A 72,089-nucleotide genomic window follows, 5' to 3' on the forward strand; every position below is an offset into this window, starting at 1 on the left:
AAAGATTTCTAAATAATAGGTTCCATTCTTCCTATGTTGCACAAATGGCAAAGGAGAAAGATTAAAGCACAGATGTTTTTTGCTTATGGAGGGTAGAGCTGCAGTATAATAAAGGTGACTGGTTCTGCTTTGTTAAAGAAAGTGCAGGAACTGGCAATTAAAATTGTTAGTACATGTTTTTGTATAATATTTTTAATAAAAGGGAGACATTTAACATAAAAAAATGTTTATTCATGACATAGAGATTTAAGTCCTTAAATATATAGAAACTATAGTGCTCCAAAATAGATTAGTTAATTTTGAAACACTAAACTTAAGTATCAACTGGGCTAAATACAGCAATTGGCAAACATTCACAGCACCTCAGGAGGCTAAAATTAAGATAAGTCAAATTGATAGTCACAAATGGAATAAATTCCATTCAGGCATTCAGATACAACATGCTTCATATATACACTATATGTACAAAAGTATTAGGATGCTTGACCATTACACCAACAGGTTCTGTAATGAAATTTTATTCAAATGCATATACCTTAATATGGAGTTGGTCTCCATTTTGCAGTGATAACAGCTTCCACTCTTCTTGAAAGGCTTTCCACAAGACGTTGGAGTGTTTCTGTGGGAGTTTGTGCCCCTTCATTCTGTACAGCATTTATGAGGTTAGGCACTGATGTTGGACAAGAAGGCCTGGCTCGCAATCTCTGTATTAGTTCATCCCAAAGGTGTTCAATGGGGTTGAGGTCAGGGTTCTGTGCAGGCTGGTCAAGTTCTTCCACACCGAACTCATCAAACCATGTTTTTGTAGCCCTTGCTTTGTGTACTGGGGCACAGTGACGTTGGAATAGAAAAGTGCCTTCCCTAAACTTTTGCCACAAAGTTGGAAGCCTAGCATTGTCCAAAATGACTTGGTATGCTGAAGGATTAAAATTGCCCTTCACTGGAGATAAGGGGCCCAGCCCAAACCCTAAAAACAGCCCCATACTATTATTCCTCCTTCACCAAACTTCATAGTTGTCATAATGCAGTCAGGCAGGTAACGTTCTCCCGGCATTTGCCAAACCCAGACTCGCCCATCTGTCTGCCAAGCAGAGAAGCGTGATTCATCACTCTACAGGACAGATTTCCACTGCTCCTTAGTCCAGTGTTGGTGTGCTTTACACCACTCCATCCGACGCTTGACATTGGTCTTTGTGATGTGAGGCTTGCATGCAGCTACTCGGCCAGGAAAACCCATTCCACTAAGCTTGCGTTGAAAAGCTTTTACCCATTCCACTAAGCTCGCGCTGCACAGCTTTTGTGCTTACATTAATGGCAGTAGACGTTCGGAACTCTTCAACTATGGAACCAGCAGAGCATTGGTGACTTTTACTTTTATGCACCATGCGCCTTAGCAATAGAGTACTGGAATCCCCCTTGTCAAAACCTTATGCTGGACTTTGTAAGTATATCATTTTAATCTGAGCACAGCCTAATGGTTGCAATTTAGGGTTATTGACATAGTACATGTTTTCTTCCTTAGATAGATAAGTATCCTTTTATGACACTGTTAAAAGCTGCTGTATTTATCTGTGTATATTGTCAAAAAAGAACCTGAATGCATCAGACCTTCTGTGAAGCATAGTGGAGGCTATGCTTTGGGGCTGTATTACAGCAAATGGAGTTGGCAACCTAGGGGCTGATGTAGATTAAATACAATATCAGTTTGTATAGTGTATCTTGCATGAAATAGCTTTCTGCATGCGCATTTGTTGGTGGTTACTGCATTTGCATATGATATGCTTTTGTGTGCGTGGTTAAGCAAATGTTTTTTTTTCATATACACTATTTAATAAGATTAATCTGTGTGTGTAGTGTGTATCTCTCGATCCAAACTCATTGTTTGTCTAGCCCCCTCTCATCCAATCAAGGACTTAATTTACATGATGGCATCGTAGTATGTAGAGAAATGTGGCAGTTGTAAAGAATAGAGTGTTGTGTTTGAAGTGGGGTTGCCTACCTCTCCAAGCAAAGTGTTGTATGGCTCTACGTAGTTCATTGAACCATGAGATGGGAATGTGATTTGGAAGTGTATGTAATAGAGGACTCTGGGGAGTAAATTCATTTTCACTATGTTTACTCTACCAGGAGCAAGTCTTTTGGGAGCCAGTCTCTCAGGTTGTTACGGATTGTTGCGGTGATAGGCAAGAAATTATCTGTGTAAATCTTTGAGTTGTCTTTGTTTATGATCAATCCCAAGTATTTAAGTTGTGCGGGTGCCAGACAAAAGGTAAAGCCGGCTTCAGACTTTCAACTACATCTAAAAGTGTTGACATATTAAGGGCCACGGATTTTGAATAATTAATTTAAAAATTGGAGAGATCTCCAAGAATGCAGAATTCTGACATTAAATTCAGAATCGAAATTACAGGGTACATAAGGATAGCAAACATGTCGTCTGCAAAGAGAGCAAGTTTAAATTCTTTGTCTCCCATCCGCAATCCAGAAATATCTGGATTTGCTCTAATGGACCGCGCTAATGCCTCCATACATAGGATAAAAATTATTGGGGTCAAGGGACAGCCCTATATCGTTCTATTTGTAATTCCAATCGGTCCTGACATGTCTTCATTAACCTTGACTCTAGCCAACGGATGTGAGTATAAAGTTCGAATTCGTTCCAGGCCCAATGGTCCTAAACCTAGGTGACTAAGTAAGTATGCACAAAGTATCCAGCATGAAATCCCAGTCTATTCTATTGAACAGGTTTTTGAAGTTTTATTGATGCCTAACAGTGAATAAGTATTTTACAAAGAAAACAAATGGCTATAAACATGGGTGTAATGCATGTGACATACGTCTGGTATAAGCAGGCTCATTTGTTATTGGTGCAGACCTGTACCTGTCTAGAGAGAATTGCAGCTTTACTAATTCCTGCAGCTGCGGCTTTTTAGTGGTTGCAATTTGCATCTATGATTTGAGATGCATTCGCAGTCAACTCTGCATCAGTCCACTAGTGTTTATTGAGGTAACAATGACAAAAAAATTAAGAACTGTAATTATTGAAAAAGATGTGAATTGCAAGAAATAATGCGCTTCAGGAAGACAATGATCTGAAATACTGGACTTATTTGTGACATACTAATTTAAAGATCACACACCTTCTATAATCACTAGAGAATCTGTATGGTGAAATGGAAAGAAAGTTAAAAATTGCCAAAACGCTTGAGTTTTATGCGCAATTTCTGATTCATTAAGGAAAGTAAAGCAAAAAAATGAGTACATTTTCTCCTGTACAAAACCATGTTACAATGCAAGAGGTGCAAATTCCTTTATTATTTTGCACGTAAGTTAAATACTGGCTGTTTTTTCATGAAGCACACAAATACTGGATAGCTTTATTTTTACACTGAAATTGAAAGTTGATCTAGGACATGCCCTACCCCAACTATATATCTGCCATCAAATTTTAAATTTGCCTCCCCCCAATGCACAATGGAACATGGCTTTGTCAAGGTGCAGTTACTATTTCTTTTTTGCCTTACTTTTCTTAATGAATCAGGCCCAATATGTTTTTAAGTGAAAGGCAACTGATTGATTGTAATTGCATCTTCCCCAATATATTTTTGTGCACTCCATAAACATAAATAAGGGCACTGTCATGTCAGAGATGCTTTGATAATTCCAATAATTGTCAACTTTTAATTAGATTTTTGCCACTTATAGCATACACATGTAGCAATCTGGCACTTGTTAAACTCCACAAATGTCAGCTTCATACTGTATATTTTACAGAAAAAACAAAAAATGTTAAAGTGAAAATACTTAGGATAATTAGTATGTGCTCTATTAATTTATTCAATTAAAGCTTTTGACATAGGTTGATATGAGCTGAACGGTCCACCCCATTCCACCACACTTTATGGGGATTCGCTAATTGGCAGCAATTGGTGATGATTGACATAGCCAGTGGCTCACTGACTGTGGGTGTCAACTGCATTGGAAAACGTTATCACTGCAACAGACTCCTTCGCCAGCATGCTTGGCTCACCCGAGGATAAGTAAGGGAAGGATTAATTTAGCATTTTAATCTGTTGGTCACCAGAACATGGCAAGGACAGGCGTCTTTAAGGAGCAAGGGTCATAAAAGTAATGGTGTTTATTGGCTCAAATGTCTGTAGGAAGAGCAGTTCATTTAGGTGAATGCTCACACAGCAAAAATTTTAGTGCTTACAACATTTTACATGGGTTGCTAACGTTTCATTTATACAGGTTTGCACACAGGGTTGGGGTGGGTTAACCAGAGGTCTGGAGGTCAGCATGCACATCATTACATTATTTGTAGAGGTATTGGGGTTGTCTACCTCCCTGCCCACATGCATCCCCTTCTTAGGTGTGGTGTCAGTTAGTCTGGCCTTGGAAATTGAATTTTTAGATGTCCCACCTAAACTTACTTCCAGGGCTTTGTCAGTGGGGTCTATCATGGGCTCAGAGTCATGTACGGCTCTAGGATTTTGGAAGTCAATTTCAAGAGTCAAGTCAAGAGTCTAATTACTCTTTAGAGCCGTTCTAGAACTACATGGGAGGTGTCACCTAAGTATTGCTGCTTGCTAGTATCAGAAGCATGTCTGATACTGTCTAGGCCATCTGAACAAAAAAGAGACAGTAATGTAAACATTCCGTTCATAATTCATACTTTTGTGTATAAATGTATATATTTTTACATTTATAAACCGTTTACCATGGCATATGTGGGTAGAGGAAGGTGGGACCCAGCCACACTTGGCATGAGCAAAGTATTAATATCTGCCAATCCAAAACCTATTACAGGGGTTGTCAACTTTAAATACACCCTTCTCAATTAAACATGTTTCCTGTCCTTCCCATCAGATCCCCCCTATTAACTAGACTGAATTCTGCTTATTTACCCTGCAGCTAATATTAATGTAATCAGTGTTGGACTGGGGCATGAAGGGCAATTTTAGAGGCCCAGCAGAGGGGGTGTGGACTAGAGAGGCATAACCAAACCATGCTCCCCAAAGCCCACATTCAATTGATAGCCCCCAAACTACCCCATCTTAAATTATTAGTCCCCACTATAAAATTAAATTGCCGCACCATCACCCCACAAACAAAATATCACCGATTAATTAGCCACCACCTACATCACAAACACAGACACACACACACACACACACACACACTACATTGCCACAAGCCCCCTGTGCCATCACACACATTACTGTGCCTCTTCATCACAATGCTGTGTAACCTTATGATCACACTATGCCCTCCATGCTGCTTTTGCTTCCCCATTCACCTGCCCCCCCCCCGTCATCACATTGTACCATGCTGCTTTTGCTCCCCCTTTCTTCTGGCCCCCCTTCATCACACTGTGCCATGCTGCTTTTGCTCCCCCCTCCATCACACTGTGCCTTCCTGCACCCCTCCTTCATCACTCTATGTCATCCTTCTCCCCCCTTCATCACTCTGTGCCAACCTGCTTCCCCCCTTCATCACTCTGTGCCATCCTGCTTCCCCCCCTTCATCACTCTGTGTCATCCTGCTTCCCCCCTTCATCACTCTGTGCTATCCTGCCTTCCCCTTCATCACTCTGTGCCATCCTGCTTTCCTCTCCCCCTTCCCTTCATCACTCTTTGCCATCCTGCCTTCCACCTCCCTCCTTTCATCACTCTGTGCCATTCTGCTTTAATCTCACCCTTCCTTCATTACTCTGTGCTATCCTGCTCCCCCCTTTCATCACTCTGTGCCATTCTGCTTTCTTCCTCCCCTTAATCACTCTGTGCCATCCTGCCTTCCTCCCCCTCTCCCTCCTCTTCATCACTTTGTACCATCCTGCCCCCCCTTCATCACTCTGTGCCATCCTGCTATCCTCCCCATGCCTCCGTTCCTTTACTTACCTTCCTATTGGCTTCTTTTTTATCTTATCTTCTCTTCTTGTCTTTTGTCTTCTTGATTGCCTGTTCCTCACTGAATGTCACTCGTGACATCATCACATCACGCCCGACTTTCAGTGCGAACAGAGCAGGGAGGAGGATGGAGGGACGACAGCGCTGCAATCATGTGAGTATTTTTTTTTAAAGTACCCTGCTCCCCCCCACCAACGAAGGGGACGGATCCATCAGGTGTCGGGGCCCACCAGGGAATACGGGGCGGGCCAGTTCGACCATGAATGCAATGCAGGCCAGCCAGGGAACTTCAATCCAGCTCTATGGAACAGTTGCCATAAAGACAGTATGTTGTTTGATGTGAAGGCTAACCAGTTATTTCATACTGCATATTAAACAGGTCTCTGACTTACATACATGCTTTGTGTTTGGGCTAAAATATTTTTCCCAACCTATCCTTCTGACCTAGCCAATTTATTTTCTGTCTCTTTCTGGATAGATATAATCTTATGTGTTTCAGTAATACCAGGCTGCCACATTCATTTCATGAACATGACTGGGAGTAAATGCATTGGTTGCTTCTCTTGCCATAGTTAGCCTAATAAAGGCTCAGTTACTGAATAGCATGAGACCAGTAAATGTTTGCTGTTGTACAAAAACTGAATGGTATTATAAAGAGACCTGGGGGTAGATGTATCAAATGCTCCATAAAGGAAAAGTGGAGGCATTGCCCATAGCAACCAATCAAATTGTAGCTATCATTTATCTAGTACATTCTAGAAAATGATAGCTAGAATTTGATTGGTTGCTATGACCAACACCTCCACTTTTCCTTTTTAAAACATTTGATACATATATCCCATGGCCTTCATCCCTAAGAAGGTTATATTTGCTTGTAATTAACTCACATGCCTCTTCTGCTTCACCCTTGTCCATATTGGGATAACTGATTGGCAGAACCTATGGGCCGAAGTCTGTAATAGGTGTTAGCAGTATGTGAGAAAAGGAGGTTAATCCATACATTAGTAAGTTAACCTTGAACATTGGTTTATTTAGCAGGATACAATAAAAAAAACTTGTATGCAGGATACAGGATGTACCTTGAAGGTAAACAGCAGTCTTGTGTACAGCAGTATACAACAAGTACTATTGTTGTGGAATGCAGACACAGGTATTACTGCAGTCTCTTTCAGTTATACAGCCGAGTAGTACTATTTAATTATTTATATACAGCACATAGGAGTCTCTTGTAAGTTGTCACACTTTCCCTACACAGTAGCGTTATGCGGGGATGGAAGTACACTACGAGAAAGGCGGGAACTGCCGGCAGACCCGGGGACTAGGAGACGGAGCGTAGCACTCCTCTCTCAACAGTCCAAGCCCTGCACATTATGCTCTGCTTCTAGACAATGGACACTCTGATTTCTTTGACTGAGTTTTTCTTTACAGCTTTTTATCCAAATATGTAAGTAGTATGTCTGCCTTTCATCTGAAACCAATGGTCATGTATCTTTCGCAAACCTTCTTGTGAAAATGAAGAGCATTTAAAAACATTAAGGGGTCTATACATCAAGCATATTTGACACTTAAAAGATTCAGAAACGGCTGTTTCGTCTTTTAAGTATAGGTGCTATGTGTTACATGCCTAACAGAGGAGATTTCACAGAAATCCAATACAGAATTGCAGAATCCAATACAGTGTTAGCGCTGTGCGCATGCGCACAGCACTTCCTCCTTTCAGTTTGAATAGCTTAAGGACTATATTTTACCCCACATTGAATGTGCTGTTAACATCTGCTAAGATCTGTTCATGCACAGCCCATATTCATGAAAAAGATATCTATGTAAAGATGCTTCATGTGAATGGTGAAATAGCAATTTCGTGCCTGTTACCAGGTGAATAATAGAAGCCGGGGTAGTGATGAATAAGCTGCAATATTCAAAAGATCTCTTCATGCACAGTCCATATTCATGAAAAAGATATCTATGTAAAGATGCTTCATGTGAATGGTGAAGGTACATAAGAATGTCAAAGTAATTTAAATTATTAAAAACAAAGTAATCTCTTGTAGCATAATAATGATCTCTGGATATGCATTTTAACCTTTAGCCCATAAAACAGTATTTTTTTAAATCCTGGGAAGTAACAGGGTTGTTACATAGAGTTTAATAAAAAAAAATCCTCCACAAGGAAAGGCGAGACACTTTACACTTCCAAGTAATGTAGCCTAGACTGGAGACCCTTAAAATATCCTTGGCTCCAGGACTGTGTCCTTGGCTGTTAGAAATAGAGTTATCATAAATTGCTAGGGGTTGGAATACAGGGCAGTTGTCTGACAAGATGTATATAAACTTTTATTAATTCAATCTTTAAAACAAAAATTTGCCAGTTGAGCAGACTTGATCATCAATATCCCATAACCAACAGTGTATATAAATTATCTCATCTCGTATAGGACAGTGCACATTGGTAGAAAGATTATGTGCTAGATTATAAACTGCTACTTTTACAACACCTGGGTTATACACTCTCATATTTTTAATCTGTTTTATTTAACAAAACTGTGCTTGAACCAATCTTGCATATTAATTAAAAAGATAAACAAAGAAGTGCAATGGCATCTCTGTCACAATGAACTGATAAAGCACTGTGAATATTCAAACAGATTTATTTAAACATATATAAAACATAGACTGTGATATCACTACTAAATATCAAGCAGAATTACACAGTATTGAGTTCACTACAAGAACTATATTGTAAAAAATCAACAAAATATAGGTGCACCTATGTTGATATTTCTCATATTCTGATTGTCCTTTAAGCCAATAAAGCCAATGTCGGCAGGGTGTTGTAGTGTGTAAAAACATACTACTTATTATACTTGTTGCAATGGAAAATATGAAGCAATCAATCTCATATGGCAATAAAGTTCATGTAACCAAATGAATAAGTAGTCAAATAAAGGTAGTAATTCCACGGAGTGTAACAGAAATAGCAATCTCGGGCCTGTAACCAGGTGAATAATAGAAGCCGGGATAGCGATGAATAAGCTGCAACAGTCAAAAGATAGTCTCTTACCAGATCCCTGGATAATAGATGTAACATCCGACTTACTGTTTCTGCAGCAACCTTTTCGAATTCTTAATAAATGAGTAGTTGTAACGAGTCCCACTTCTGTTTTAATTAGGAGTTCTGAGTTTTCTAAAACCTCTGTGTAGGTGAGGGCATCTCACCCGCCCTGAGTCTGAAGGTGAATTTCCAGATTGCCACTCGTGTACTTATCCAATATAGACGTGTAGATGTTTGGAGTAAAGTCCCGAATCAATGTATGGTATTCATAAACACCCAAATATCCGTGGCGACAGAAAATACAAAAAATGGCTTAATTAGAAGTTAGTAGCGATCACAGAAAACATTAGGAACTACCTGACGCGTTTCATTACCATCAGGTCACTTCATCAGAGATAGTGACCTATATTTTGTTGATTTTTTACAATATAGTTCATGTAGTGAACTCAATACTGTGTAATTCTGCTTGATATTTAGTAGTGATATCACAGTCTATCTACTATATAAATGCCTAGTCTACTATATAAATGCCTAGTGGCGTGTGTGGAAAAAAAAACAACAAGCTGCAGCACCTCCTGCTGGGCAGAGTTATACACTGATCTATATATTTCTTGAAGGAGAAGTGACAGTTGGGAGTGGTTGGTGGTTGCCAGGGGTGACAATGGGGAGTTTTTAATACCTTAAGTAGCTTGATGAAGGATGTGGCGATGAAGATGAAGGATGAGGTGATGGAGAAAAATGATGAGGTGGTGACATGTGGACAAAACCACGTTAAAAAAGGGCGCTTGCGTCCAGGGCCGGTGCTAGGGTCCTTGGCACCCTAGGCACACTTTCACATCCGCGCCCCCCCCAGGCACACTTTCACTTCCGTGCCCCCCCCCCCAGGCACACTTTCACATCCGTGCCCCCCCCCAGGCACACTTTCACAATCCGTGCCCCCCAATGGCACTCTTTCACAATCCGATGTCACGCCCGACAGTCAGTGAGTGGAGGGGAGGAGACGGAGCAGAGAGGCGGCGGTGGTGACACATAGCCCCTTCCCCCTCCCCGTGGATTTATCGGAAGCTGTGCGGCGGCCGTGGAAGGTATGGTCAGCGGTCGCCGCACAGTTTTAAAGTAATTTTAATTCTGTGGCGCCCTCCAGAGCCCGGTGCCCTAGGCAACTGCCTAACCTTCTCAAAATAACTGCCTAACCTTGCCTAAAGGGAGCGCCGGGCCTGCTTGCGTCGGGAAGTAACGCTCTTCCCCTGAGGAGGCCTGGGTTAGGCCCAAATGCATGACAAGAACCTTTTTAACACCTTAAGTAGCTCGATTTGACTAGAATGCATGAGTATCATGCACGGGTTAACTTGTGTTTTATATATGTTTAAATAAATCTGTTTGAATATTCACAGTGCTTTATCAGTTCATTGTGACGGAGATGCCATTGGACTTCTTTGTTTTTCTATTTATGTTTTTTTGAGGTTGCAGACCTCGTACATTGGCATCTCTAGTTCACTACCATATCTTAGCACCAAGGTATTTTGTACATATTAATTAAAAGTTTGTGACCAGAGGACCTGAACATTTCAAATAAATAGTTACTTTTTGTTTGAGTTTTCGAAATATTTTCGCATATTTTCTTTACAGTTTTGCAAACCACAGCTTACTTCATTGCACCGCTTGTATGGACTTCTGGTTGTAAAATTGGCATTGTTGTTGGCAATCAGCCAGTTTGAAAAAATGCATCTTGATGTGTACTTTTACTACAATAAATTGTACATTTTGAAAACCACACAAAAACACACATTTCAAATTGTGGTTTGGAAAACCTTGCTTTGATGCATCCTGGTCCTAATCTGGATTATTGCAAAAATACTTAGACTTCTCTGCACCCTCATGTACACTTATGTACACATAATCTCAATTGATACATTAGAAAATGTAATGATCTATTGAAAAACCTATTTGAATCATTTTAAGTGACTACTTTCTTAAAAATATATATTTGTATATACTATAGCAATGCTTCCTTGCAAACAACGTTCTGGGATTCTCCGCTAAGGGTTAGTAAGTGGAGTTTATTCTTGTTGCCAAAATAGATGTATGTATGTCTAAAATGTTTAGCCCACTCCTGGAAGACCTGGAAAGTTTAAATTTGACATTGGTTGCTTGTGCATCACAATTGATAATCTGAAACAACTTTATTGGAACCTAGTTTTGATGGTATAGAGCACTCATTGTTTCCCTGTAAAGATCATGAATTTTGAAAATTTTCGATGCTGAAACAATGATTTTATAATAGTAGTAAAAAAGTAGACTTTATGTGACAATACAAATGTTGACATATAAATATTTAAATATAAATATTTTAGTATCCACAAATGTATTTGTTTGGTTTACAGTGGAATAAAACTCCAAAAGCAGAAGTCATAGTTTATTCAACCCATAAATCTTTAAATCTGCCAGACAAAATTATTGGCACCAATTAGAAGTAGTTAGAAATAATTACATTTCAAGCAGGTGATTCTTCTTCACTTTGGAACTGAACTCACCTGTGGTGAGTAGTAGGAGCCTGCAATATAAAAGTCATATATTAAACAGAGAAAATGACTCATTACCACGTTTTGTGTCACAGTGTGTACTGCAATGAGCACAGAGAAAAGAGAAAGAGCTAGAGAATTGGCTGAGAAGGTCAGACAGTAGATTGTAGTCAAGCATGGAAAATTGTAAATTATTCTTCAGAGACATTGATTTCCCACTTTCCGCTATACATAATGTTATTAGGAAGTTTTAGGCCTATGACACTGTAGCTAATCTCGCTGGAAAGGGAAAACTTGATTGAAGATTGGATTGTTCAAAAGGTGGAGAAAGCACCTCAGTCAACAGCCAAACAGATTTAAGCTGACCTTGAGACACAAGGCATGACTGTTTCAACTTGAAACTTCTTTCGCCAACTCAATTTGGGGGTTATATGGTAGGAAGCCAAGGAGAGCCCCACTGCTGAAAGATAAGGATAATAAATTCCGGCTCGAGTTTGCCAAAACACGCCCGAACAAGCCAAAATCCTTTTGGGAGAATGTCCTGTAGACATAATGACATAATGAAAACAAATTAGAGAGAGGTGCAGGAAGCTCATCCATGGCTATAGGAAGTGGTTTGATTGCAGTTATTTTGACCAAAAACTCTGCTACCAAATATCAAGTCTAGGGTGTCAATAAATTTGTAAATGTCATTTCCTTTCATTTTTCTGATTTAAAAGGATATACAGTATAAAAATCAGAATCAACAACAAAGGTTAAATATATTAACAGAGAATGAAATGCAGAGACCAAAGGCTGTTTTAATTTCACATTATGTTTAGATGAACTCTGGAGTCATTTTAAAATAAAAGTGCAGTGGTTCCAATAATTTTGGACATTGCTGTACATTTTTGATCAATTACATTAGTGGAGCTTATAATCTATATTCCCTACCACATGTACATACACAAATGTTAGGGTAAATTTTGTTACAATTCAATTAACCTACAAGTATGTCTTTAGACCGTGAGAGAAAACCCACACAAACATGAGGAGGACATACAAACTCCACGCAGATCCAGTGGTCACAATCAAACCCATGACCCAGTGAGGCATCAATTCTAACCACTGTACTGCCCACTATAAGTGAAGCATTTCCTCAATGCTTATTAAAATACATTATAAAGCTATAGGCAAACATAGGGGGTTGAAGGTTTTTTTAGAGGAAATTATAGTATTACACGTTAACCCGTGCATGATACTCTTGCATTCTAGTCAAATCAAGATACTTAAGGTCTTAAAAAGGTTCTGGTCATGCATTTGGGCCTAGCCCAGGCCTCCTCAGGGGAAGATCGTTACTTCCCGACGCAAGCGCCCTTTTTAATGTGTGTTCATGAGGTAAAATTACCTCACGAAAATGAGTTTGACCCCTCAAATCATAAATTTAGCCTTTACTACTCCTCCCACGGGGGAAAGGGGGGATGATGGAAGTTAACTGACTTGACTATTCTATTTTTTTTGTCAAATAATGTCAGTATACCAAATTTCAGGTCAATTGGATGAGCCCTTTCTGAGAAAATAGTTTTTTCCACACACACACTAACGCACGCCTCTACACATGTGTGTTCATGAGGTAAAATTACCTCACGAAAATGAGTTTGAGCCCTACCAAATTTCAGCCCTTTTTGAGGTTTTTTTCCCACACACACTAAGAATTTAGTAGGTCAGTGTATAACTCTGCCCAGCAGGTGGCGCTGCAACTTGGTGTTTTTTTTCCACACACAGACGCCACTAAGCATTTATATATTAGATAGGACAAAGACAATACAATGGAACTCTTGCCCAGTAAGCTCCGCGAGAGGACTTTTACAGAAGCTAGGTTAAGGTAATATTATGACAGAAAGATGATTATACATTAATCTCTTAATATTTACATTAGATAAATGCAAAGAGAAAATAATCAATATTGTTACCAAGCCCTTAACTAATTTACATTTTCTCATTTCGATTTCAATATATCTTATAGAATACATATCATATATATTCAGGAAGACTTTTTCCTCCATGAGCAAGTGCTCTTTAGAAAGCGTCTGTTCCTCCTACAGGCTTGCTGACTCAGTGACCCGTTTCTCTGCCTTTCAATGAGTGCTTCCAGCCTCTCGTAATGATGTTAAACCACAGAGTTTAGCATATAAGAATAAAAGGAAACATTTCTTTTTATACATGACTTTGGACAGAGGTGTGATGGAAAAAATGTGTTCTGGCTGAACTGTACTTCCTAATCAAATGGGTGTAACAGATGGCTGCTGGAGCAACCCATCACAATGGAAATATCTGCAGTTCTCATGGTAACGGAATCTGTCAAGTCTGAAGGATTTGCAGGGTGTTTTTTTCCCCAGGACATCTAAGTTGCAATCTCTGAGCTGTCTAGCAAGAATTCTCCTTCTACACCTTCTATGCAGCTTCATAAAGATAATGATGATATGCTTTCTTGATTAAAAATGTCATACAGAATACAGTCATATTAGTAACATTTAATTTAGCACAAGTGTAATTATATGGGAAGACCTAATTATAATACCACAAAACAGCTACTGTTCATATTGAGCTTCATTCTCTGACTATACAGTTTATTCTCTCTGAACATACTGTTGCAAAGTCCATAGTCAGGGGCAGGCTGGGCTGGGGCCATGGGGGCTAGTCCCATAGTGGACTACCTTGGGCTGGGTCACTGGGCCACCTGCTTTTTTTTATTATTTAAAATGTTCCTAATAGGCTGCTGTGTGGAGTTTTGTGTCGGGCTATAATTTGACAGTCCTCTCCTGTCAACAGTGAAGCAGTGTAGTTACTTGTGATGAGCAAAACATATATAACCTATATATAGAGCCTTTAATATGTGTAGGCAATGCAATTAGATATATGATGGCGAGCAAAAATAAAAATAAAACAGATTGTTGAATGAGAGCCATACATTATTTTCTAGCTAGAGCTTCCACTGATATGTAGCACATGCTATTAAGTAAATAACACCCAGCACTGGCTTGCAATGGCATCTGGCCTTTCAGAAAATGTATAGCTTTCATTTCTTTAATTGGAAACTTTCTTGACACTTGCATGGTTGTAGGTGATGGAGAACTAGCAGCTATGGCATGGTCTGGAATTGCATTATCACTTTCACTTAGGATATGATAAATTTAACTTTCTTTTGCAGTATAAAGATTTTGTTTTGAAAGGAAGGGATGTTGTGCTTATCTGTTCTGTTTGGGGCGGCAGGAATCTTTTCTTAACACTTCTCATTTGCCTGATGAATGGCAACTGCTCAAGCCAAATTAACTATTCCTCTTTATCATGACTTATTATAATAGTTTTTATATTTATGTTTTTTAGTTTGTAAAAATCAGCTATGTAAACTTATATGGGTAATGACGCTAATGACAAGTGGTACAGAAACAATGGCTTTTGCTGAGGTCAGTTTGCTGTAATGTTCTCTGTTGAGATGATAGTAGAAAACAATTTGATTGCCTGGGGTATTTAAATACACATATAGACAGAGCCTTAACTATACATTTTAGTAGCTGAAGCAAGAGGGAAAAATTTGTGCCCCCTAGTACTCATTAACCCAATTAATCTAAAATATCTATGTCACTGCACCCCCTTTCAAATTTGTGCACTGGGTGGTTGCCCCTCTTGCACAGCCCTAGTTGCGGCCCTGTATATATAGATAATAACAAATAGAGAAACAATGGCTCTTAGGATCTATTATAGAACAAGATAAAAGGGGGATGGAATGTCAAGATATTGCCAATGTGTATAATGGGGAAAACCTACACAAAAGTATTGGACCAATAGATTACAAGTCAGTATAGAAATAATGAGGAAGCATCTAAATGAAAAAAATAGGCAAAGCAGACAATGCTGTTGAACTCCTTAGGCAACTATGTACTAAATACACTGGGTACAGAAGTGAGAAATAGCTAGAGGCCAGCCCAACTTTGTAGAAATATATATATATATATATATATATATGTATATATATATATATATATATATACATTTTATTTTTGAAGAGTCAAAAAGTACAAAACATTAGAAAGCTGATATAACAATGTTGCAAGTCATATCAACAATGCAAAATATACAGTATGTCCAGCTGGAAACTGTGGGCAACAACGTTAACATATAAGTATTGGGTGACTCAGGTTTATATATATGGAGGGAGGGGAGGGTGGAGGAAAGAGGGAAGGAGAAAAAGCCTGGCTAGAGCCGTAAAGAGAGAGAAGAAGTAGAAGAAGAGAAAAGGTTTTGACCGGGGGTCTGTATCTCTAGATACAATAGGGGGGAGGTAAGCTTTCCTTGGTCAGTTAAAGGGAGAGTGAAAGTTGAAGAAGGATACAAATAAATATATTTTTATTGAAGTTATGAGGACACATATTCAATATTTCTGTAAAGGTTATTGGATACAGTTATCGGGACATATCAATGATAGAGGGTTTTTACTTTTAAGTTTAAACTTTTTAAAACTAAGGGAGACAATGAGAGCCACAGAAGATTATAATTTCCCATTTTCAGAACTTACCAGGTACCATGGGAGGGTACTCCTCTTGCATATGCTGCAGGTTAATAAGTCTGCCTACGTTACACTGGGTTTTCTGTAACAGATCATTGGATGCTCTACTCAGTAATTGTAACTCTATGTATACCAGCTTCCACACAGTCCTTGGCTTACTGTTTTTACAGTGAGCAGGGCAGTTTCTGAACTTAGAATAGCTAACAAATTCAGCAGTGGATATGTTGACTGTACAGTCTGTGAGACTAGAAAGGGTCAAGTGGGTCTGGGCAATCAAAAAACCTTACCTTTTATTTTGTTACATTGCTGTGGGCCATTTGTACACCAGTGGTACTTTGTGTTACACATCAAATGATGCACCCTCCATTTTTCTTAGTTGAGCCCTAGACCACCTAATCCTCTGTATAAATTCCTGTGATGAGCCCTCCATGTCAACGTATGTGTTGAGACACATTAATACTTTACAAATCTTGTGATCAACTTTGCATATGGAAGTACCATTGTGAGAGAAGAGATAATGCAAGATATGAGGAGCAATATAGCTTGTAGACAGTAATCCAAGTCTTACTAGAGTTAATCAGTGCAAATTATTTACAAAAGGTTTTTGTCATTTAGAGTTTGGAAATTACTCAGACATGGCATTGCAGGTTATGATGGGTTAAATGAAATTATCTGAAATCCAGTATTAACAACTGACTTTTATCACACAGAACCAGAGAAACAAGATGTATGATTAACACTAGGAATTGTCACGCCTGAGGATCTGTCTGTACCTAGATTGGGTAGTGTCTCTGGTGACTGGACACACAAAGGCTGGTGGCTAGATACACAAAGCTGGGTGGCCTAATTATGTTCCTTTGCAAGTAAATTAAAGGACAGGTATAGGTGGTGATGAACTAGCAGAGGAGACCAGAGAGGAACTGATTTGCTGAATCTGAAATGGAACTAACATGCTGGAACTGGAATGGAGCCAGAATACTGGTACTGGAATGCTGGATGACGGAATGCTGTATGACGGAAACCGGAATGCTGTAACTGGAACAGAACCTGAATGGATCCGGAATGCAGGAACAAAACCGGAATGGAACTGGAATGCTGAAACCGGACTAGAGCCAGAATGCAGACTGCTCTGTCTGAGCCGGAATGCAGACTGCTGGGAACCATGTTGGAAATACAATGTTGAACTGGCAACAGGTAAGGGCTCCAGGAAGTCCTTTTATAGTAGTTGTTGATTCCTGATTGGAGACTGTGGTCAGCTGGGCAGAAGCAGCACTCTGAGTTGCTCAGATGGATCAGGTGACTATATCCAAGAAGGCAGCTCCCAGGAACTGGTTTTGGAGGGAAAACCTGGAGAGAAAGCTGCTATCCTGTGATTGGCTGAGGGGAATTACATGACTGAATGCAAAATGGCAGTCCATACCCTGATTCTGGAGGGATCTTTGAAGTGGAGACAGACTGGACAGCATCTAGCAGAGAGATCTGAAACCAGCAGAGCTTGAGGGCAGCAGGGACAGCTTGGAAAGACAGCGGAGAGATAAGTGACAGGACCTGAGAGCCTGGTGTGTGACAGGAATTATCCTCGTTGTTGCTTCTATTCCCCCTTTTAGAGTGTTTCTCCTGTGGGGAGCACTACTAGTCATCATGTCTGTGTGTGACATTTTTTCCCATCTGATGTTGGATTTTATGAATAAATTGCTGAAAACAGGTGGGTGTTTCCTATATTTAACAATGTTACCAAATCATACACAAGCTCTAGACAGGAGCTACTGGGCCGGGGGCGAAACTCGGCTCCACAGCCTATTAGGAACAGTTTTGAGGTAAAAAATGCAGGTAACTAAGCCTCATTAAGCCCAAGTTATCCCACTATGGGACGGCCCAGGGGGCAGATGTCACCTCTGACCCCAGTCTAGTCAGCCCCTGGCCCTAGGTAATTGCAAGTCACTTGAAGTAGATGAACAACGCCCAGTGTAATACACTATAAACAAATTAATATAAAGCCATAAATCCTCCTCTGCTGACAGTCTATGGCTGGAATGCTGTGACTTGTAATTCTACAACATCTGTAGCAGACCTGGTTGCCTAACTCTGACCATCATTTGCCTATCCATCTTTTACTAATTGTGCATCTCTGCCTAAAAACTTGATTTAAATAGAAACCATCAAAAACCATATTCACCAGCACTGACAACTTTCAGGAAGATAGATGCTTCAGTATTTTAATACAAAGCCATTAAAGTGGAAAATACACAGGTTGATTACATATGCTGAAATAATTTTCATTTAGATGTGTTCATACAATTATACAGATACACATTATAATTGTGAAGTCTTATTTATGTGTAATATACACCGGTCAGCTACAATACTAAAACCAGTGTCAAGTGAAGTGAATAACATTGATTATCTCATTACAATGGCACCTGTCTAGGGGTGGGATATATTAGGCAGCAAGTGAACAGTCAGTTCTTGAAGTTAATGTGTTAGAAGCAGAAGGATCTAAGCGACCTTGTCAAGGGCCAAATTGGGATGGCTAGTCATGGATCAGAGCATCTCCAAAACAGCAGGTCTTGTGGGGTGTTCCAGGAATAAAGTGGCTAGTACCTACCAAAAGTGGTCCAAGGAAGGACTGGTGAACTGGTGACAGGGTCATGGGCGCCCAAGGCTTATTGATGCATGTGGGAAGCAAAGGCTAGCCCGTCTGGTTCAATCCCACAGAAGAGCTACTGTACCTGAAAAAGTGAATGCTGGTTATGATAGAAAGGTGTCAGAATACATAGTGCATCACAGCTTGCTGCGTATGGGGCTGTGTAGCTGCACTCCGGTCAGAGTGCCTATGCTGACTTGTTTCCACGCAAAAAGTGCCTACAATAGGCATGTGAGCACCAGATCTGGAACATGGAGTAGTGGTAGAAGATGACCTAGTCTCATATTTTCTTTTACATCATGTGAACAGCCGGGTGATTGTGTGTGTCGTTTATCAGAGGAAGAGATGGCACTAGGATGAAGAAGGCAAGTCGGTGGAGGCAGTGTGATGCTCTGGGCAATGTTCTGCTGGGGAACCTTGGGTCCTGGCATTCATGTGGATGTTACTTTTGGCATGTACCACCTACGTGTCAAAGTAACATCCAAGTACACCCTTTCATGATGGCAGTGGCTTCTTTCAGCAGGATAATGCGCCCTGCCACACTGCAAAAAATGTTCAGGAATGGTTTGAGGAACGTGACAAAAAGCTGAAGCTGTTGACTTGGCCTCCAAATTCCCTAGATCTCAATCCAATCAAGCATCTGTGGACTGTGCTGGAAAAACAAGTCCAAGTCATATTGGCCCCACTTTGCTATATGCTGATTTGTGCCAGATACCACAGGATACCTTCAGAGGTCTTATGAAGTCCATGCCTCAACAGGTCAAAGCTCTTTTGGCGGCGCGAGGGGGACCTACACAACAATGGCTGATCGGTGTAAATCCTGTTTATCTGGAAATCTTTGCTGGTTTCCTGCTGGACAAAAGTTTGTTGAGGATGGATCAGGTGTCTCAAGTGATTTCACTTCTCCACTGCTTGATTAGGTCAGAGAAAGAACTACACAATATTGCTGCCTCATAGCACTGAGTTCATGAGTTTGATTCCCAACAAGATCTCTGTATCAGTCTATGGAACTGATACAGAAACAAGTCACATGCAAAATGCATTTGCAGAAAACGTGCATAAAACGGACGTATTTTTGTGGGCAATGTAAAATCACACGCAACAAATAAAACATTTATTCTAGCAGCAGCTGCAGGATACAGCTTGTACATCATGTACTAATGTGCGTGTTTTGCAGCTGGATACAGAGTTGAAACAATATGTACGGTTTTGCATTGATCTGTTTTATGATACAGATACCATGTACATCCTCTTACCTTACCAGGTATTCCTTATGCTGCTATGGTGCACCATCTATTCCCTTTATCCTGTTATTAAAAAGCTGTTTTTTTATTTTATTTACTGTCATTTTATTTGTCCACTTATTGATTAGGTGAATTGTGTAGCTCCTTAATAAAGAACATATTTAGTTTTAATTGTTATGTAATTTTTCATAGTTTTCCACTTTCTTAATGTTATGTGACATTCTCATGTCCTAAATATAATTGTACATATTTAAACCTTATTAAATACTTGTATAACCGACTGTCACTGCAACTTAAAAACCTTATTCTTGCCTTTTTTTTTATTTCTTTGTTTGTTTGTTTGTTGCCGAATATTTTCCACAGCTCTCAAGGTAAAGCTGACAAATCTTACATAGTTATTTAGTATTGAAAAAGTAAGCTATTTGAACACATAGCAACAATGTTACAATATGACAGAGCGACAAATATTGAAAACATAATTTTTTTCGTTGTAAACAATTGACTTCTGGAAGGAAGCCTCGTGACAATTCGATATAACGACAACGCGACAAAGCAACAAATCTTATTTTCTAAATAGCATTTTTGGTCTATTTACCAAAAAATTTGCTAACATATAAAAACTGCTACATTTTACAAACCAGACCCGCTCAACGCTGGGTGACCCTGCTTGACTACTTTGACACGGGGAGCCTGTTCTGAGCCTACATCTGGACATCCCTGCACAGTTTGGGGTGAAAACAATGCAAGGTGGTCCAGTTGGATCCTTGCCAGGTTTTAGGGGGGTTGGGGACCCAGCTGGACCTCCCGTTCATGTACGCTGGGCAGAACTTTGACCCAGGCAGCTTGTTCTGAGCCTGCATTCGGACACCCCTGTATTGATTGGGATAAAACCAGAGCTAAGTGGTCCAGTCGGATCCTAGTCAAGTTTTAGGGGTATAGAGTCTCGGTCAGACCTCCTGTTGGTGTACACTGGGCAGAACTTTGAACCGGGGAGTTGTTCTGAGCCTTTCACTGGATGGATTTGGATGAAAAATTCACAGACTGGTATTACTGGATCACAGAAGACAGATTCGGGGGTTAAGGTCCCGGTCAAGACCACGATGTATGCTGGGCAGAATTTTGACCTTGGTAGCCTGTTCTGGGCATTCTACTGGATGGATTTGGAAGTACATTTAATATAAAAACAAAAACAACACTGGGCAGCCACCACATGGGTGTGTTAAAAGATCTGCTAACCTGCTAATTATTTTTAAACAGTTGACAGTTACATCCAACTCATTGATAAATAAATAACTTGAAGATTTAAACCCGAGCAACGCTGGGCACTTGAAATAGTATCATATAAATTACACAGTTAATACAAAACAACATCAGCAAGGACTGATGTGAATGACCAATACTCTTTGCACAGCTCTGCATAATAATGGTGGCACTACATAAATAAACATTAATAATAATAATTGTGAAAGAATTGTTTCCCTTAGTGGGTCTATGAAACTATGAAGCGATGTAATTATATTTTGCAAATACATGGGGTATAGTCATTTCCTGCACATCTTTTTGACTGTAATGTAGGTTTTCTTGACCTGACAACAAAACCTATATCACAAAAAGCAGATATTTTTTATGAGGTAACAGGTAAGAGGTGATCAATCTCACATCTGACATTTGTTTAAAACATCTGATTGTCCCTAAGAAAGACAGTGAATCAGGGGTGTAGCTGTTGACATGTGGGTCCCATAGCAAAATTTTGTAAGGGCCACCATGTACAACCCATTGGAGAGGAACTTGTACATACTAATGGGGCTTTGACAGCTAGAGTGGGCTTTCTCAGCTGTGGGCCCCACACGGTGCACCTATGCTAGTTACACCTTTGCAACGAATGTTGGATCAATGTGTTTAATAAAGACCTGATTCTCACTATATTTTATTAGAGTTTATATTAAGAGTAGATTATATTTTAGAGTAAAGAGATGGAGGCATACAGCAGGCATGACACATTTATTTACATGCAGGATTATTTTCAATGTTTCATGTTCCCTACATATGCATACCTTGGAGAATGATATAAAATCTTTTCTCCAGATAATTCAGAATTTCTGGTTGAGAGGGCACCTTGTAATCTTCACAGCACTTGACACAGATAATTGTAAAGGTTTCAGAAATGTTCTATCACATCTTATATTTCAGAAATTATATAAATTAATTCTACTTTACAATTCGATGCACAGTTTGCAATTAATTATATCAGTTTTTGTATTTTATGACATAATAATTAATCGAATTTGTAAAGCCATGGCAAAAAATTTTGAGAATTACACAAATATTATTTTTCACAAAGTCTGCTGTCTCAGTTTTTATGATGGCAATTTGCACATACTCCAGAATGTCATGAAGAGTGATCAGATGAAATGCAATTCATTTCAAAGTCCCTCTTTGCCATGACAATGAACTTCATCCCAAAAACAACATTTCCACTGCAAATTCCAAGACCGTCTACTAAAGTTGATTTAGCTGCGGTATCGGGGACCACCAGTGCAGAGCTTGCTCAGGAATGGCAGCAGGTAGGTATGAGCAGCTTCGGACTGGCCCAGCGGGCTACCGGTAAAATCACCGGTAGGCTACCTTATGGCCACACCCCCTTTAACCCATGGGCGGAGCTTACCTGGAGGCCCGTCCTCACGAGTTGTCCTCTCCGGCGTCCCCGCTGCTCAATTGCGATCGCAGCTGCAATCATGTGACCCGCTCCCTCCCCCTGTCAGCTGATGTTCCCGCCTCCTGCCGCTGCTGAAGAAGGGAGAAGGAGCAGAGAGCCTGCAGCAATCAACATCTCGGTAAGTATATTAACCATTTGTGTGTGTGTGTGTATTGGGGCACTGCTGGGTGGCATAACTTTGGGGGCACTATGTGGCATAACATTTTGGGCACTACTGGGTGGCATAACTTTGGGGGCACTATGTGGCATAACATTTGGGGCACTACTGGGTGGCATAACTTTGGGGGTACTATGTGGCATAACATTTGGGGCACTACTGGGTGGCATAACTTTGGGGACACTATGTGGCATAACATTTGGGGCACTACTGGGTGGCATAACATTGTTTTGGGGGCACTACTATGTGGCATAGGGGGGCTGCCTATCTATACTAAACTATAGGGGGAGCTAACTATACTAAACTATAGTGAGGGGGGCTGCCTATGCTAAACTATAGTGAGGGGGGGCTGCACAGAGAACACTATAGGGAGGGGGTGATGGGACCTTTAATGCTGAGGTGGTTTGGGTCTATAATTGAATGTGGGGCTGAGTGTTGGGAGGAGGGCTATCTATTAAATGTGAAAATTAATTATTTAATGCTGGGAATGGTCGTGGGAAATGGATGTATTAAACGTAAATGCTATTAATTTATTGCTGGGGCTGTTTGGATGGAGGGTAATAGGTTTATTTATTAAATGGGAATACTATTAATTTGATGTTGGGGTCGGTTGGAGGGAAATAGATCTATTTATCAAATGTGAGCACTATTACTTTAATGTTGAGGCTGAAAGGAGGCATAATTATTAAATGTGGGTGCTGTTGATTTAATGGCAGGGAAGGATGGCGTTTCTAAATGTACCCATTATTTTTTTCAAATAGGGCCCTCAACATTCCAGTATCCAGACAAGCCGCAAATAAAGAAACCAGCAGCCACAGGTGATAAAAGTGACAACAACAGGTAGGACAGTCTGTCAAATGTTCTGAGTCTAGCGCAGGCTTGGCTAACCTGTGGTACTCCAGGTCTTGTGAAACTACAAGTCCCAGCAATAAGCTGCTATATATTGGCAAAGCATGCTGGTGCTTGTAGTTTCACAACACCTGGAGTGCCACAGGTTAGCCAAGCCTGATTTTTGGTGACTGTTCTGCCCAATCTAAGGGGCAGGTCAAGACTGTGCATTCTTTATACACACACTGCATTCTTTATATACTACACTAAGATGAATGGTAAATGAATCATCGCTTCACATCCCATTCATCCTCTGCCGCTGCAGCGCTGGACTGCACTGACAGCCTGTTTAGTGAGACATGAGGAAATCAGTAACAGCCGGGACGTCAGGAACCTCCTGCACAGGCGCGTCTGAAGAATGGAAACATCACTACTTCAACCAGCGCTATTGGAGTGGTAGGACCAAACGGAGCTAGGAACTTTCCTTCAAAAGACTTTATGTCTGGACGGCTATTATAGTCAGCGCACCCCATCTGTTTGCTTGCAGTCTTTAAGGAATACCGCGGACGGACTGAGAACTGCTATCAAGAAATTGTGAGTTATACACTCCAACACTGCTCTGCATTGTTACTTATTGTTATGTCCTATACAGTTTGGAGCCTCCGGATATACCACCATTCCCTTCAGTACTGTTTATTGAGGTCTGCATCTCCTATATATCCTTTGTGATATATTACATGTTGGTATTGCTACACCAGTCAATCATCCTATTTATTTATCTAGTCTGGGAACAATACATTTGTTTTTATAGATTGTATATATCATTTTTATTTTTGAAATTTACTAGATGCTGCTGCATTTCCCACCCTAGGCTTATACTCGAGTCAATAAGTTTTCCCAGTTTTTTGTGGTAAAATTAGGTACCTCGGCTTATATTCGGGTCGACTTATACTCGAGTATATACGGTAATTTGGATTTTTATGAATTTCTGAAGTTTAGTTTCTGCAGTTTTTAAGCATTTCTGTTGTTTTATTAGTATTTTATAAATGAATATGATGATAATATTTCAATTCTATAGAGATTAATTGAGATTTTCACTTATCTTGCTTTTTTCAGATATAGCTATTACTGCTTTTGTTATTTGTGTGTATCTAATAAATGTGACCTTATAGCGATAATCTGATTTCTCCATTAAATTCAGCATCCTTAAATTAGCCGAAAACACATATTCACATGCCAGATACAGAGAATATTTTACAATTTGTTGAGTAGTGTTGGTGTATGCACAGGTCCACCACGGCACTTCAACAAGTTATTTGCTGTTGCCTAGTTGACAGTGACTGTACAGGTATTCCTCACTTAACGACCTAGTTCCGTTCCAACGACTAGGTCGTTAAGTGAATTGGTCGCTAAGTAAGTACATTACTGTAATATACACCTACATGTATTGTAATCATTTATATTGATTCTGAATAAAGAAATTAACAAAAGAAAATTGTATTTTGAAGTTTGCTTTACTTTGCATAACTCTGCATAACATAAAAGAAACATGTGTACAGTAAAGCTGTACAAACATCAACAATTACAGTACAGTACTGTATAACAAAGAAGGCCCAGGGTGATCACAGCAAGGATATCTTAGGACCTGTAGATGTATGAGTGGAGGTCCTAGGTGTAGGTTTCGGGAAGTATTCTTTTAGTGTGGTTTGTTTTGTAATTTTTTTATTTTCTTCATAAATTTCACAATAGCATAGTAAAACATTATTTATTTTCCGCTCCACTTTCAAGAACCGTTCCACATTCGGGTCCATAGCCTCTAGTTGTAACATAGCTGCATTCACTTTTGAAAACACACCAGCTAACTCTTTTAAAGTGAACTTCTTTTGTACTTCTTCCATTTTTTCCTCTTCGTCATCATTTTCCAAGTGTTGCTAAGCTTCCAACTCCTTTAAGTCTTCGTTGCTCAGCTCTCCCTCAACATATTCCACCAATTCTTCAATATCTTCTACTTCAACCTCTAAATTAAGATTGCTAGCTAGCTGCAGAGATGTTTGATTTATGACATTGACCTGTGTGTCTACATCAAATACTTCAAAATCATTTGCAAATCTTTTTAGGCATTTTTTCCATATGCCTTGCATACTTTTTCTGACACTTCCTTCCAAGATAAATCAACATTCTGTATGCAGGGATAAATATTGTACGACTTCCAAAACTCTCGAAGGGTTACCTCATTACTTTCAGTTTCTGCTACAGATTTGGAAAAAGTAGTGCGCAATTAGTGAGCCTTGAACGTGGCTATAGCCCCCTGATCCATTGGCTGAAGAATAGCAGTTGTGTTTTTAGGCAGATACACCAACTTTTACATCTGGGTGTAGATCATCAAGATGTTGTGGATGGCCTGGGGCATTATCAAGGAGGAGCATAATTTTAAAGACAACTCCCTTCCCCTGACAATATTGCTTGACTTGGGGTATAAAACAGTTGAGGAACCAATCCTCAAACAAAGCTTGTGTCATCCAAGCCTTCTTATTTAAACGGTAGTAAACGGGCAATGTGTGCTTATTAATCTGCTTAAATGCACGTGGGTTCTCTGAGCGATAGATGAGGAAAGGCTTTAACTTGAACCCAGCGATATTTCCTCCCAACAACAGGGTGATCCTATCTTTAAAAGCCTTGAAACCGGGCATTGTCTTTGCTTCCTTGTGAATGTAAGACCTTTCCGGCATTTTTTTTCCAAAAAGTCCGGTCTCATCCACATTAAATATCTGTTCCATACAGTAGCCAACTTTCTCAATGATTTCATCAAATTCGTGCACAAATTTTTTAGCTGCTTCGAAGTCAGCGCTTGCTGCCTCACCACAGGTACTACGATTATGCAAATTGAATCTTCGACAAAACCGTTGATCCATGGCTTGCCATAAATGTTTCTGTTGATTCACGCTTCACGCTCCTTCAAAGTATCAAAGATACTGCGTGCCTTAGCTTGAATTATGAAAAGGCTCATCTGCATTCTTTTTTGTAGCTGGTCGTCAAACCAGATTGCCAGTAACTTCTCCATTTCATGAATGAGGCCTTTCCGCTGCCTTGATATGATGGCTTTAAATCCTGTTGAGGCTTTCACTGCCTCTTTCACTCTATCTTTGTCCTTCAGAATTGTTGAAATGGTCGAATGTGCCAGCTCCAAATCCTGTGCTATCACTTTCACTTTTTTACCAGCTACATAGTCTTTAATGATCTTGATTTTCATCTCAAGGTCAATAGCCTTTCTTTTTTGGGACATTTTGTATCTATGGGTGCACACAAGGGTTCAAATTTAGAAACCAAATACTGTGTGTACAGCTGTATGTTGTATGTACTAATTGAGTGTGAATGCGAGCTAACTTACACATTCACATACACATGCTTCAATAGCGAGGACAGGTTTAGTATATGAAAGTATGAAAAATTATTGCAAGTCTTGTTTGGGGGACCCCAAAAGAGGCACTACATAATGGGGATGTGTGGCACTTGTATCCTTTAATAAATAGTGTCCTATGTATCTGGTTACTAAAATAATAAAAATTCTTTTCATTTTTAAAATAGTTTCAGCAGCTTAGTTGAATGATGGAAATACTGTACTGTATACATATGCATGGCAATAAAAAATCAGCATGTGCATATGCAGTTTTATATTCCTCCCTTTAGTAAAAAGATGATGTTTAGTTAATGTCCTTGCAGTATTACTTCAGAACCAAGTGCTTTCAAGTACAGTACTGTAGAGCTAACTTACCGCATGATGGAGACTGCAAGGGTATCAGGTGCGTCTTGTCTTGTCTTCTTCAGCTCAGAAAGACACTACGTGGGTACTACAGGCGTGGTTACGTCCCGTCGCAAGGGCACAGGTCATTAGCACACTAATTTCCCCTATTGCTGAGCGGCGGAGCCGGACGTAACAATGGGTCGTAAATCCGAATGGTCGATAAATAGGTAGGTCGTTAAGTGAGGAATACCTGTATACTTAACAACGGTACCAGTAATATATCACAATCAACAGGATTAACTTTTAAAATTGTATATGAATGAATAATAATATCTCTAATGTGATGCTAAAAAAATTCCCTAACTACAACTGTACAAGACACTACTTTTGTAGATAGTGATAAAATACAAAGGTTAAAGTATTTATTGTGACAGCTACATATCACAATTTTTAACCAATTCTTCTGGACACAAATTACAAGCCACCATGTCATTTAAGGTTGCCCACATGACCCTTTTTTAACATGACAAAATATCATCACAAAATAATTATTTAGCAACATTTGTATTTTGTGTTTTTCAAGTCCTCAGCCTTTACTTTTGTATTTTGTTCTTTACAAGTACTCAAACTTTACTTCTTACTATTGCAGTACTTAATCCTAAAACCAAATACAACCCAAATTTAAGCAAAGTTTTCACTATTCACTCAGATTACATTATTGTTAGTGAGAGTGGAGAATTCTCTCCTCCAGCTTTAGGGGAAATTAAAATATTTGGTTGACATGATTTAAGTTACAAATTACCTTTATAAGGATTTTTTTCACATCAGTCAAGAGATAATTTATTTTGACAAGGTTCTTTAGGCAAGTCTGCTTAGATCACCTATCCCAGCAGACGGTATTTCTGGTTCTATTACATGTTTAATATTTGATTGATCATTCCAGAAACTATTCTCTGCACCTCCTATCATATTGCTGTGGAACTGTCAGTCTTTTATGGACAGTCTGCTTCTCCTCTGAACCCAATGTTTTTTATTGTCAAAATTGAATAAATAAAAATGTTTTAAAAATATGAATTGAGGGTTTCAAGGGTGATCCACAGACTAAATCTTGGCTCTAGTCAAAAAAGGTTACGAACACAAATAGTAAAACAGGTAGTTTATTTTCTACGTGATGCAGGTATATTCTCATGTTCATTTTAGTATCCCACACCCAGGGCCAGCGCTAGCATTTCCAACGCCACCCATGCTGGCAATTTGCTCCCATACCCTTGTTGATGTTAAGTATGTTTGCCAAGAAACAGCATTGTGTCAGTATACCCAAAATAACCCTTTAGGTGTTTAAATTTACCAAGTAACCCTAATATGGCAATGTTTAAAAAATATAATTTCAAATTAGTTTTTGATTGTTTTATTCATTGATAGTGTATCAAACTCTTATTTTAGCTTCATTTGTACTAGAGATGAGCGGGCAAGGATTCCGCTAATCCGAGCCCACCCGAAAAGTGCGGATCCGAACGGGATCCGAGCACTGTTCGGATATTTCCGGCAGGCAAAAAAATGAAAACGAGGCTCTGTCGTCCAAGTCTCGCATCGAATCTCGCGAGGGGTGGGAGGGAGGGCCCAGAACAATTCCATCTTGTACCTCTTTTTTTGGCATTATGTGCTCAAGCTACCTCGGTGCAACCTTTTGGCCTAAAAACAATATTGTGAGGTGTTCAGAATAGACTGGAAATTAGTGGAAATGATTGTTATTGAATGATATTGAGGTTAATAATAGCGTAGGAGTAAAAAAAAACACAAAACTGGTTTTTAGCACTTTTTATGTTTTTTCAAAATAAATCCTAATCCAAAACCTTAAATCCGAACCAAAACCTTTCGTCAGGTGTTTTGCGAAACAAATCCGAACACAAAACCTCAAGCAAATCCGAATCCAAAACACAAAACACGAGACACCAAAAGTGGCCGGTGCACATCCCTAATTTGTACAGATGGGAAAACCCCTGATACCTCTGTGGGAAAAAATGCCACATGTTTATGTGCTTTCTTTCATACACAGCTTTTCTATATGAGACAGGGAGTTTTCATATCAGTAATAGTTGTGTCTCACAACCTCCCAAACATCTCTGGCTCCATAAATATAGTTTAGTGGTCTTTGGAAGTGAAAAAGCACCAGAAAAGTACAATATAGTGCCAAACACCTTGTATTTTGCTTCTAACTGTCTCTTCTGCTTTTCAAATTCTATTTGTGTCATTTTTAATATCTATAATAGCATATTTAACATATGCAGCATTAACAGCTTGGTGGCTGCCTACATAGAAGGATATTCAAAGAGATTGATTGATAATTAATATAAGCAGGACGGAAAGTGCAGTTTATAACGTAACAGAAAAAAATCTATAAATAAGTGTTTCACACTGGGCTAAGTTACTCTTAATGCATTCAGGCAGTTAAAGCAGGATAACCTGAATGGATAATTGAGCTTACACAAAAGTAATTCTGTTTTTTAGCTGTTAAATTATGGGAGAAACAAATTCTGCCCCTAGCTTTCAAAAGACTAAAGGAACAGAAGTAGAACAACATGCTTCTAGTTAACATATCTTTGAATATATACGTCATATGCTAATCTTCATTTATATATTTCCTTTTTCTTAACATTGAATGTTTCAGTTGTTCCTTTTACTAAACCAGCATAAACAAGACAGGAAAACAAATGATGAACTAAACATTAGAACGTTAAAGAGAACAATGGAAACATTCTGAGATAAGGCTGGATCAGTTAATGAAAAGCAGGAGCAGTTTACATGAATGGTGCCATTTACTAAGCGTGCCTGATCTTTACCTGTCTCACATGAATAACAACGTACATTGTTGTAACTCACTTGAGGCCTCTGATTTCTGCAGAATGATTGGAAAGTGAATCATTTTCTGCAATTTAATTCATAGCTGAATTCAGGATACAGAAAGATAAGGTCATACAGACAATGATCTGTCTTCTAAAAGGTATGAAAACCGTGATGTTGCTTTAGGAGGACGCTTAATTGAAAGAAATAGGTTTTGTTATTGGGATGAGGCAAGACTGCAGTATGTTGTATGAGATCGGTGGAACAGCTGAAGAATGCTCCTGTGCGAAGATATTCCCATAAAAAGTAACCTAAAGCACAAATTCAAACTCTCCTCTAAATGGGGATATTTGTTATGTATCAATGTATAAAACATATGACCTACTATCTAGCACAGCACTACATGCACATTGTACATGTATGTACATGTTTGATCACTACTGGAAAAGGCATAGGCTTAACATGAATTCAAAAATTAAACACATTTTGTTATTCAATTCTAATAAATGCCAGTGGTTGAAGTGGAGGTGTATATGGTGGTATGCCATACTGCCAATTCTCCTTCTGTCTTCATTGTAAAAAAATCAAACTCCATTCACTTACATTACCATTACATTTTTAATACCGTCACTTCTAATTTTCTATACCACCACTTCTAAAAGTCCACTTCGACCACTGGTCAGTGGATGAAATGGAAATTTAGGAGTGGCAGTATGGAAAATGTAAGTGAATGGAATTTAAAAGACTCACAATCAAAGCAGTAGGAGAAGTGGCAGTACAGCATACCACTGTATACCATCCCACTTCGACCACTGACTATAGTATATTAAAGTGGCTCAGTCATATTTGTATCCCAAATATGTTCAAGAAAAGCCTATGTATATAGAACATTCAAAGAGTAAAAGTCATCAACTACTTAAAAAGACACTTGGAGCATGGAAACTTTAGTAGAAAGTAAAGTTACAGTATGTAAATCAAACTTGAGATTCATGTTTATCAAAGCATACGGAGATGTTCATTTATACATACAGGTAGTTGGAAAACATTGGTATACCTGGGTAAATGAAGGACACCAAGATTATTGAAAGCAAGGAATTTCATTGAGTTGCGACTCATCCATTAACTAAGCAGATAACATTCCAGCATGATCAGGGTCATCTATAGAAATACTTGTCTGCCCTTGCTGCCTAGAATTATATCCAACACTAGAGGAAAATTGTAGTGACTTTGAAAGAGAGGTTATTGTAGGCTAAGTTTGGTAGACGATTCAATCGCAAAGTCAGCTCAGCTTGCTAATGATTCATGAGCAATTGTACCTAAGGTGACTTCATCAGTGAACTCCAAGGATAAAACATCATCAGCGGCACATACTCTAGGATAATTATATCTGCATTTTCCTCGTCATCATCATCATCTATTTATTTATATAGCGCCACTAATTCCGCAGTGCTGTACAAAGAACTCATTCACATCATTGGAGCTTACAATCTAAATTCCCTAACACACACACAGACCAAGAGAGACTAAGGACAATTTATTAGCAGTCAATGAACCTACTAGTACCCATGCAAACACAGGGAGAACATACAAACTCCACGCAGATAAGGCCATGGTCGGGAATCGAACTATGAGGCAGAAGTGCTAACCACTAAGCCCCCGTGCTGCCCATTGAAGTGCATAAACTGCTCAACACACCTGGCAATGCACATGCATTGTTCAAGTGATGCAAAGAGCACCGGCAATGGACTACTGAGCCATTGAGAAAAGTGATATGTTCAGAGAAATGATCTTTTACCCTGTTTTCAATAAACCGAAGAGTGCAATTTTGGTGCCAACACAAAGAACTCTATAGCCCTAAAAGTATCTGACTATGAAAGATTGTGTGTTTTGGATACAGTAATTATCTACATGGTGGCTCAATACCTTATTAAGGGCCATTATTTTGGTGTTTTCATTTGTTTGTCCATTAACTGTACATGCTATTGAAAAAAGCTTATTCCTATTAATAAGGATTATGTTGTAGAGTGTATTAGCATTATACATTTTATTTTATTGGGGTATTTTTATATAACACTGTTTACTTATCAATCTTGCACTATACACTGATTGGGTGGTTTTATGCATAAGCCAGATGCAGGATTATCTAGAATGAAAAAACTTTAATTGTCAACTTTATGGATTGACTAAAAGAATTATTAATTATATGAATGTTCTTTCATTTGTGACTTTATACCGATACCTAATATTTTCTTTTTCATTTGTGACATCAGGCATACATTATATTTATTAGAAGGTTAGCAGCATACTTCTACTAAAGTAAGACTGATGTCTGAAATGATGTCCCACATCATGAACAACATATGATATTTACTGACTCCCGCAGTTGGGAGGAAGGAGAGTAGAGTGAATTTGAATTATACAATACGCGTTGTATTGCATAATTAAAATTCACTCTAGTGAATTTGCTTAACTGGTAGTCACCTGGTTGGCTGTGGCCCCACAACCCAAACTGTTGTTAAATACTGAAGACATACTAATAACAAACATCTATCTTTATATTAGAATCAGTAATATCAATATACAATATAATATCTGAAAAAAACATGAAGTTCTTAGTGCACATTTTGATCAAATTGTGAATGCCCATCTACCGCATCACGGTAATCTCATTCAGATGGGTAACTACATTGTCATACATGATGCTTCTGATGTACAAATCAGCACTCCTTTCAGAGGTTATCAATGCCTGCTCAGCCAATGCATTGGTAACTCTAAACCCAACCTATGGGCAGTATGTCACCTTGAATCACACTAGTGTCAGTATTGATAATAGTCCTTATGTAGGTCTGAGATCATTTGTCAGTGATCCACATGTGATGGAGTATGCTCCCATAGCATCATCTAAAGTGTCTGCTGAGCCTACTTAGCTAAAATGTGCTGCCCCAGTACAATTACACCTACCAAGGAATACATTTTAAGAATGAACTAGTAGACAATTAGAGAATCTCACATTCTTCTGAAAGCAAATGGAAATATTTCCAAAACTAGATACTTTATTTAGGGTATTCTGCCATTGCTTTATTGTAAAAATTACTTTTGTTCTTTGAGTTAATTCAAGAATGTTGAGTGCAGATAAGGTCAGTGGCAGAATTTTGCTTGTATGCAATACAGCTCTTGGGTAAAATGAGAAAAACATAACTGGACTGATACATTGTATGCACAGTATACATCTATCTATTTCTCATATAGGAGTTACGTAGACCTGAAGAGCTTTGATTTAAATATAATGGGGTTGTTTTAGGATTCCAGATAGGAAACTGTACCAGGCTGTACAAATGGTGTAAGGACTGACATTTACTATGTGTATAAATTTTATACATTGCTTATATCCCTGATAACTGCGTCTTCCATTTTCTTTAAACTAAAAACAAGTCCTTAGCACACACTCATTTTTCCTTTTGTAACACATTGAAACAATTATCCAAGTGTAAGGGTTGAATTATGTGAAAATAATAATTGTTTTGCTTTAGAACTCCAGTTTCTAAAGTCTGACCTCTCCTGGGAATATAGAAACTCATTGGAATTCTACTTACGGGGAATATGAATTAACACTTCTTAATGTGCACAAGATGTCATGTTATTAAAAGGTGCCTTAATGCCCTGGCCATTTTTTAATTCCCAGTAGAGATGTTCATCATGGTTGTAGAACTGTTGGAGATGATTCTGTTTTATAAGATACATTTATTTTATATTATATCATTGCTGTTTAAAGATGTGGTCTTAAAATTGATGTCTTGTTTATGTTAGTTTAAAATTATCTTGAGAAAAGGTTCATCTAGATTTAGTTTGTTACTGGAAATTTGTAAATATAACTATCTATTCTAATAGTATATGCCATTTAAATACCACAAATCCCCACCTGTTTTTATATGTCCTCCATTTAACAGACCTTCCATTCAGTTATGCTGACACAATGGTACATGTTATACAGTATTCAACTGAAAAAGCATTGTCAGACTATGTACCATTTAATAATAATATAACATTTTCTGTTATTCCTTTGTAGAGAGCCACACAATGAAGATCTATTGAGTTTACATCTCCAGTCAATACTATGTGTCTTTAACACATTCTAGTTCTACAAAGCTATATTGCTTATTTTCCAAGCCTAAGCCAGAGGTATGTACACAGTAAGATCTTTGTCTCATTTAAGGGAGAGTACAGGATCAAGATACTGTGCCAGTAATCTCACTTGGATTAATGGTTTGCCTTTTATCTTCCGTATTTCTGCTTGGATGTTTCTGCTTTCAATGAGTCAGTGGAATGCAAATGATGACTACTACAGTCAGTCTGGAAATATTTAAATCTCTTTGCACTGCATTGCAGATTTCCTGACAAAAATCTATAAATATACATGTTCAATGAAAACAGGAAAGACCAAAATGTGTCTTTGTAAATAATGAGTAAAGAAAAATACTGATTTACTGGTTCATTTGGACAGAACTTGATATTTTTTTCACCCAAACTAGTATTATTCTGTTTACTATAGAAAGAATAGCTACTTTCTATTTTCTCGGAGGCTTATGATCTCAAAAAGAAAACATCAAAGATGAGTAAGGATGTTTTTAAGCAGTTTGATATCATCATATTACCATAAATAAAAATTTAAGACATCATTTTTTGTCTTCCCTTGTATTTTTGTCTTGCTATTGTTCCTGTTCTTATTTATTTACGGATTGTCGTTATAGAATATAGGCAAAGCCAAAATGATTGTTAATAAAAAGTGATGATGCTTTATAACAAATACACATTAACGCTGACTTTTAGAAGCAGGAGTACAGAATGTTATTGTCAGGGCTTGTAATCTACTGGAAAAAGAGACACTAGTTCAATGAAATGCTGCTGAGTCAGAATTGTATTTAAACCATTACTTTCATCGTTAATACTATAAAAATGGATGGCATTTAAGACAAATAAAAGAAGAAAAAATGGTCCTACTCAGGACCCATGGGACTATACCTCCCCAGACATTGTGTATTCAGCCATAGTTTAGAAAGGATTGAATCTAGAGGTAAACCTCATACAGCACATAAGACATGCAGCTTCTTGTCTCTAATCAAGACTCGATCTTGCTATCAAGAGGCTTTATAAGATGTTACAGCAGTAAACCGCTCGAAGGTTACTGCCATGGCAACAAGCTTCCATGACGTTAAGCAACCAGCAGATCATCTCAAATTTAAAGGAGTGTTGACTGCTCTCCTAAGTACCCTATTGCATTTGCAATGTGCTTGAGAAGAAGAACATGTTTTTTACTTGTGGAAAACAGGAGCCATAATGTCTATACAAAATCCATCTTATATATCCTACCTCATCTTATACAATACAGTTCCAAAATTATCGAAAGCAATGTTATTAGTATTCAGGTAAAGTAGTTGGAAGTTACTAAATAAATGATACAATGGATTTATTGGAACAGTAAACATATTTCCATAAATAGCATAGCCTATCCACCCAGCATTTAATTAAGTAATATGCAAAACACATCTCAGCAGTTCAAAAGTATGTTTCTTTAGATAGCAGCTGCTTAACTGGTAGTCATCTGGTTGGCTGTGGCCCTACAAAGCTTTTTGTGGTCCCCAATTTTTATCATGAATTGCCATATAATGTAGTCTATTGCCTGACATTGTGTTTATGTAGACTACAGAAATGTATTTGTAACATATTTATGGTCAACCCCTAATACACTTGGCACATTCTACCCCACCTATTGTAGACTAAAGAGTTGTTTACCATTTTAATGGCTGATATTGTTGTTTGCAAATAATATATATACTCAGACGGATTTATTTCAATATTTAATATACAGGATATAGCCATTAAACATTATACATTTTTTAGTTGAGCATAACAATGTGTGATGTCTAAATTCCAAAGGATTGGATGAGTAACTAGTAACAGATACATCCATATGCTAAATGTGAATATTGATTTGTAGCAATAAACGAAATGATTATAAAAGCAATCCATGTATTTGGCATTGCTCTCCCACAATTGCCAATTTTACGCTACCTCTGGAGGACAATGACATTTCAGTTACTTGTCAGATGCTGTAACAGTGTCTGACTTATAGTACAGAGGTAGACGTGCTGTGACATTAACTCATTTTTTATTGCTATCCTAGGGACACATCAATAATTGCACCTCAATTTCATTTAACAGAGAAAGGGGACAGCAAAATAATGACAATTATCTGGAGGAGTTTCAAAAATCATTTTCGAGACGATTATAAGCTCTCCATAGACACATGCTTTCTTATTGTCTAGCTAGCTTTCCATATCTGCAACATTTTCCCTTGGTCACAGACACACCTAAATATTCCACAGTGAAGGAGTAATGCCCTCTGGTGATCATTTTTTTGTGTGACTCTGAAAACACTGATGTTTGCTTGCTCCTGCCAAAGTGGTAATGATGTCAGGCCTGAGCTGATCCATCCGTCTACTGTGTGGATTTATGTTTCAGTTTGAAGATCATTTTTAGTAATATGAAGAGTCTCGTAAGCTCTAACCATGAGCTGTTTTGACATGCATAATCATTGGCTTCAAAGACGCATGTATTCGGTACAATTCATAAATAGTAGTGTTTGGTAAAGAAATTGTACATGTTACCGTTTTACTAAATTATGTATTCACATACTTTTTGTGCTCAATTCTGAATCTTATTTTTATTTTAATGAGAGAAGGGGATTCTCTCAAACGAACTGTCTTTTATAACAGGACTGTTTGTGACAGGTTGCTGCCAGGCCCGGCGCTCCCATTAGGCAAGGTTAGGCAATTGCCTAGGGCGCCGGGCTCTGCAGGGCGCCTCGAAATAAAAAAAAAGGGAAATCCACGGGGAGGAGAGGAGGGAAGGGGCTATTGAAACTTACCTGCATGAAGCGGCTCCTCTCTGCTCTGTCTTCTCCCCTCCGCTCACTGACAGTGACAGGCTGTGATGATGTCATCATCACGGCCCGACAGTGTCTGTGAGTGGAGGGGAGAAGACAGAGCAGAGAGGAGCAGCTTCATGCAGGTAAGTTAAAGAAAGACATGGGGAGGGGTGGGGAGGGAAGCGCAGCAGCGATTTTTAAATGGGGGCGGCTATTTGTAAAGGGGGGGCGGCGATTTTTAAAGGGGGGGGGCGGCGATTTTCAAACTGTGCCTAGGTCGCCAAGGACCCTAGCACCGGCGCTGGTTGCTGCACAGCAAGGGGTCAGGGATGGGTTTGTGTGCAGTGATAGCAATAATATTTATAGCAACCACTATTGGGTGGAGTGTGGGCAGTGTAACTCCTGGTAGAGGCAACTAAGCTGGAGAAAGAAGTGAACAAAGCAGGGAAGAAGAAAGTATTAAACACAGTGTGTGAGTAAGTGTTAAATATACTGCTATGTTAGCCGACCTCTGGTATGGATAAGATATCTTCTAAAATGGACACAGTAATGACATGTGTTGTTTTCATTGTATGAGATATGTGATAATGTACCCCATACTGTAAGTTATAAAGAAATTAGAGGTGACTGTTTTTATAAAGCTATTAGTGTTTCATACATGAAATACAAGTATGAAGCAGATAACATACAAAGTGCCCAAGAGCAACCAGTGTACTCAAGATGCCAATCCCATCAGGAAAGCCAAAACATGCAACTGTACAGCCATAGCTAGTAACAAAAGCAGATGAGTGTTATAGACCATTGTCTTAAAGCAAATCGCAGAAGTACAGTCATAGGCAAACCAAGGGGGTGGGGGATTCTAGTGCCTGGAAACCCGTCTCCCAGCCTAGGGTACTGTATGCTTGAGGTGGCTGGACCCTGCCCCTGTGACCGGCCACTTTGCAGATTGTGTGCAGATCGTTTCTGTCTGTACTGTTCACAGCCATCCAACAAATATTGAAAGCTGCAAGAACAGGTAGGAGAGAGCAGGACAGTCTGGCAACTGTTCTGACACACTCAGTCAGGACTTTGTCCTGATTGTAGGGACAGTTGGGAGGTATGTCTCGTTTCACACGGCTCTGCTCGAAAAGGGAGAGCTGTGTGCCACTAACAGTAGTGCACGCAGCATTGCTCATGTATATGATGGGGATAGGAAGAGTTGGAGAGCAGCCAAACACTGTCTAAAATTATAGCTCCGCCCCGAAGCATGCTGGCAATGCCCACTGGCAGTGTGGCATGGAAACCCCGCTCTACAAAACCTGCGTTTGCCCCTGACAGTATACCATTTTACCATTCATAAACAGCAAGTTCCTTGGCCTTCCTACAGATCTGATTTCTATGGTCTATGACCAATATTCAAGCTCTTTCCTTGCCACTTATTCTACCTTCTTTGATAATCCGGTATCACATGTTATGTTACATGATGAGAGTGCAAGTCTCTTGAAAAACTATGTTTTAATGTAAAAATAAATGTCATGGGACAGTCAAATTTTTTAACCTTCTGTTAGCAGATACTGAAGAATCCTGAAAACACTTTCTATGAACAGTGGATTTTTCTGTATTTTACTTTACCTGTGCACCTACTGGGATTAGCTATAACAAATTTACTTAGTTTTACCTGTATCATCTCATTACCTGTAATATAATTTTGTAAATAATATTACAATACATACAGAACAGGTGACCACATGCAGATCCAGCAAATCAACTCAAACATTGCATATCTGGGTTCTATAACTGAATCTGTGCAAATTACTGTCTGACTGAATTTGCAGGCAGTCATGAGCAACAACTGATAGATTACAATCCATTGTTGAACAGCAGACATGCAACTATTTACAGCTATTTTAGTAAAACAACCTAACTGGCCATCAAAAATGCTTGTCTATGAGCACCTTAAAGGCAAACTAACACATTTTTTAAAAAAATGAAGATTTGACTAATGGAGTCAATATCACACACTGAAAATTCAACAGTCTATGGATCTGGTTCATTAAATTCAGATGTGCCAATACATGTGAAAATGTTTTTATTATGTATTGCAATATCCTGCCAAACCATAAAATAGCTTTGCCTACCCACTATGAACCTCTACATACAGCTAGTGCTGACATCATAAGGCCCAGGTATTTTATGCAAACTTAACTCTATGTGTGTGGATGGATTCAAATTCAGCTCCAAGCACTGTAATAAAAATAAAATTATGGGTAAGACCTTTATTTTTATTTCAGTGCCTGGAGCGGAAATCAAATCCATCCACAAACAGCCCGAAAGAGCTATAAACATCAATATACTGCAACAATATACTGGTAACAAATTACTAGTCTTACCTCTACATTTCAGTGCCCTACTGTACCTAAATTTAATCAATATATATTTACCTACTCTCATACTTTATACCATACATATTAACTATATCCAACATTACTAGACAATGCACAAACCTAACAATGTCTCACAAGGCCCCTTCATTCTCTATCAAACATGCTTGCTACTATTTAACTGAGACATTGGGCAAGAATGTTAAAATGTAAGAAAACCCCTTGAATTTCTATAGAAATCTTTTTTGTAAGAAAGAAGCCAGCCAGTTCAAAACTGCAGACATGTGTGAGCCCATCTACAGTTGTAGAAAAGAATACCCCAGAAAGTGGATTTCTTTAGATCACATTAAAATGCATAGCGGGGAAGTTTTCCCCCAAATAACACCACCTGTGACATAACCTTTAATAAACCAAATAATGACACGGACACCAAATTAAAGTTGGAATGAATGACGGTATTTATTAATATTAAACTAATAGGACTGTAAGGCGGACGAGAGCAGGGCAGTCAGGAACGCAAAACCAATAAAGGTGGAAAGGTCAGACCATATTACCACCAACCCAGGATCATACCTTATCTATTGGCCGGTGCTAAGATCAAGTCCAACGGCAAGACTACGCTCCCTATTAACTCCACCAGTATAAACCATACAAAACTGGCCCAATGGTCCTCCTAACATACGGACCAACCATGGAATGACACCATAAACACAGAGAGGTAGTGACCTATGACAAGATCACCCAAGCACCATATGCACAGTTACAGACTGCACTGCTCTCCTACCACGCCGCATGAAGTTATACATGCGGCCTGCCAACTACAGACCTAACAACTCCTCTTAAACTCCAACACAACTGGTCAATAAAATAACGAACCCCTTCATCTGACAAGTGAACACCGTCAAATCTGTATAAAAAAGGGACTCTACTTTCAACAAAGGGTGCTTAATAACAGAACCACCCACAGCACGAAAAATTTTACTGACCACCTGATTTATTTTGCGTACAGCCGCCGCGATGTTAATAGCGGACATATCTGATCTCCAATGGCATCTAGGAACAATACAAGACCAGCATAATTTAATATTAGGCCATCTACTTGAATTCGCATACATGTCCTCCTGAATTCTAATGATAAGCTCCAGGGTTTTAATTTGACCTACATCATTACCACCAGCGTGAACGACCAACACATCAGGAGCACCATGTAAAACAATTTCTTCAGACAGGAAAGGGAGAAAATCTACCCATTTTAAACCTCGCTTCCCTATCCAACTAATGGCAACGTTATCCGATAACCAGAGACAACGACGGGATAAAGAGTGTCTGTTCGCCCAGAAAATGTAGGAGTGACCCAACACCCAAACGGATATCTTAGAAGAATTCAATCCTAAAACGAGATAATAAAAAGGGGGGAAATAAGCAAGGGACCATGAAAAACCAACAAGTAACGGAAGAAACACATTATAACCTATCTCGACATGTCTCAAGGACCCATGAAGTAAGATATTATCCACAATAACAAAAAACACCTATTTATAACAAGAAGGAGGGGGAGGTGAGGGGGTGATGTGAATACTGGGATAACAAATTAATTCCAACCTTAAACCTAACAGAATGAAAGGAAAAGCAGCAACCCAGGTGAAGGTGAAAACCATTTAGGAAAAAGCCCTTCAACGCCCCCGCAAACAGAGGCGAGCAGCCTAGCGCCCTGGGTTAACTTGCTTAGAGGAGAAAAGAGGTAGAGAAGAGCTGCGAAAATGGAAAAAACACATGTTAAACATCAGGACGAATATAGGATTTATAACAGTCAGACTTCCATCTTCCTAGCCTTTGTATAGAAGCTACAGAAGCCCCACTTGCTGCAGCCGCCATGGCCGCTCCAATACGAAATGAATGCGTTCCGAATTCTGATGTTGATTGTGACAAAACGAGTATGATATGTGAATTATAGCAAATACTTTGTATAGCCCTTCTTTTGTTTCCCCAGCTCATCAGACTACAACTGCATTGTCCAATTACATGTGGTTAAGGGGACATTGTAATTCAATTTAAATATGTATATTTTGTATTATATATTGATGACTTGAAGTAATGTTATTCATTGTCCTTAAACTGAAGCCAGGAGGGTTATGGGTAAAGATCAGGTGGTGTCTAGGATACAGGTGAGAGGGCTTGAGCTGCATTCATTCTCCCCCCTCCTTCCTCTACAGGAAGCATGGAACAGCTGGGGACCCTGTGACATCACAAAGTAGTGTAAGGGGTTAATTTTAGGAGGGGCTCACTGCTACCTTATCCTTGGAAGTAGGGGAAGCCAATTAAGCATCAATTGTTCTCCTTAGGACTAGTCCAGACGTTCTGTCTGCATCCCAGCAGGGGGCTTCTGTGAAAGGACATCTCATCTCCACTGCCCTGTCCAAACCCCCTAGTCCTGCACTGGCCAATGGGGAAGTAGAATAGATGCAGGGGTTTGTCCAGGGAGGGGAAAGACTGTGGAAATTAGACCTGTGATATATAAGGAACAACTCCAGGGGGGAGGGGTGTTCATGCTTGGATTTCATTCAGGAAGGTGCAAGATGGAGTTTTGAATTGTCGTTTTCTAACTCGAGTCTATATATGCAGCTGAGAGGGATCCATGGGTCATGAAGTCTGGACAGCAGGTGACTATATCTCCTTAAGTTATTGGGGTAAGGGATAGATGATGTGGTAAATCTGCCTGGCATTTATTTACTGTGTGTATTTAATATTCTAGTGTTGTTTGTATAACAATAAATATACTGTTGTATTTTTATAACTGCATTTTGCCTGAGTGACCATACGAATCCTAGAAGGTACTGGGTAGCACTGGGCCAGATAAACCCGGTATCTTCACATTTTTGGTGGCAAGCAGTGGGGTCACTCAGTCCCAGGTCCTATCTGGGTAGAGCTGCAGGGGAACTGTATCGTGATACATTCCAGGGCTCTGCAAAGCAGTTAGCACTAGAAACCAGTTACCACATTATCCTGAACTTACTCCTAAAGGCTTTAAGGTAGAAAGTGTCACGAAAAGCGTTGTGGGCTTTAGGCGAGGGAAGATGCCGTCTAAGTGCCGATTTGATAAGGGGAAGCGCACCCCGCCAGAGGAGAGCGGAAGATGGAACCGTGTCTCAAAGAGAGGAAATCACAGTGAGGTGATCCCTGGAAGTAAAATGGGTGTGAGCTCTAGGAACAAGAGAGCAGATCACAGCCCAGTGTTGAAAAAGTTCCCAAAGGAAGGGATGAAGCAGTCCAGTACAACCAGGAGAAAGGTGTACTGGGATGAAGGACTGTGGGAGTGTCTGCAGGATGGGGATATGGATGTGTTGCACCACCCCACCACAATGCAGCACATTTTGGATTATTGGGATGAGGAGTGCCCAAAGATTATTATGTGGGAAGGAGCCAGTCTACAGGAGAAATTGGAGAACCTGTTGGATGTGTTCCTAATGTTGAAAGAGGAGGCAAGTGCCTGTAATTTTCAGGATGAACCAGCATGGGATGATTTTACACATGAAGTTATTTGTACTATGCAGAATCTGGCCAAGGGAGAATCCAGATACAACAATAATCAGCAGTACAAACAAGACGTAAATGGACTATTACAGCACAGGGACATGCCTGATGAATCCCCTGCAAATGTATTAATAGAATCTGTCCCATTAGCAGATTCTACAGATCCACTAGAGACAATGAGTATGGAGGAGCTGATAGTGGAATGCCAGATCCGGGGTGTACCTTACCTGTACAGCACACACATGGATATCCTGAAACGTTTGTTAAAAGATCAGGAGAATCCCGTCAATGCCTTTAGTGTTTATAGAAAATGGATGCTCACTTTAGGTCCCCACATACCTCTCTGGGAACAAATGCAATGTCTGCAACAGAGTTTTGAAGAAGCAGAGGATGAGGTATGGCGGCAAGGATTTACGGACACTGAAATGTGGCAGGATCAGTGTTATCGAGTGAATACTGAAAAATGCCAATTGGAATATCTTTTATCACACTCTAAAAAGATGGCTGCTCAGTCTGTTAATCAGGGGGAGGTCCATCCCAGTGGATTAAATACAGTTGCCCAAGCTACTATCTTGGGGGAGACTGGAGAAGAACTGCTTGGTGAGGATGTTGTACCTCTGACTACTCAGAAAGGATTAGGAGAAATTCTCCCATTTGGTGACTTGGATGGAAAAGAGCTACCAAGTAAGTACCATGTAGTAGCATCTTCTGATAATTTGCCAGTGTTATTGGAACCTGAGACTGTGTCTGAGTTAGAACAGAATTACAGAAAAGACCAGTTATCCATCCCTGTTGTGCCTGAAAAGAATTTGTTTAATGAAGTAACGCAGGATACCGCATGTGTGCTCTCCGGGGCAAGTGATGTACAGCTTTACCCAATTGTGACAGAAGAGAATCATAAACTTGCGCAACATATGATCTCAGCAGAAATCATGTTTACAGACTGTAGGACAGAATTAATGGGAGAGGATAAAGGAATTGTCATGTCAGAGGCCACTACCATGGGGCCCTGGGAAAATTACACTTATGCCTTCCCCTATGCAGAATTGGCAGATGAGGAGATGTTGACTGAGTGGGTGTCTGAGAGGGCACCAGTACAGCAAGATTCACCAGCCCCACCAGCTTTGATGCATCGCACTCCGGCTCCAAATCTGGGAATCCAGGACCCAATACCAGAGGCCTGCACTGGACCATCCACTTTGCTTTGCTGCCAGGAGGACAAGTCTGTGTCCAATGAGGATTCACACTACCCCGATGCGCCAGAGGCGAGGGAAGTAGTGCAACAGTTGGATGTGGTAGCAGGGGAGGGGAGATGCACACAAACATACTTACAGGGGCACCCACATGTGGTTTGGGAGGGGGACAGAGGATTCCCCATAAGCAAAGAATTAATGGAGCCCCCACGCTTGCCTGCCACTGGGCAGTTGTCCCTTGAGTGTTTGGGGGAGGGGGGATTGGATCTTTGCCAGAAACAAACGGACAAGGAGCCAGAAAGTTTGCCTGCCACTTGGCAGTTTTCACTTGAATATGTGGGGGAGGGGAGCATGGTCTCCAGAAACAGAGGACAGGCCAAGGGACTATTTGCAGTTGGGCAATTAAGGGTGGATAAGGCACACAAGGGATGTTGGACTACAACTCTCCTACCATGGATGTGTGCACAGGAGTGGCCCAGTTTTATTGTTGTCTCATCTTATGACACAGGGCAGCATAAACCCCCACTCCAGCTGAGTGGGAAGATATGCCTGCAGCCATGGGACCCTGGTGGGAGATTGAGGAACTGTGTACTGCTGTCTACCTTGCCATCAGACCCAGGAGAAACCACAGCAGGCCAGAAACTTTGGACTTGGAAGAAATGATTACTTGGGGCTAGGGAGCCACTGGGAAACAAGGGCTAAAAAAGTAGGGGAGGAATGTGACAAAACGAGTATGATATGTGAATTATAGCAAATACTTTGTATAGCCCTTCTTTTGTTTCCCCAGCTCATCAGACTACAACTGCATTGTCCAATTACATGTGGTTAAGGGGACATTGTAATTCAATTTAAATATGTATATTTTGTATTATATATTGATGACTTGAAGTAATGTTATTCATTGTCCTTAAACTGAAGCCAGGAGGGTTATGGGTAAAGATCAGGTGGTGTCTAGGATACAGGTGAGAGGGCTTGAGCTGCATTCATTCTCCCCCCTCCTTCCTCTACAGGAAGCATGGAACAGCTGGGGACCCTGTGACATCACAAAGTAGTGTAAGGGGTTAATTTTAGGAGGGGCTCACTGCTACCTTATCCTTGGAAGTAGGGGAAGCCAATTAAGCATCAATTGTTCTCCTTAGGACTAGTCCAGACGTTCTGTCTGCATCCCAGCAGGGGGCTTCTGTGAAAGGACATCTCATCTCCACTGCCCTGTCCAAACCCCCTAGTCCTGCACTGGCCAATGGGGAAGTAGAATAGATGCAGGGGTTTGTCCAGGGAGGGGAAAGACTGTGGAAATTAGACCTGTGATATATAAGGAACAACTCCAGGGGGGAGGGGTGTTCATGCTTGGATTTCATTCAGGAAGGTGCAAGATGGAGTTTTGAATTGTCGTTTTCTAACTCGAGTCTATATATGCAGCTGAGAGGGATCCATGGGTCATGAAGTCTGGACAGCAGGTGACTATATCTCCTTAAGTTATTGGGGTAAGGGATAGATGATGTGGTAAATCTGCCTGGCATTTATTTACTGTGTGTATTTAATATTCTAGTGTTGTTTGTATAACAATAAATATACTGTTGTATTTTTATAACTGCATTTTGCCTGAGTGACCATACGAATCCTAGAAGGTACTGGGTAGCACTGGGCCAGATAAACCCGGTATCTTCACATTTTTGGTGGCAAGCAGTGGGGTCACTCAGTCCCAGGTCCTATCTGGGTAGAGCTGCAGGGGAACTGTATCGTGATACATTCCAGGGCTCTGCAAAGCAGTTAGCACTAGAAACCAGTTACCACATTATCCTGAACTTACTCCTAAAGGCTTTAAGGTAGAAAGTGTCACGAAAAGCGTTGTGGGCTTTAGGCGAGGGAAGATGCCGTCTAAGTGCCGATTTGATAAGGGGAAGCGCACCCCGCCAGAGGAGAGCGGAAGATGGAACCGTGTCTCAAAGAGAGGAAATCACAGTGAGGTGATCCCTGGAAGTAAAATGGGTGTGAGCTCTAGGAACAAGAGAGCAGATCACAGCCCAGTGTTGAAAAAGTTCCCAAAGGAAGGGATGAAGCAGTCCAGTACAACCAGGAGAAAGGTGTACTGGGATGAAGGACTGTGGGAGTGTCTGCAGGATGGGGATATGGATGTGTTGCACCACCCCACCACAATGCAGCACATTTTGGATTATTGGGATGAGGAGTGCCCAAAGATTATTATGTGGGAAGGAGCCAGTCTACAGGAGAAATTGGAGAACCTGTTGGATGTGTTCCTAATGTTGAAAGAGGAGGCAAGTGCCTGTAATTTTCAGGATGAACCAGCATGGGATGATTTTACACATGAAGTTATTTGTACTATGCAGAATCTGGCCAAGGGAGAATCCAGATACAACAATAATCAGCAGTACAAACAAGACGTAAATGGACTATTACAGCACAGGGACATGCCTGATGAATCCCCTGCAAATGTATTAATAGAATCTGTCCCATTAGCAGATTCTACAGATCCACTAGAGACAATGAGTATGGAGGAGCTGATAGTGGAATGCCAGATCCGGGGTGTACCTTACCTGTACAGCACACACATGGATATCCTGAAACGTTTGTTAAAAGATCAGGAGAATCCCGTCAATGCCTTTAGTGTTTATAGAAAATGGATGCTCACTTTAGGTCCCCACATACCTCTCTGGGAACAAATGCAATGTCTGCAACAGAGTTTTGAAGAAGCAGAGGATGAGGTATGGCGGCAAGGATTTACGGACACTGAAATGTGGCAGGATCAGTGTTATCGAGTGAATACTGAAAAATGCCAATTGGAATATCTTTTATCACACTCTAAAAAGATGGCTGCTCAGTCTGTTAATCAGGGGGAGGTCCATCCCAGTGGATTAAATACAGTTGCCCAAGCTACTATCTTGGGGGAGACTGGAGAAGAACTGCTTGGTGAGGATGTTGTACCTCTGACTACTCAGAAAGGATTAGGAGAAATTCTCCCATTTGGTGACTTGGATGGAAAAGAGCTACCAAGTAAGTACCATGTAGTAGCATCTTCTGATAATTTGCCAGTGTTATTGGAACCTGAGACTGTGTCTGAGTTAGAACAGAATTACAGAAAAGACCAGTTATCCATCCCTGTTGTGCCTGAAAAGAATTTGTTTAATGAAGTAACGCAGGATACCGCATGTGTGCTCTCCGGGGCAAGTGATGTACAGCTTTACCCAATTGTGACAGAAGAGAATCATAAACTTGCGCAACATATGATCTCAGCAGAAATCATGTTTACAGACTGTAGGACAGAATTAATGGGAAAGGATAAAGGAATTGTCATGTCAGAGGCCACTACCATGGGGCCCTGGGAAAATTACACTTATGCCTTCCCCTATGCAGAATTGGCAGATGAGGAGATGTTGACTGAGTGGGTGTCTGAGAGGGCACCAGTACAGCAAGATTCACCAGCCCCACCAGCTTTGATGCATCGCACTCCGGCTCCAAATCTGGGAATCCAGGACCCAATACCAGAGGCCTGCACTGGACCATCCACTTTGCTTTGCTGCCAGGAGGACAAGTCTGTGTCCAATGAGGATTCACACTACCCCGATGCGCCAGAGGCGAGGGAAGTAGTGCAACAGTTGGATGTGGTAGCAGGGGAGGGGAGATGCACACAAACATACTTACAGGGGCACCCACATGTGGTTTGGGAGGGGGACAGAGGATTCCCCATAAGCAAAGAATTAATGGAGCCCCCACGCTTGCCTGCCACTGGGCAGTTGTCCCTTGAGTGTTTGGGGGAGGGGGGATTGGATCTTTGCCAGAAACAAACGGACAAGGAGCCAGAAAGTTTGCCTGCCACTTGGCAGTTTTCACTTGAATATGTGGGGGAGGGGAGCATGGTCTCCAGAAACAGAGGACAGGCCAAGGGACTATTTGCAGTTGGGCAATTAAGGGTGGATAAGGCACACAAGGGATGTTGGACTACAACTCTCCTACCATGGATGTGTGCACAGGAGTGGCCCAGTTTTATTGTTGTCTCATCTTATGACACAGGGCAGCATAAACCCCCACTCCAGCTGAGTGGGAAGATATGCCTGCAGCCATGGGACCCTGGTGGGAGATTGAGGAACTGTGTACTGCTGTCTACCTTGCCATCAGACCCAGGAGAAACCACAGCAGGCCAGAAACTTTGGACTTGGAAGAAATGATTACTTGGGGCTAGGGAGCCACTGGGAAACAAGGGCTAAAAAAGTAGGGGAGGAATGTGACAAAACGAGTATGATATGTGAATTATAGCAAATACTTTGTATAGCCCTTCTTTTGTTTCCCCAGCTCATCAGACTACAACTGCATTGTCCAATTACATGTGGTTAAGGGGACATTGTAATTCAATTTAAATATGTATATTTTGTATTATATATTGATGACTTGAAGTAATGTTATTCATTGTCCTTAAACTGAAGCCAGGAGGGTTATGGGTAAAGATCAGGTGGTGTCTAGGATACAGGTGAGAGGGCTTGAGCTGCATTCATTCTCCCCCCTCCTTCCTCTACAGGAAGCATGGAACAGCTGGGGACCCTGTGACATCACAAAGTAGTGTAAGGGGTTAATTTTAGGAGGGGCTCACTGCTACCTTATCCTTGGAAGTAGGGGAAGCCAATTAAGCATCAATTGTTCTCCTTAGGACTAGTCCAGACGTTCTGTCTGCATCCCAGCAGGGGGCTTCTGTGAAAGGACATCTCATCTCCACTGCCCTGTCCAAACCCCCTAGTCCTGCACTGGCCAATGGGGAAGTAGAATAGATGCAGGGGTTTGTCCAGGGAGGGGAAAGACTGTGGAAATTAGACCTGTGATATATAAGGAACAACTCCAGGGGGGAGGGGTGTTCATGCTTGGATTTCATTCAGGAAGGTGCAAGATGGAGTTTTGAATTGTCGTTTTCTAACTCGAGTCTATATATGCAGCTGAGAGGGATCCATGGGTCATGAAGTCTGGACAGCAGGTGACTATATCTCCTTAAGTTATTGGGGTAAGGGATAGATGATGTGGTAAATCTGCCTGGCATTTATTTACTGTGTGTATTTAATATTCTAGTGTTGTTTGTATAACAATAAATATACTGTTGTATTTTTATAACTGCATTTTGCCTGAGTGACCATACGAATCCTAGAAGGTACTGGGTAGCACTGGGCCAGATAAACCCGGTATCTTCACATTGATAAACCAAGGGCATTTAAAGCGCTGCACATAACTGCATGAAATTGGAATTTAGTAAGGGGGGAGCAATCCTCATGAACTAGCCAAATCTCTGCTCCATGCGGCCTAAGGCTGGCGAAATATTGACAAAGTTTAACATATCACTTGATCCTGATGTTTACCAAGGGTAAACCAATGTCCTACACCTAACTGATCCGTTTTAGAGCGCCTAATTTTTACTTGAATGTTGTCATCCGACAATACTACGTGTTTAGATAGTAAAGCAGCTTCCATCCTGTTTTTCGATTGTGCCACTATCTCACTGACTCGCATAGCGCCGTGAAAAGCCAAGGAGAATGCTGCCGCGAAAGGGGAAGCTTCGAAATGGTCTGATGTCACTTTAGGCAAAACCAAAATCATACGGGACAATAATAATGGATCTATGGGTTTTCTCCTATCCTTAGGGGCGGGGTGAAGCCTAGACCAGCCTTTTAAAGCTTTATTAATGAGGAACGATTTAGTGGGATCTATCACACTCTGTAACCTGGCCATGAACGATATGCCCGCTAGGATGGCTGACATAGATGTTTTACTAACCCCCTCCTGGTAACACCCCCACATAAAGTCTACCATACCGTTAGGATCCCCCGGGGCTCGATAGGAACCGGACAGCAGAAAGCTCTCCCATCGTTTCCAGGCTGCACGATAAGCCTTCCACGTAGATGGTGCTAGAGAGGCCTCTGCTAAGAATCTTAAACCGGACCGACCATCTGCCAAACACAAGATGGACAAGATCTAACCATGGGGTCAGCATGGGGGGCCAAGGACTAAAGCGCTCCCATTCAAAATGGGACAGAGAGTCAGCAATACAGTTGTTTATACCAGGAACATGTTTGGCGTGAAAATTTATGTCAAAGTCCAAGCAACGAAGCACCAGAATGCGCAGCAAATTTACTGCCGGCTTAGAGGAAGCGCTCTGACGGTTAATTGCCAGCACCATGCCAAAATTGTCACACCAAAAGGAAACATTACGCCCTGCCAGTTGAGAGGCCCACAACTCCAGCACTACAATTATGGGAAACAGCTCCAGAACCAACAAATTCTTTGTAAGCCCACTGTCTATCCACGATTGAGGCCACGATGCAGTGCACCAGTGACCTTGAAAGAAAGCACCGAAACCTTTAGCGCCTGCGGCATCGGTGAAAAGATCTAACTCCATCGTGGAAACGGGAGGTGAAGGCTAGATCCTGGAACTGTTAAATTTCTGAAGGAATGTTACCCATATAGCTAAATCCTCCCTTATCTCGTCACTCAGTGTTATTAATGCGAGGGGTCTGTTTCTACATGCTGTGGCCAACTGTAATTTCCTGCAGAAGATTCTACCCATGGGTATAACCCTACATGCAAAATTGAAAGATCCTAGCAAGGCTTGAACTTGCCTAAGTGTACGAGAAGGAGAGGCCAGAGTGCTGGATATCAAACTCTCCATTTTTTCGATTTTATCAGCTGGCAAGCGACAGCAACCTGCCACGGAATCTATTTCTATCCCCAGGAATGACAAGCAAGATGTTGGGCCTTCTGTCTTATCCTTGGCTACCGGTACCCCCATAACCAGGAACAGAGCCTGAGCTGAATACAGCGTATCCGAGCATGCTGAAGAGCTAGCCGGGCCTACAAACAGAAAATCATCCAGGTAATGAGCGATGCCCTCGTGCCTTGTGCCTGCCTGAATCACCCAGTGAAGAAAGGAACTAAAGGCTTCAAAGTAGGCACACGACAAGGAACACCCCATGGGAAGGCATCTGTCAATATAATATTTGCCTTTGATCTTAAAACCCATATAACGGAATGAATCCGGGTGTAGGGGAAGTAACCTGAAAGCCGACTCAATATCTAATTTGGCCATAAGTGCCCCTGGCCCAAACCCCCGAATGAGCATCAAAGCCTCTTTGAATGACTGGTATACGACTGAACTTATGTCCTGGTCTATGGCATCATTGACGGAATTCCCTGCGGGATGTGAAATGTGCTTAATTAGTCTAAATTTACCTGGTACTTTTTTAGGGACTTTACCTACTGGGGATACGACTAAATCCGAAAGGGGGGGGAATCAAATGGGCCACTCATGCTGCCCAGGCTTATCTCACCACGAACTTTCTCATCAAGGATATCTGGGAATACGTAAGCTGATTTTAAGTTCCTAGAGGCCCTGGCACTAACTGATGTGCTGATAGGGAGCCTAAACCTGTGACGAAAACCTTCGCTTAGAAAGGAAGCCTGATCCGCATTTGGATAGAGCCTAAGCCATCTTTCCAGTGCATCATTACATATAGGGGACTGGGCTTTACAGAGCGCTGTTATCGTTCCACATCTTTAACACCTAAAGGCATGTCCACTCGCCCGTCTACTCTCTCCCTAAACAATTTGTCGAATTTGCGCCACGTTCACGTTCCTGGACGATCGTTAATAAACATCTCATTTATCATATGCAAGTATTTCCAGACTTCTTCGGTGGCCTGCGGTCTCGTCTCAATGTAGCATTCCGCGAAGGAACAATAACCCGACAACCAGTTAGGGAAGGTTTTGTAGGCATCTTCCCCTATACCCCCTCTCCCGCAGGCCGCTTCTAACTCCTTCTTACTTGCTTTTGTGATCTGAAACATGTCTACGAACCAGCCTTTCCTTATCCTGTCTCTAATGCAAGGGCGAATGCCCACTAAGAGGGCGGTGTTCTCACATTGTACCATAGGGGCCCTAACTGCTGACAGTTTGACCGTTGCTGCTCTTCTATCCCCTTTTGATCTAGATCTACCAAAATGAGTGTTAAGAATCTTAATCAACTTCCGAGGACCCTCCCCCGATGAAGAGGGGGAGTCCTCGTCAGTGGACGACATAGGTGGGCTATGTGTAATCTCGTGTGGCATATTAACAACCAATAACTCACCACCTGCGCTTGCCACAGCCTGCTGCCCGGCTCCTGCCGCCCCGGAAGGTCCTGGCATCGATGAAGCCTCCATAACGCCCGCCTGTTGCGACTCCGGACCCGTCAAGATTCCCGCCGACGCTGCTGCCGTCGACTTCTGACTCTCCACTGCCGCCTCAGCTCGGTCTGCGGCTCTGTCTTCACTCCTGACCAGATTCAGCGGCTGCACCGATGACACTTCCTTTGCCGCTTGGGAATCTGTAACCATAGGCACGTTAGACACGGAAACAACCTGATTTACACCAGTAGGGAGACCGCACCATGCCGCTCCTGTGCCGCCCCTCACGTGACTGGGACCTGGCCCGACAACTCCCGTAGGAGGAGGACTATACAAAGGTGAAACCTGCTGGGCTGCGACAATAGCTCCTTCCTGAAGGCCCGGGACCGGATAATAATGGGTATAAGCTGCTGAAGGGATGGGGTAGGCAGGGGAAGCAGGAACCGATCTCCATGCGGGCAGAACTCCCCCCACCGGGGATAAGGCAAACTCCACCCCACTCCGCCACCTAGTATGTTGTCATTAGCACGAGGCTGGTGATCACCCGGAAAACTACCCACATGGACAGCCGCAACACGAGGGATATCACGGTGTATGCCTCCCCCAAATGGCAACTGGGAGAGATTGCCCGAAACATGACTCAGGGGTGGTTATAAAGAAAAATCATGCCCCCCCAAACCCAGCCCGCTTCCCCCAGTTGGCCCTGCAGAGACACCTTGATTGGGGGCCAAATCAGAAACACTATCCTCAATAACCGCGCTTGCCCCATGAACGAGGGGAGTACTGTTCAACCCCTCAACACCAACCCCCCTATGCACAAGGCTCCCTGGTTGCAGGGAAGAAACCAGCCCCCCCCGGGACCAAGGGGTCCCAAATAACCCCCTGTACGTGGAGGGAACCGCCACAGACCCCCACGTGGATACAGTGCTGCCGACCACCGCACCTCCCACAGACTCCCACCCTCTGAATAGTCCGGCGGCTGACAGAGACGCCTGCTGCTCGGCAGGAGACTCCTGCACGCCCCCGATGCCTGAGACAAATTCACCCCCCGCTAGCCGCCGCGGGTGTAACGGCCCCACCCCCCGATGGCGGAAGAACGGAGCTCCCCAACCGCCGCCCGACCGAGGCAGATCTGCCCCGCAGCCGTTTGAATGGGGAAGCACTCCTGGAACCTCCAGCGGGCACACCACTGGAAGGAAGGGACAGCGTTGACTCCCCATGAGCTGAGGTGGAGGAAGGGAGAGACCTGACTACCGGAGCAGAGTCTTTGTACCTAGCAGGGGCACTCCTAACACGGGCAGGACGAGACATAGCCACCCAGGTAAAAGCTAAAGAATGAGGAAAGAAAGAAGAGTGGATGTGGGAAGGATACCAGAGATGGGCGAGGGGGGGGGAGGGGAGAGAGGGGAGTTAGACACGGAGCCCCGCGCTAAGGAGAAGGAAGAGAGAAGAGGGAAGGAGGGATGGGAAAAAAGGAGCCAAAATACAGGTAAAACCAGGGAATAACAGAAAATAACAATGAAAAGAAAACACAAAGCCTTCAAACACAGTGATAAAGTACCAAGGAGAGTATAACTACTCAGCCTGACTCTCTCACAAATCCGGAAGCAGGAAGAACTGTAACCTCTGAGCACTGACTTATAACTGTGTATAAGTCTCAACCCCTTCCTGCTCCCATTGGCTGAAATTCCAGGAATCCACAGATCATAGGTTCTTTGGCAAGTCACTCACCCGCATGATTTTAACTGTGTTTAGTCTAATGGACACACTTCTCTTCTCTAGCATGAAGTTTGTGGATGCATAGACATGTCAAAACCTTCTGGGTCTGCATGTTATGTTCTTAGAGAGTTTCAGAAAAGACAAAAGTCATCCAAATGAATGATGACCTATTGATCAAGAGTGTTTTAAAAAAAATATAATATAATTCACAAAATGCTGGAAAGTGACCTGGATTTTATACAAGTCAAATGGCCTAATAGTGTACTCAAAATGACTATATCAGGTCCAAAAAACTGTGCTACATTTGACACCCTGCCAAACATGAACTAAGCTGTAGGTTCATTGAAGATCCAACTTAGTAGTTGTAACCATGTAGCCATGCCCTGGTGAGGCTGCAATTCAGGGATGAAAGGAAAAGGGTTGCCTTTTGGTAATTTAGTTCAGTTCCTGTTCCAATGCAGAGGCAGAGAGGGCCATACTTCCTTTCATCAAAAATATGACTGTCCCTGCTCTAGATAAGGTTGGATGAATAAATCCCTCCTCTAGGTTCTTGCCACTGTAGTCCTTGAGATCCTTCAACTTAGTGGTGAATAGCCTAAACAAAGAGCATCCTCCAAAATGTTCATTGTCATATTATTGGTGCAGTGGTAATAAATTCACTCAGTGATAGAACTACGTTAGATAACTACAGGGTCTGAAGGTAAGGTGGACCCAGCAATGTCAGACCACTCTCCCATGGCTCTCTGTAATTCTTCTCAGGAAAGTGAAACTACCTCAGACTATGCAACAATAGTCAGGGGATCCCAGCACCACAGGAAAGAGATGGGAAAAAAGTCATATCACACAAGACCTGCCTATAGTGTTTATTGATGGTCATGAGAAGGTGAAAAGACTGTTGTATCATAGGCCCCACAGGTATCTTGGAACATCTAATATTTCTATCTGGACTGGCTGTGCATTCACAACAGTTGAAATTTGATGTGGTGAAAATCTGCAGTCCATAAAATTTCCCACTCTCTCTAGAATCGGCAAGTGTCAGCATTTATATTTTATGGTCTCCGATCTGTAACATAGAGGACAAGAGATAATGGTAGCATGAAATTGTAGGAGAAAACAAGGGGATGATGATGGATATAACATCCTTATACCATCTAACAGATGGGCATTTCTAGGCAAAATACACATCCTTGCCATAATAAAAGCATAAACTAAACCAAAATATATTAATTTATAATATATAAATATAAAATATAATCTAAATATATTTCATGAAAAGCTTTAAAGGAACCAGAGGGTATAGATTATGCACTGGTGTAGCAACGCTCTTCTTGTCGCCACTGTCTAGTAGATGCAAATTTATTTAAATCAATGCAGCAACATAGTCACGGAAGTTAGTAGTGCTTTCAGTTCTAGCCAACACATATTTGACAGGTTCAAATAAACCATTCTGATAGTGGAACTCCTGGGCTGCCTCATTTCAGGTTGTGTACTTCACCCACCTCCAGAGATGTAATATGTAAAAATGCAATTTTGGCAGAAAGCACTCGGTTGGGAACATCTAAGATCACGCCCATTGCTTTTTCAAACCCTTCCAAGTTGTGCAACAATGGGCTTTGTTGTTCCAATGCGGAATGGCCCAGAAAAGTGTCTTATCATTAAGGATGTTATAATGACCATCTATAATAAAGCTAATTGGCTGTTTTTTAATTTGGATAGAGATTGCACTGCATGCTAACCTCGTTCTGAACTACTACCAATACTCCTCCTCCTTAGGAGACATCCCCCTCATGTCTTGCCTGAAAGGTTAGAGATTTTCTTTTTGAGAGGTCTACAGCACAAGGAATTGCAGTTTTGAATCCAAATATATTTAAGTTTTACTCCAGAATTTAGCATTCTAGTATCATCAACTTCTTAAAGTGAGCTGACTGGGGTTATACATAGGAGTAGCAGCAACTTCCAGGCAGGGCCATCTTATCAACATTATGGGCCCCAGGGCAAAGTAGTGCACCAGGGCCCCTAGATATAGATATAGATATCGATATATAGATGTAAACAGATACAGATATAAATATATAGAGATAGATAGATGTACTTGCTCAGTGACCCTTGTAGGTTTTTTGCAGGTTTTTTTCTTTTGCAGGATTATTTATTCTCATTAAGAGCCATGCCTATGGGGGCCCCTTGCCCGTGGGGCCCCCGGGCAGCTGCCCATTGTGCCCAATGGAAAAGATGGCCCTGCTTCCAGGAAATCATGAACACGCATTCAGGATCCCACATACCACCTGCATGTCAAGCAAGTGAACCCATTTGCCGTTTCTGCACTGTTCCTCCTTCACATCTGGGGGAATGGGCTAAAATATGTGGAAAGATGAGTGGCAAAATATAATAATGTTGAACACTATAAATCTCATTGAAACTAATAGATACATAGTACATGTATCGATTAGGTAGCTATAATTAGTATTATTTTATTTAGTATATTATTATTAGTTTGCTTCAATTTAAAAAATAATATTACACAATAAATTGTATGCAGAACATATGAGCTACTGGCAATATTGTGAATATTTCATTAGATATCAGTTATAACGGTTGCAGTCAATCAGGCATCTTCCAAAATGCATTACCTATATTAAAAAGTGCAAGTGCTGTGTATATAATTAAATAATACTTTAGAAAAGGTATGAGGATATCATACATGTGTGTCCCTGTGAAAATAAGTAGGGATGTAATAATACATATTGCATTACAACAGTGACAGGAGTCACCTAAATGGTTAGTAGAATTCAGACTAATTAATTAGGTGTGTCTAAAATTTATCATCATTCGCATTAGACCAAAACAACGGCATAGTATGATTAACAAGAGGCCCAGACAGTACATTTGAAAATGTCTACTAAAATATGTTACTATATGTAGTTCATTTTGTAAGTTATTCAATCACAGAAAAGAAAAGGTTCATTTTTGGTAGCTTTGAATATAGTGATTCAAAATGTGATAAATGTTCGCACAGCTTGATAATGTGTTAGGTATCCCACTGGATTCAAACAGTCAGCATTATTTGACACTAATTGTAATGGAGGAGGTGTGGAGTTTAACATAGGCTAGGTATTCACCAGGGACCCCCGCAAAGAGGTATGGGCTTGTCTCCTATCCTTCTGCAGGTCGCAGCCCTCCGCACAGGTATTAGCTATGATGGTCAAGTAGACGATATGAAGCATGAATGGAAAGGAATACTCAATATAGCAAATAGCCTGGAACTACCTGGCATAGATAGTATAACCAGGAAGACGCCAGAATGGATAAAAAAATCAGGATCACACTGTCCTGGATGGAATAACCAGGAACACACCTGAGTGGATGAAAAAAAAGAAACACACTGGAAGATAACAGCCAAATGCACACTGCTGTTGAATTCCCAGGAACACACTGGAGGAGCCAGAAGCCAACTTATCTGGACAAGAGACTTCATAAACTGGGCCCATTTTGTGAACTAAGCAGCCATATACAGTAAGAGGCCAATGGGGGTGTGTAGACAGTAGGCCACTGAGAGGAGAGGAATCAAATATGATGAACATTCACTCACAAGCTTGGAAATCCTAAATGACAGCAACCTTCTGCCCGTGACATGGAGCACAGGAACCCTTTGTCCAACAGTGTCAAGAGACCAAGCTGGATTACAATAAGTATACCGTAGAGTCCTGCAATTAACACAATGTTGCTTTAGTAAGTTATGTTCAGAATAAGTATTCTATTTTGATGCTTCAAAGTCAGTTAAAGGGGCACCCACCTTTTATAAATGATGACAAGAGCCCACTCTGTGACCTTCAGCAATGGTAGAGTAAGCCCATTGATAGCTCTACAGAGAGCACTATAATGGCCTGCAATGCAATCCCTGGATCAGGCTAGTCCTGCCATGGTCAGATTCCATGGCTTTATTAATCATGGCTAATCCTTTGTTTGCATATGGGAGGTGCAGATTTTATTAAAAGGAGTTGTTCTAAAGAAGAAAACCACTTTTAATATATTTATTGTAGATAGATTTGCCCTGTATTTACAATTTTTTTATGGATGTGTGTTTTTGGAAATGGTCCCTTCGTGGTGCTGGAGATGCATTATTATATATTATAGAGAATCAGATATTTTCTATCTAAAAGTTTGCATATAAATGATAATTTTTCTGTTAGAATTGCAAGATGAGTAATAAGGATCTTTGTGTAGTTGGGTGGCAGTTACTGGCCAGTCAAACTGTCTGGCTGTGATGTTGGTGCTTGTATCCATATGAAAAATGTCATGTTTATATATGCACAATTTCTTTAGCAAATAATTGATAACTTCAGTGCATGGCACCAATAGTAATTGTGTGAAGGTAATGCTTGCTTGTTAAGCTATCATGCTTTTGATAGCGGTCATGGCTAACAACTACTGCTATATTGTTAGCATGCAATATGCAAGTTTTTAAGGCACCACTTTGATATAAATGTACTACAGTAATTTGAAGTGATTGAAGCTTATTGGTATGTGTATTTTAAGAGCTTTAGAAGTAGAGTAAGATTCATAAGTATATATCTGTATATATAGTCATGACCTCAGTGTTGATGATGCATTAGCCAATACCTTACAATTCCATTGACCTTGCACAGAGATCTACTTTAATTTTCATCATTTCCATTGCTACAACTTAACAGTTGTGTTTGGTTGGGAAATATGTAAACCTGAACATTACTTGCACAGCAGAAGCCCACAACATCCTAATCTACAATAATATGCTTTTCATGTAAATATAATAAAAGGGGGTGCTCTGTAGTGTAAAATATTTTTTAATTAGAGCTTAAGTAGAAACAAGAAAATGATCTGCCAGATACTTGCTCATCAATTTGCTGTAGTAATCCAAAGATCAAAACGGGTAAACAAAAGAACAGCTGTTTATTGATCTTGTATTACGCCAAGCAATACATTGATGTGTTTCACTATAAAGACTTCATCAGTGAGAGTGGCTTGTCGTTGGGCACACTAAGAATACATAGTATGGTGCGCCAAACAGAGGCACTTGTCTAGACTCCAATAGGGGACCTACTTACAAAGACAAATCAGGTGAAGGCAAACACAATGAGACCAAAAAAAATAATCGTCAACTGAACGCCGAAAATACTAAGGCACATTAAATGTGTAAGTATATAAATCAAATTGCGCCACTCTATGGGGTATATTTACTAAACTGCGAGTTTGAAAAAGCAGAGATGTTGCCTATAGCAATCAATCAGATTCCAGCTATCATTTTGTAGAATGTATTAAATAAATGATAGCTAGAATCAGATAGGTTGCTATAGGCAACATCTCCACTTTTTCAAACCCACAGTTTAGTAAATATACCCTTATATCTTAATAGTAAACTGTACTCTTATAATTTATTCGGAAAAGCAATTTTCATGAGAAACCGCCATATTAATCAACACTGGTATTAATACATAATCACATACCGTCATCTGATCATTTTATATACGTACAATTATTGTGTCAGTTACACCAAACTTGTCATGCCTATTATATTCATAATAACAAAATGGTTTCTTATGTTTAAAAGCCTTTTTAATTTTCATATAAACTATACATTTCCAGTATAAAAAATGCATTCAATATAAAAAAATCAATAATATATAATAATAATAGAAATCAGATCACATCCCATCAGATCACATCAGAACATGATAAAACAAAATGTTAAAATAACACTTCACTAGGATTTCAATGCAAAACTCTATGTGTGAAGTAGGCAAGCTAATCATTACAACAATTACATATTCACAATGACAGATCTTCAAAATATATATTTCATAAGAACAATAGAAATAAAATATATGACAAAATAACAATGACATATATAAATTGCACAGCAGTCTCCAAAAACATAATAAAGTAAAAAATAGTTTAAACATTAAAGACATTGAAAATAACTTTAATGGGATATGAACTCAGAACCTACTATGTGTAAAACAAAATTGCTTACCATTACATATATTTGATTGGCTAAAGGGATAAAGATTAGGGAAAAGAGAACCTATACCTATCGCACAAGTGATAGAGAGCATGTATCCATTAATTACTATTATGCAAGCAATAACTTGTCATTATCAATAACGGGGTGCAACCTTTTCACTGAGTAATATGTTAAGCAGAGATAAGAGAGATTTAGATAGGTGCACTATTGCCCTCTTATCCATATATAACGGAGAAGGCAGAACTGATTAAAACTAAACTTTTATTAACTGAGTATATCAGCGAAATATAAAAGTATATACCTATCATAAAACAAATATGTGCTGTTAAAATTCGCTGGATGAGCCAAAGGTCCTGTAATTAATATAATATAGGGGTAAATTAGCCAGTATGCTATAGATCTTAAGTAAATGGTTATTTGTCTAGAATCAATGCTTCATAAACCACGTCTGGTAAATGAATAATGCAAGATATAGATCTATAGATACGCAATTAGATTCACCTAGCAAGTTTGATAATTTATAGGACATTCCACGCTGGTATCTAATAGTGTCTTGCCAACTGCCTAGCATATGCTCCATCTAGCTTTGGATCTACTAGGAGCAATATGGCTTGATTATAAATCCCTCAAATTAGACAGGAAAATAGAGGCATCCAGCAAAACGCTGACGCGCATTTCGCTCTGTGTGCTTAGTCGTGGCAAAGTTTTGCATGATGGTATCACTCAAAAAGATATACTTTATATGAACACCATAAGTATAATCATATATTAGAACTAAACTATCTTATTTAATATTATTTTATTTCATATAACCTGGGTGATTTCATCATTTTCATTAAGTTCCTTAGGATGTAAGGTTTTAGAGTTAAAATCCAGAAGGTCTAACGCTTAAAAAGTTTATTCAATCAGTCACTTCCCTTTTTATCTTCTGTGACATACTCAAGGGATTTAAACATGAAACAAGCATTTTTCTCTAGAATGTCTTGGTATACTGTGATTATCAATAACATTTTTAATATTTTGGATAAGTTCAAGGATGCGTATCTTAAAGGACTCGGTCTTATATACCATAGGCTGCAGCCACATGCTATCAAAAAGTTTTGATCTCTTTCTTAGTACTATAGCCGTTATCTGAAAAATCCATAGCGCTCTTTTCAGTGTTTTGACTCACTTTGCAGGAGTTACATGTGAGGACCCTTACTTTCTTTCTTTCAAAGATAAATATGATAATGATGGTTGAACTATCTCTAACTCAGTGTTAAATAAATTTTAACAGTTCAGTTCGGTTTTTCACAGAGATGCTCTGAAAGAACCAGGTCCATCATAAGTATTTGCAGTGACTATTAAGTGTTTTCTTGATTTTTTATCTAGATGCATTATATTGTGTAATAAATGGACAACAAATTATTTCAGTAATAGAATCATAGGTTTTATAATATAACAAATTATTCCTCTCAGTATTTTTTTGCTAACTCAAGAGCCTCCTTTGTAACCTCTATCAGATATAAAATGATCCACATAAATATCTGATGGTTTATTAAGTTCCTTGCAACTTCTCCTTAACTTTGCAAATTGTGAGTATGAAATATCCCTCCTCCAACTAAATAGTATCAATAATATCTGAATAGATGACGACTTGAAACATCAAGGCACCTATCACTGTCAACATGAGTATAACATGATTATATCAGTAATTCTATCCCCAGCATCTATTTTAGTCATGTCTAAAACTAGGTCCAAAAACTCAGTATTATCCTTGTGAAAATTTAAGCTAAATTTAAGAATAAAATCATTTACATGAATAGACTTCACAAAATCTTCAAACTCTTCCTTAGAGCTAGCCCAAATGATTGAAATGTCAATAAGTCTTTAATATGGCACAAGATTGTATGTTTGACATTGGAATTCACCTTAAAATATTACTTTCCCAGGACCCCACAAATTAATTGATATAACTGGGTCAAAGGTTTTTTCCATTGTAGTCCTGCAAATTTTATTATAATACCAATCTATAAAATGTGAAATAATGACGCTAATGATGTGTCGAAGTCGTATAATTGGATGAACGAAAGTATATTGGTTAATATTGTTTTGCCGTGCGATTGCGATGCGTACGCCATGTAACACAGGTCCGTACGCCACCTAACACAGCGCGTGGTGCGATCGCATGGTAAAATACGCACACACACACTCGCATTACAACATTTAGTTACACTGTAATTTATGAGCAGATAGTATTTGGTTTATTATTAGTTTATATAATAAGATTATATGTACATTTTAGTGTTATTAAAGGTTTAGGTTATAGGAAAGGTGTCATGCCTGATGTCATATTGATTCCCTATTCATCAGCAGCTGTCCGGTGCAGTCGGCGAAGAGATCGCACATTGCATACTTTAGTTATTGATATTAGGGAATAAACCTTTGTATGATGCTGGCTATGAAAGGAGCAGACCCCCTGGAGAGACGACCCCCACCTTTGGATTCCTTAGATTGAATCAGCCTATGACCTGTTTACCCTGGACCCACCCAACGTCTGGACCTATAGAAACAATCTACGTCATCTCTATTGTTCACTGTGTAACACTGTACTGTATATAATCATCGCTGCACTCCCCATGGCTCTCAGTCTTCACTGATCACAGTATTCTAACAGATATACTGTCCACCGGGTCCCGTGGTTAGCGCAGCGAGCGCATGCGATAGCATCGGTATGTATTTATCTTTTAGTATTGGCTGTACTGTACTCTATCATAATATAATAATGTATTGAATTATTGACTATTTACATCTGCTAAAATAAATCACTTTGTGCTTTGGAAACACATACAATTGATTGGGCAATGCTTATTTGAAAACGATAGAATTACTTTAATAGATGATACAAACGACATACAATCAAGTATAAATTGTCACCTCTCTTTCAACAACTCTAGATCAACTTTTAAATGCTTGGTCACAGACTGTAATCCCTTATCATATGTAGTAGAGGTCTATAGGCACTATACTTTCATAGTACATTATTTGGACACATGTTTCTACTGAAAATGGATCAGAATCTGTTTTATATTTGCATTAATTCATGGACATATGAATCTAACTATACAACATATTCATCATCATCACCATTTATTTATATAGCGCCACTGATTCCACAGCGCTGTACAGAGAACTCACTCACATCAATCCCTGCCCCATTGGGGCTTACAGTCTAAATTCTCTAACATACACATACACACACAGACAGAGAGAGAGAGAGAAAGAGAGAGAGAGAGACTAGGGTCAATTTTTGATAGTAGCCAATTAACCTACCAGTATGGTTTTTTTTGGAGTGTGGGAGGAAACCGGAGCACCCAGAGGAAACCCACGCAAAAACAGGGAGAACATATAAAGTCCACACAGATAAGGCCATGGTTGGGAATTGAACTCAACATATTGTAACGTATGCCAACAATTTCCCACATAAATCAATAGAACAGTATCCAGTCTTAACCTATAGCAGCCCTTCTTTCCCAGAGAGCACTATGTGCTCATTGGTATTCAATTGTCCCTTGGTCTTGTGTGCAATAGTATAAGCTTATAGTCAGGGTTATTTCTTCGCAGAGACAAGAAAAATATCAGTTAAATAATCAAAGGAACCAGTAATTTAAACAACAAGAAAAGCCAGAAATAATCCAAAAGCTGGGACAGGCAGCCAACATAATTTTCAGGGTTACAGACTGTGATCAGGGCAGGCAGTATACACAGAATAGTCAGAACAAGCATGCTTCAAACTTATGCAAAGCACAATGCCTACGTGAGCAAATGCTATAGCAAGCAGTGAGTTTATGGTGCAGACACCCTTATAAACCAGTAGAGATCAATTCTAGCAATGGATCGATCATTCCTTCCAGCACTTATGTATTTATAAGCACACGAGAAACACTGAAGTCAGAGGGATAACATGACAACCAATATAAACTGTTTAAACATCCTGAGATGCATTGGAACAAATTAGTCTGCCATTGTTTCTATTTCAGGGATGTCCTGGGGGATTGTGTAAACCTTTAGGGAGGTAGTATATTGAAGGAATTTAACATTATAATCACTCAATGATCTAAATGTTTCATCAACATATTTATCTCTATTCATTATTACTATTCCATCCCAAGTGTCATACTTGTAATAACTTTCTAACATATAACAGCCATGAATAAAGAATGGTACCAAAACATCCTGCATGAGCAACTTCTCCCAAACATCCAAGAACAGTTTGGTGATGAACAATGCCTTTTCCAGCATGAGGGAGCACCTTGCCATAAGGCAAAAGTGATAACTTTGTGGCTCGGGAATCAAAACATCAAAATTTTGGGATCATGGCCAGGTAACTTCTCAGACCTTAATCCCATTGAGAACTTCTGGTTAATCCTAAAGAGGCGGGTGGACAAACAAAAACCCACAAATTCACAAGCATTGATTAGGCAAGAATGGGTGGCCATCAGAAAGTATGTGGCCCAGAAGTTGATTGACAACATGCCAGGGCAAATTGTAGAGGTCTTCAAAAAGAAGGGTCAACACTACAAATATTGACTCTTTGCATAAACTTAATGTAATTGTCAATAAAAGCCTTTAACACTTATGAAATGCCTGTAATTTTAATTCAGTATATCATAGCAACATCTAACAAAAAGGTCTAAAAACACTGAAGCAGCAAACTTTGTGAAAACTAATACTTGTGTCATTGTCAAAACTTTTGGCCATGACTGTACACATTTCCAGAAAATGCATATATCTCTTACAAGATACTTCAATATATGCACACATTATCTCCTGCATTTACTGTTGGACTTCGCTCCTTACTGGTCTTACCCTGACTAGATTTTTTTTGCCTACTATATATTTTGAATGCAACTACTAGACTGATTTTCCTTGCAAAACATCTGGTAAGCTATATTTTGTTGAAGAAGAGTGATACACTCCATCTCAGTTTCACAGGGCTCCGGTCAATACATCGCTACTGTACATGCAGCCCTCTATTCCCAGCTCTCTGTGTGACATCCAGCTAGCAGCGTGACTGTGCTAAGTAAGATAGAATGTGCTAAGACAAAGAACGGAGCCTGTACAGATGTGCTGTTTACAAGTAGAGATGGTCACTGACCCCCGTGTTTTGGTTTTGGATCTGGATTACCGTCGTGTTTTGGTTTTGGTTTTGGTTTTGCAAAACCGCCATTGCGTGTTTTGGTTTTGGTTTTGTTTGGTTTTGTTTTGCAATTTGTTATAAAAATTACATTTATTGGTGCTAAAATAACATAATTTAGGTATTATTTTGTAGCTACATTATTATTAACCTCAGTAACACTAATTTCCAGTCATTTTTTATTCAATTTTGAACACCTCCTATGTCACAATATGATTTTCATGCACTTGAAAAGAAAAATTGTTGCAGTTCTTGCCAGTGATAACAAAAAGACCATTGTCATGCCTGGGCATAAGACCAAAAATCCACCTCTTAAGTGTGGAATTATTTTTACACGAATCCTGGCAAGAGTTGTCTATCCATTTGTAGCATTTTTAAAGCCACACTCAGTAGAGGTAGGGACCTTAACCATCTGGGATCCTCATCCATGTTTCATCATTTTTCAGCGAGTTATTGGAAAACTGTTGGGAAAATCAGAAACTTTGGTTAAAAAAAAAATAACAACAAGCATTCCAGCATAATCTACCTCCCTTCTCTCATCTACATCTCAGCACCTGCAATCTTCCCCCCCAACAATTGGCAGTTAAACAATCCTCTGCAAGAGGAAGCAAGAATGAAACCTGTCACCCAGTCGCAAAGCGGATCACAGACGCCCTGGGTACTATGCTAGTGTTAGATCTGCGTCCAATGTCCACTATTAATACAGTTGGTTTAAGACATTTAATTGAGGTGTTATGTCCCTGTTAGCAAATGTCATCACTATACCATTTTACTAGAAAGCTAATTCTCTCCTGTACCGGAAAGTTCCTAAAAATGTCATTATAACTGTAACTGGGCAAACAAAAGATTATATGACTGTGAAAGCCCACTGTATTGGTCATTCGCGTTTCCCAGCATGGACAGCAGCAGCATGTACCCAGGTACATCACATTTTTGAGAAGTAGGCTACTCTGTGTAACAGCAGCTTCACCAAGAGGCATACAGCTGACAAACTGTTCCAAAAACTAAGGGATGTAATTGAAAGATGGCTAATCCTGCTTGGAGTCTCCTGAGGATATGTAATTTCTGATTACGACCCTAATATTGGTCCAGCATTACAGCGGGGTTGAATTCCATCACATTTCCTGTTTTGCACACACTATCAACTTGGTGTTACATAACTTTTGAAAAATGACATGCAGGAGATGCTGTTTGTGTCCATAAACATTTAGGGTCAATTTCTGGTTTCTGCAACAGCATGTAGGAGAATGCAGCAGCTGCAAGAAGACTAGCATTTGAGGGGAATATACTTTAGTCCAGCGAAGTAGTTACCTGTGAAGAAAGTGCAGACACGGTTAGCTTGAGTCAAGTGATTGCCTTAATAATAGATTTTGAAAAGGTGCTACATAAAATTATAGTGTGCAATAAAACAAAGTAAATGTGCTAACTATATTTTAATTGTAGATGAAATACTTAATTTTCTTTGCAAGGATCCCAGACTTATCAACATCTTGTTGGGACGTCTTCTCCTTCAGTTTCTCTGGCAACTGCTTGTTGTAAAAGAAATTGGTGGTGATGCAGATGAGTCCGCTAAACATTTTGATATTTGCTGTGTTGTAAAAGAATTGCCCAAAAATCGTGACAGCTCTGCCCTAAAATCAACTAGTCATTCCCTTTGGAAGGTCATTATCAGCAATTACATTATACTACACAGACTTCTATGATATTGGGATAAATTAGTATTGTTGGAGGAAGATTATCACTAAACCCTGCCACCTCTCCAGTTTCGCAGTGAGCTATGGTACAATAAAATGTAACTGCAGATTTAGACCAAGACTGTCAGCCCTATTATTTCTATTTCAGCAATTACAATTAGCAATGGAGCAATGGAGCTCTTCTCTTTGGGTGTTACCTATATAACTCAGCACAATTTGCCTGCAAATTCTACAGACAAGCCTGCTTGTCTTCCTCTCCATCAATGACTCTTAGCAATTGAGCACTCATCTTTGGGTGTATATTACACCCAAACATTATTAGTGAAAATTATGAAAAATACAGTTTAATCCCTGCTAGGCCCTCCACCATCCTTTGCATGTTAATAGTAGGATTGGTTGGAATTATGGTCAAGGTCACACATTTTTTTGACAAATCCTTCAAACCAGCCCAGATGTCAAACTGTTGTGGTCTGCCACCTGCATCATCCCTGCTTGTGTTTGGAAAGTGCATATTGGTGCCAGAACCTCACATGCCAGAACTGCTCCCACTGGTGCCACACTGCTGCAGGACTTACACAATCAACCGCATCCTCATTGTCGGATACCCAAATCTCCCCCACATCCTCTTCTAAAGACAAAGTGTCATCCTCACTTGGTGTATCACCGGCTACACTCCGGCTGTTCAGGCACACATCAGCAGAACTGCTGAAAGGGCCCTTCTTTATGGGTACACTAACAGAATGGTCACGATTAGACATCCCACTGTTGAATGGACTCTCCACAGGGATTGGTGTCATTTCTGATTCAGAGCAAACATTATCCTCTAATGCCTTACTGTTATCTTGCAGCTCGGCTTTGACGCGCAACAGTAGTTGTGCACAAATTGTAGGCTGGGTAACTTTTTGGGATCTGCCACTAATAGCCAAAGGTGAAGCCCTCATTCTCTCTTTGCTACTACGTGTGTAGAATGGCATGCTTGCAATTTTTTTTTTATCGTTACTTAACTTTTGCTCAGTTACACTTCTTTTTCGCTTCAATACAGTAACATTTTTGGGGGTTTTTGTTTTTTGCACTAATTTGGAAACACTCTGTTGTTTGACATCGCCTTGGCCAGATGACGTACTGGGAACACTAACATCAGGACTGGTGACAGAACCTGGTTGCTCATTCTAATCATATGTGGACTGCTTTGAATCCATTCTGAGCGCAAAGCACTGGGGATTGCTAAAAATTATTTGGTAGATACTGCTGACAGATATGACTTTTGACAGCCAGAAATATTTATGCACAATTACGAAGGGACACCCCAAAAGCACAGAGGAGTGCTAAAAATTAGTTGGTAGATACTGCTGACAGATATGACTTTTGACAGCCAGAAATATTTATGCACAATTATGGGGGACACTGGGGAGTGCCAAATATTAACAAAAAATAATAAACCTCTATCCTCCTCTCTTCTCTAGCGATTTTGGTTAGAGCAATTGCAAGAACAATATTGTATTCTCTGTCCCTGCTCTAATCAGCCTGTGACTACACCCTGCTCTCTCCCTCTGTCAAATGGCGATGGATTGCTGTGGAGACGTGTATTTATAAAGTTTAAATATCGCGAGAACCGAGCCCTGAGATCCGACGATGTCACGATGACGTTCGGCCTCGATTTGGATTCGGAACGGGCGGGAGAGTACCGAGCTGCTCAGCTCAGTACTCGGATACCCAAAGTTCGGGTGGGTTCGGTTCTCGGGGAACCGGACCCGCCCATCTCTATTTACAAGCGTCTGACCCATATGTGATGTACAGTAGAAGTACTACATGACTGAATACGTATATAACTATGTCTGTGTTCCAGAAGATCTACTGCGTATTGCTGTATACAAGACTGTTGTTTACCTGCAAGCTTCAACAGTTACTTCAGTGTATCCTCTTCTAATAAACCATCAACCTGGTTAAGTTACTAATGTGTTGCCTAACATCCTTCTCATGTTCCGCTAACACCGATTACAGACGTTGACAAATATTTTATGGGCCCAGCACCCCAAGTGTGAGGAACACGTTGAACAGGAGATGCAACTTTGAATCAAAGGAAACCACAAGTATTGATAAGTTCATTATTTGAATTGAAGTAAAAATGTATACTCCCAGTGAAAGCATGGGCTTCATTAAATTGAAAGGTTAATTATTCCATGTGGAAATTTGCTATGGAGATTCAGTTAAGTCGTGAAAAAATGTGGAAGGTCACAAGTGACCTATTTGATGACCCAAACCCTTATGATGTGGATAGAGCCATTAGAACCATTGGCTTAGCTGTAGAACAGCATGTTTATGCAATCATTAAAGGGAAAGACTTAGCAAAAGACATGTGGGTTGCCCTACAGACAGTGTATGAAGATAATGGTCTCATGAGAAGGATAAGCCTGATGTGCCCTTTGTACGGTACCAAGCTAAGTGAATGCAAAGACATGAACTAATACATTGACAAAATGTTGTCAGTTTCATAGCAATTAATGTTGGAGCTCAAGTGGCAACTAAGAGGCTGCCATGGCTATGTTACAGAACCTGACCCCAGAATTCGATTTTCTTGTACTGGCATTGGAGTCATGTGCAACCAACTTATCTACAGAAATTGTGAGGGTGAATCGGTTGCAATTCTAGCAGCATATACCTGTGGACACTAAAAGGTGAAACAACTGTTCTGCTCATTAAGGACACTAACTTTAAGAAACCAAACCACAAGTGTTTCGTCTGTCACAAAATGGGATATAAGCCTAAGTGGAAGTTGCTCAATCAAGCAGGTGCTTGAAAGTGTGTTTCTGTTGCTGGCTATAGCAGTGTGCTGGGGATCTCTCTGTGTGTTTGTTCCTTTCAGGATAACCCCACCCGTTCAAGCATCTGCTGTAGCCTATAAATTGATTGAGCAGCTTCCACTTCTTTATTTGTCTGAGAGGCATGTTGGTGTCAGTAGCTGAGGAGGAGTGCTGACATTGGATTGCTATTTGGAGGCTTCTGGGGTACCTCTTTGGTAAATTAGCTCTCAATTTAAAAACACATATGTATGGCCCAAATATATGGGGCTCTCATTGTTTAGAGATAGGACCACCCTATTAGCAAAAGCGCCATGGAGTGGCGGGTGGCTTTAACATACATTTGCAAATGTGTGTAACTAAGACTTTTGTATTTTTATCTACAGTAGAAATGGCAGATCTCTTGCTGGCTATAGCAGTGTGCTGGGCGATCTCTCTGTGTGTTTGTTCCTTTCAGGATAACCCCACCCTTTCAAGCACCTGCTGTAGCCTATAAATTGATTGAGCAACTCCCACTTCTTTATTTGTCTGAGAGGCAGAATTTAGGAGAGCACGTATCGTATGTGGTGTATAAACAGTTTAAACATGTCCCAGTACTACGTCCTTGTTTTTGCTTACCAGAAGAGCAGTTGCTGCTACACTTCTTAAACACGTAGCCAGAGATCTTGCCACAGTGTCCAATTGTACATTGAAGTATGCTACCAGTCAGCTACCTTCACCATGTTTTTGGGCTTTTTTTGCGTCAAGACTCTTGCAACACAACCAGCAGCTTCAGAACAGTATAACTCAAAATGCTTTAGTCAAACTGTCTTTAAGGTTAAAGAATGCTTGCTCTGACTTTTCAGTATGTGAGACATGCTCAGGTTTAGAGGATGAGACCAACTCCTGCACTGGTAGAACCAATATATAAAAAAAAGAAAACATGGTGTTCAGGATCTACTGTAACCACACATACTAAGAAAGTATAAATCTGTTGCTGGTTTTGCGGCAGTGTCATGTTCTGTATAGCCTGAAACCTGTTTGCTGTCAAATGTATTTGACCTTTGTCTGGCATGACTGTAATTTATCCTTTGCAACCTTGTGTCTTCTTTTTAAGAACTGAAGCAAAAGTGTTAGAAACTGATGGCATAAGTGATTCAGAACACAGCAATACTACAGTCATGGCTAAAAGTTTTGAGAATTGGTTTTCACAAAGTTTGCTGCTTCAGTGTTTTTAGACCTTTTTGTTAGATGATGCTATGGTATACTGAAGTAACATTACAATCATTTCATAAGTGTCAAAGGTTTCTATTCACAATTACATTAAGTTTATGCAAAGAGTCAATATTTGCAGTGTTGACCGTTCTATTTCAACACCTCTGCAATTCTGCCTGGCATGCTGTCAATCAACTTCTGGACCACATACTGAATGACTGATGGATTCCCATTCTTGCCTAATGAATGCTAGGAATTTGTCAGAATTAGTGGATTTTTGTTTGTCCACCCGTCTCTTGAGGATTGACCACAAGTTCTCAATGGGACTAAGGTCTGGGGAGTTTCCTGGCCATAGACACAAAATCTCGATGCTTTGATCCCCGAGTCACTTAGTTATCCATTGTGCCTTATGGCAAAGTGCTCCATCATGCTGGAAAAGGCATTGTTCATCACCAAACTGTTCTTGGATGGTTGGGAGAAATCGCTCTTGAAGGATGTTTTGGTACCATTCTTTATTCATGGCTGTGTTCTTAGGCAAAATTGTCAGTGAGCCCACTCCCTTGGCTGAGAAACAACCTCACACATGAATGGTTTCAGGATGCTTTACTGTTGGCATGACACAGGACTGATGGTAGCACTCACCTTTACTTCTTCGGACAAGCGTTTTTTTCAGATGCCCTAAACAATCTAAAAGGGAATTCATAAAAAAAATGACTTTTCCCAGTCCTCAGCAGTCCAATCCCTGTACCTTTTGCAGAAGTGGCTTCTTTGCTGACCTGCTTGACACAGGCCATCCTCCAAAAGTCTAAGCATCACTGTACATGCAGATGCACTCACACCTGCCTCCTGCCATTCCTGAGCAAGCTCTGCACTGGTGGTGCCCCCATCCCGCTGCCGAATCAACTTTAAGAGACGGTCCTCGCGTTTGCTGGACGTTCTTGGCAGCTCTGAAGCCTTCTTCCCAATTATTTAACCTCTCTCCTTGAAGTTCTTGATGATCCAATAAATGGTTGATATAGGTGCAATCTTGCTAGCAGCAATATCCTTGCATGTGAAGCTCTTTTTGCGCAAAGCAATGATGATTGCATGTGTTTCCTTTCTGGTAATCATGGTTAACAGAGGAAGAACAATGATTTCAAGCACCACC

This window comes from Mixophyes fleayi, chromosome 1 (genome assembly GCF_038048845.1).
Source record: "Mixophyes fleayi isolate aMixFle1 chromosome 1, aMixFle1.hap1, whole genome shotgun sequence".
In the NCBI taxonomy this organism is placed as follows: domain Eukaryota; kingdom Metazoa; phylum Chordata; class Amphibia; order Anura; family Limnodynastidae; genus Mixophyes; species Mixophyes fleayi.